A 72,089-nucleotide genomic window follows, 5' to 3' on the forward strand; every position below is an offset into this window, starting at 1 on the left:
TGGTCATTATGAGTTCACAGTCATGCCGTTTGGTTTGACCAATGCACTAACAGTGTTCATGGATTTGATGCATAGGATTTTCAGACCATACTTGGAAAAGTTTGTAGTGGTGTTTATTGATGATATCTTGATTTATTCAAAGGATGAAGAGGAGCATAAGGAGCATTTGAGACAAGTTTTGTCATGTTTGAGAGAGCACCAGTTGTATGCCAAGTTGTCAAAGTATGAATTTTGGTTGGAAAAAGTAGCATTTTTGGGCCATGTGATTTCCAAGGAAGGAGTCTCAGTGGACCCAAGCAAGATTCGAGTTGTCAGTGATTGGCCAACCCCAAAGAATGTGTCGGATGTGAGAAATTTCTTGGGTTTTCCAGGCTATTACAGAAGGTTTGTGAAGGATTTTTCAAGAGTTTTGAAGCCCATGATAGGTTAAATGAAAAAGGAGCATAAGTTCTCATGGACTCAAGAGTGTGAAGAGGCGTTTAAGACCTTGAAAGAAAGGTTAACCACAGCACCTGTGGTGGCTTTGCTGGATGGAAGTGATTTATATGAAGTGTATAGTGATGCATCAAGGTTTGGACTAGGATGTGTCTTGATGCAAAGTTGAAGGGTGATTGCGTATGCTTCAAGGCAAATTGAAACCACACGAAGGGAATTACCCAACCCATGATTTGGAGTTAGTTGCAATAGTGTTTGCTTTGAAGATTTGGAGGAATTATTTGTATGGGGTGACTTGTAGGATTTTCACCCAAAAGCATTTGACTGGGAGGCAAAGAAGATGGTTTGAGTTTCTAAATGATTATACATTGGATATTCAATATCATGAAGGAAAGGCTAATGTGGTGGCAGATGCTTTAAGCAGGAAGTCAGAAATTCAGTGAATGTGATGGTAGTGCCAGCTCAGTTATGTGTGGGATTTCAAAAGTTGAATTTGGAAGTGATGGAGCATGGAGAAGTGACTAGTATGTTGAATGCCTTGGTGATTCAACCATCCATTTATGATGAGATAAGGGAAAGTCAACTAGAAGATGAGAACTTAAAGGCAATTAAGAAAAAAGATCGATGAAGGTCAGGTGTTGGATTTCACCATTGGTGATAAAGGGAGTATTGGTTTTAAGGGAGGAAGATGGTGTGTACCGCAGAGTCGTGGGGATTTAAAGTAGAGATTGATGGAAGAAGCCCATAATTCTCCTTATTCAATGCATCCTGGAGGGGATAAGCTGTATAAGGACATGAAAAAGACCTTTTGGTAGCCCAATATGAAGAGAGAAGTAGCTGAATTTGTGGCCAAGTGTTTGACATGTCAGAAAGTGAAGATTGAACATCGTAGGCCTCAAGGAAAGGTTCAATCCTTGGAGGTGCCCAAGTGGAAGTGGGATTCGATTTCCATGGATTTTGTTGGAGCATTGCCTAAGACCAAGGTAGGGAATGACACTATTTGGCTAATAGTGGACAGGTTGACGAACTCAGCAGCATTTATACCCATGAGAAGTACTTGGACTATGGATCCGTTGGGAAGATCTTATGTGAAGTTTGTGGTGAAGTACCATGGGGTACCCATTGATATCATTTCAGATAGAGATTCAAGATTCCTGTCTAATTTTTGGCAATGTTTACAAAAGGCGATGGGAACAAAGTTGTTGATGAGCACAACATTTCATCTTGCGACGGATGGTCAGACGGAAAGAACAATTCAGACATTGGAGGATATGTTGAGAGCTTGTGTGATGGAGTATCAAGGGTCTTGGGAAGACCACTTGGATTTGATAGAAATTTCTTACAACAACAACTATCATGCTAGCATTGGAATGGCACCATTTGAGGCTTTGTATGGTCGGAGGTGTAGAAGCCCGGTTTGTTGGAATGATATAAGTAAGACAATGCTACTTGGGCTTGAGATGGTTGAGGATATGGTGAAACAAGTGAAGTTGATCCAAGTGAAGGTAAAATCAGCCCAAGACCGACAGAAAAGTTATGCTGATTTGAAAAGGAGGGAGGAGGAATATGAAGTAGGAGAAAAAGTTCTATTGAAAATTTCACCCATGAAAGGTGTGATGAGGTTTGGAAAGAAAGGAAAGCTGAGCCCAAAGTGCATATGGCCATATGAGATCATTTAGAAAGTGGGGAAAAGTGGCATATAAGTTGGATTTGCCAAATGAGCTAGAAAAGGTTCACAATGTGTTCCACGTGAGTTAAATTCGAAAGTATATTCCTGATGTGACACATGTGTTGCAACCGGAAACCATTGAAATGGATGAGAATTTGACCTATGAGGAAAGAACAGTAAGGATTCTGGATTCTAAAGTGAGAAGTACAAGGAATAAGGATGTGAATATTGTGAAAGTGTTGTGGTCGAATCAGAAAACTGAGGAGACTACATGGGAAGTTGAGGCGGATATGAGGAAATGTTACCCAGAGTGTTTGCCTAAGGTTAGTGGTCGAGTTACGGGGACGTAACTCCTTTTAAGGGGGGTAGAGGGCGATAGAGTTTCGCGCGTTTGCTTTTCTAGTTATTTTTGAGTGATTTTGAGTCTTTCTTGAGTTGGTTGGAGTTTTGAGTCAAGTTAGGATGTGCATGAACCAATAATTTAAAATGATTTTTGTATCTTTTTTGGTAAAGTTTTTGGTAAAGTTTCGGGACGAAACTTTTTTTAAGGGGGGTAGACTGTAATACCCCGTACTTTTGAAACGTATTTTCTAATTAATTAATTATTTTCTAAAATGGGTGTTTTAGTAATTTATTTTACTATTTGAATTTCGGAGCCAAAATGATATTTGAATTTTAGCGCCAAAAGTATTATAAACCTAATTATTTTTTTTGGATTTATTTTATTTTTAAAAAAAACCGAATTATTTATATATATTTCGGATATTTTAATTAAAGCAAAACTTATATTTTTATTATTTAATTAATAGGTCCGAAAATTTCTAATGATTAGCTAAGGATGTCAGATTTTCTTAGTGTGGAAAAATCTGATTTTCTTGGTTAATTTATTTAGTGAATAATTGGTATCTTTTTTAATTAATTATTTTATAAAAAATATACTATTTACACAATTATTTTTAATCCCTTAAATCTAGAAAAATAACTTCCTAAATTATACTAATGTGGTCCGAAAATTTGAGCTATGGAAGCTCAAAAATTTCGGCCACCATGGTGGATTTTTGGGAAAATTATTTTGGTAATTTGTATTTTTAATTATCTCCCTTAAATCTATTATTTTCCTTAATTCTTATTTCCCACCTTCTAAATATTTGATCATCTTATTTCCCTACCTTACTTCATCCTTGATTATTCCCCAAGCAAACTCCTTTTGCCATATTATTTTTCATGACAACATACTTTCCTTAATTTTATTATTCTTAGTCACCTTAATATTAAACTTTCCATAATTCTTTAATTCTCTTCCCCAAGTAATTCCTTAATTCTTTTTACCATAATTCTTCCTACATTTTCCTACCATAATTCTTGCATGAACTAGCCTATAAATACCCCTTGATTCTTGGCTAAACACTCACACCAAATTCTCTAATTCTCTCTTAATTTCTCTTCTCTCTTTCTTCCTTGTTCTTGCGCCAACCACCACCAAACACCACAACCTCTACCTCCGGCTGCCACCTGCCACGACCACCACCTTCGGCTGTCACTAGCCGCAGTTGCTGCCTCCCCTTGTGCCACCTTTCTTCCTCTTTTTCCTTGGTTTTCTACTTCTTCTTCTTCTCTTCTCTTATTTAATTAATTATTATTATTATGGGGGATTTATAAAAATTATTATGAGTAGCTTTAATTAAATAAAATCAGATTTTTATTCATGTTTATGAAAAACAAATTATAAGGTTCATGTACATATAGTTGGGGGGTTTTTAATTTAATTGTTGTGAATATTTGTTAACCTTATATTAGTTAAGGTTATATTTATTTTAGGGTGTGTTTAATCAAAGTTCTTGAAGTTCTTTTGTGTGTGCTAAGCAAGGATCAAAGGTACATTTAGGTGGCTAGATACCTTTGAAATTGATTGGATTGAATAAGCATGTTTTACATGATTTTTATGATGATTGAATTAAATTGAATTGAGTTATGATTTATGAAACAAAAGCATGTTTTTTTTTTAAAAAAAAATAATAATATTTTTATAAATAAATTGAAGGATTGATGTTATATCATGTTTTGAATAAAATTATTTATCATGTTTTAAAAAGGTTTGATTTTGAAAGCAAATAAAAGGAGTTTTGAATATGTTGAAAATTTTGAAATTGGAAAAGGATTTATTGAATTATCATTATTAAAGCTTTACAAGCATGTTGATAGTAATCCCACTATGCGGATTTCGGAAGATAAGACTTTGGACTTTGTATGACCGAGTCTTTCCTCAAGAATAGCCTTGAAATAGTAGGAGACTAGCTTGGGGGGTGTGCACACTTGGGTGGGGAATTGATTTTCAAAAGATGAATTGGTTTTCAAAAGAGAAATTGGTTTTATAAACTGTTTTATTGAATTATTGAATCATTGGAATTGGTCTTGAATCATGAGTTTTGGAATTATATTATTGGAGTTGGTTTTGAAATTTTAAGTTTGGAATTTATTGGATTAACATTGGAATTGGTTTTTAAAAGCATGTTTGCAAATAAATTGAATTTACTTATCTTGCACTTATCGTACTTAGCATATTTTGCTAATCCGTATTTCCTATTTGTTTTGGTTCGCCCTGTTTACCTTAATGGTAAGCAGTGTTGACTATTTTCAAGTGGAGTCAATATTTGAGCATATGGGAGTCCCGGGATGTTCTTCACCTAGATTAGGAATGTTGGTCTTTGTTTATTTATGAGTACTCATGACAATGGTTTCTATTTATAGCTATTATTAATAAAGAAAGAGTTTGAGTTTCCGCTGCAAAGTATTGTTTTGGTTAGTAGTTTTGGTAGCCTTGCGTAATCACACGGCGGTAATACGCCTAAGTCTATCTCTACGGTATAATTATACGTATTATACTGGTATTTCCGTAGAGGAAGATTTGGGGGTGTTACAGAGAGTATATGTTTACTAATTGACGAGGGTTAAATCGGTCGCTACAATCTAACTCTCAATCAAACAATACTTATACGAACACCTATAACCAAGTACAATGGCAAATAAAGGTTCGGTCCACGAGGAACGAGAGTAATTGCAAATCAATCTTAAACCTAAGCTAGTTCGAAATCAATGGAAAATGGTGTTCTAAAATACTACTAATAAGATGGAATAAATCAATAAACTAAGACACTAGGGAGAACGGGAATCCGCCTAACCATTGGTAACTAAGCAACAAGGAATCACAGAGACAAACGGGATATGCAAAGACTATAAGTCTGATCAATATCATGTGATAGGAAGACAACGGGCAATACTAAGCTTGGATTTCTCATGCACTTAACATTACTCGATACATAATCAAACCACATTCAATAATGAAATACTCAATTCACAATCTCTTGTTCAAATCAAGAATATCATGCAATCAAATTCAAGATTCTAGGTTAGCTACTCCTATTTATAATGAATTAACATGCAATCGCATATAATCAATTTAATCACAATCCGTTTATCAAAATCAATCCTCAATTACATAGATTACCTAGGCCGGGTTTCATCCCGAAACCCTAGCTAGGAGACTACTCACACATATTCATAATCAAAGCAATAATGAATTCCAAAAGCATAATAGATATAAACATGAATTCTGATTAAGGAATAATAAAGCTTGATTAATAAACAAGAATGAATAATACCAATTGTATTGATGCGCATCAATGGAAAAGTTCAGAACTTTGATATCCGTCGTCAATGAATAATACAAAGAATCTTCGCAAATCTTGCTTCAAATAAATCCAAGAAAACTAAAATCTCTAGAAATATCTCTAAGAAAACTAATGAATCTCTAATACTAAGAACGTTCTCCAATAACTCTCTACAAAGGGTCTCAAAACTATATCTAAAAAACTGTCTCTTAACCCTTACAATCGGGCTATATATATATGTTTTAAATCGGAAAGTAAATCGCAGGCTTCCCTTCGTGAATCGGCACGGCCGTGCTGGAAGTGGCACGGCCGTGCAAGCATGGCAGTAGCTGATCCGCAGTATCTTCAATTATGGCACGGCCGTGCTGAATTTGGCACGGCCGTGCTGAATCTGGCACTGGCACGGGCATGGAAATTGGCTTGGCACGGCCGTGCTAATGTCTGGCACGGCCGTGCTAAAAGTGGCACGGCCGTGCAGCATAGGCAGGAAGGTTGCAGGCACTTTGGTCTTCTTAAAACAGTCACAACTTCTTATCCAGAGCTCCGTTTGAGGCGTGCAATATATCGTTGGAAAGCTCTTCAAGTCTACTTTCTAATTCAATTAAAATCACTCCATTATCATTTGTATACCGAAAGTTGTGAGCAAAATAGTGAACAGGTGTCATATTTGTGAACTGTTCTGCCTTGCCTGCTACTTAACTTGCCTTTCAAGGTCTTGAGAACCGCAGCAAAGCCTTAGCTTGGTGGACTAGGATCGATAATAGCCTGATTACGCACCAATGGTTCGGGACTCGACATAACTTGGTCAACTATACCTGTTAACACACCAAAAACAGACCGAAACCCGTGAAGCACGTAATATGAAGGAAACGAGTGTAACAAGACAATAAACGACCAAAACGGGCCTAAATACATCCAAAATCACCCATTTATATGCCTTAAAGCGCGCCCTAATGTGCGCTTGTCACTAATGTAAATAAATGTAATTTCTACTATGTAAAATGCTATTGGCCTGGATTAGTCAGAATACTTACTAGTATAATAATTTTTCTTAAAACAAATTTACAGCACTACTAGTAATTAGATATATTATGAGTTAAAGTATTATTATATTGACAAATGTATCAGTTAAATTGATGAAATTATTTAAAAATAGAAGGAGTGATAGAATATCCCAAAAAAGGGTTATTTAAATTATTGAACGATATATAAAAATAAAAAGATGAGAATATATAATTGGATGTACTTTATCTTTTTGTTGAGTTACTTTTGAATTGAACTCAAATGTCTTTGTCAATCTTAGCTTTAATAAGACATTTGTTTTCTTGGTTTGATGTTTGATGAAGTTATATAGTCAATTAGTCATGCTAGTTGTTAGTAGGTAGAGTTTAGGTCCATCTTTGTTGGACTTTAACTTGATGTACGTCTATTACTACCCCCACCTTTCAGATAACCAACAAAATACTGATAAAAGGCTTATTTTCTCAATTCTGGCATAGGAAAAACCAACACTGTAAATAAGTTTCAATTTGAGCATGTTTGGTCACTATAGTCCATCATGGGCTTTGGTGTGCTTTTGACCCAGTCTAACATTTTTATATGTGGTTATATATATGTGTGATTTAATTATTGTTAGTAGAAGACCTAATTGATTAATCTACATATTATAGTTGGTTGTTAACAAAACATGGTAAGAAACTAAATAGCTTGATTATTACCCACTCTTATTAATCCTAATATTGTCATCTTGAATGAAGGATATATATAATTCCTTTGATCTCAAGTGTACAATCTTATAAATCCTTAAGTTTTAATTTCTAATTTTGAATTGTCTTGACATCTTATGTTATTTATAATATTTTTCAAATGTTTCTTTACGAAAATAAATTTTAAGTTCTCATGAGGCTAAAGACACTATAATCCTATCAATATAAAAATCATGGCATGCTACAACGCCTAAATCAAAAGTTAGAAAGATAACACATATGCTCAATAATAGATCATTTTGGTGGAAGAAACCTTCAATCACAAAAACAAGTCTTTGTTTTTCTTTGTGTGGATAAACAATCCATTTACTAGTCTTATATAGGGATATTAATTGGTTGGGGTAAAGTAGCACCCCATTTCTGCCCAATTTGGATGGGGATGGGTCCAAATTTGACAGGACAGGGATAGGGGATGAGCCGGGGATGAATTTCAAGTTGTACCCGCCTCATACCCTTTGTACGTAATTGTTACTAAGTAGAGTTAAGCATAAAGAAGGACCCTTAACTTTCACCAAAGTTGCAAGTAGGTCCCTTAATTTGGAATGAGGCAATAATTTTCCTAGCTAATTTAAGTAGATGAAACCTATAAAAACTTACTGAAACTGCTATTTCATTGGATGGATTAGTTGCTTTGTAATTAACGATCTTCCTCCCCCTTTAAAAAAAAAGAAATTACATAAAACACAAAAAGATAAAACAAAGGGAGGTTTCTTCAATTAAAGGTTAGGCCTAGTTTGACAATTAGCTGTTATCTGTTTGCATTAATGGTTTTGACTAGCTAGTTATAACTAGTCATTAGTGTAAAAGTACAATGCTCGATAAGTAATTGTTAATTATTAGTTGTTTTAATGTATAAAACAAGAAAACTAAAAACTCTTATATAAACCTCCGCATGTGAGCTTTTTAAAAAGGATATTTATGGAACCAAAAAGTTCGTTCTTTCAAACATTATCCAACCAAACGCCCAAAGTGCTTTTTGTAATGGTCAAACATCTCTTTTTGCTCAAAAAAACTCCTAAATACCCTCTTATTTTAACACGTAACTTATTTTATTATAACCAGATACTACGTATATAATTATATTATTCCAAGCAAAGGTTAGCCTAGTGGTAAAGATTGAGCCTTTCAACCTTAAGTATAAGGGTTCAATCCCCACTAAGGGCACATTGAGGATAGGAATTTCCCTTGCCCCCTACTCTCAAAGCGTCTATCTAACCTGCAAACTCAGAGCAAATTGTCTTATGAACGATTTCGGTCTGATAGGTCAATTCATCTTACCTAAAAATTTACATTTTCTATTTTATTTGTTAATTTGGTCAATTTTATCCTTCTTATCAGCATTAAATTAAATCACATAACCATCTAAGTAAAAAAAAATAAAATTAAATCACAGGACCATCTAAGGGATTAAACATTTCAGTTGAAAAATTGACTAGAATAATCCCAACTTTGTCTCTTTTGCCCAAAATAATCCCAACTTTGGATAATTTTATAGGAAAAATTGTTATATAATCCCAACTTTAGGCCATTTACTTTAATTAATTCCTACTATCAATTATTCCTGAATAATCCCAACTTTAGGGGGCATTTTCTTTCATTAGGCCCAAACCGGTCAACAAAAGTCAATGACCTATTATACCAGGTTATTGGACACGTTATAATTTTAAGAAAAACCACCAGCCACTCTCCATGCCCTCCACCCCACGCCGGCGTTCGCCCCAACCCAACCTACCCCCACCCCCAGTGCCGCCTAGACTACCTTCCCCCAAGCAACCTCAGCTTCCTGCCGGTACCTCCCTCCCCGCCGTGGCCCCCTACTGCAACCCCAACTCCTCCCTTTCCCCGCAACTCCTTTTTGCAACTAATTAATCACATTTGCAAGTCACAACCCCCTTCTACAACAAACTGGAAAGGGGTGGGTTTGGATAGATTCCGCCGACTGGGGGTAGGTGTTGCGGCTTGCGACAGGGTGAGGGTTCACAATATGGTTGTTGGGAGAGTGTGTCGGGATGGGGGGAAGGGAATGTCGATGGTGTCCCCGGCGCGCGGAAGGGTCTAGGCGAGGCTAGGCGGAGAGGGTAGTTAGGCTGGTGGGGTGGTTTTTAAGTTCATTTAATAATTATTTTTTATTTTTTTTTAAATAATTTTTTTGATCAATTATATACTGACACGTGTAAAGTAACTTGTTATAACAAATTGAATGACTGGTTGGGACCATTGAAATAAAATTCGTATCATAATTCGGATTAGAAATTATTTTGAACAAATGAGGCAAAGTTAGTATTGTTCTAATCAAATTTTTCTAGTTAATAAGCGATTTCAAGGTTTCCATCCACTTTAAAGGACTTAATTGCCTCATTCCAAAAGCGAGGGACCTATTTACTTTACCAGGTACTAAGTAATATCCACATTACGAATAATCAAACAACGCCTCCCATAATCTTCTCTAGTGTTGCCACCACTCAGCAACCTCAAAACAATCACCATTTTCTCTCTCCACCGCAATCACCGCCGTAAAATAACCGAAACACCCAACTCACCATCTTTTCTCCGCCGCATAAATCAAGATGATAGAAATTCCAGAGCACATAATATTCCATAAAATCCTCCCAAATCTTCCCGCCAAATCCCTTGTTCGATTCAAATGTGTTTCTCATCAATGGGATTCCTTCATATCAACTACCCTTTTCGCCAAAACCCATCTTCTGCAACAACTTTCTCTCTCTTCAAGGTCTATTCTTACCCTTGATGATTACTTGGATTTTAAGTGTATTGATTACAGTGATTCAAATCTTGATTTCAGCAATTTTGGCACTAATTTTCTTGAGACTTTCAATTGGTTTCTGGGTTCTTGTAATGGGTTAGTCTTGTTGCTTTCTGCAGATGAAGAATCTTGTGAATATGATTACTTACACATCCCTGATTCTCTTCTTTATTTTGATTTTCATTTTGTGGTTTATAACCCAGTTTTTGGTAAAAATGCTTATATTGAGATTGAACATCCTGGTCAGTTTCTTGTTACAAATGATGAATATTCTGCGCAGGAATATAATTTTGGGTTTGGTTATGTTTCGTCTCGTGATGATTACTACATTGTTGCAATTAATTTTCCTGTGTGTTCGAGTAGTCCTGAGGCAGTTGTGTTTGTATACTCATTGAGGTTGCGACAATGGAAAAGTTATAAAACAGTGCGAAATGATAAGAAAGATAGACTGTCATTGGAATTACAAGATTACTTTTTCAGTAACACTGGAACACTGGTAAAAGAAACTTTGCATTGGGGTATTACACTAGGAAAGGATCAGAAATGCATTGTTACCTTTGATTTGGCTAATCAGGAAGAGTTTTTGGGGAAGATGGAATTGCCTTATGCTAATTTTGGAGAAGCTGAAAGTGGTGTCAGTGCTTTTTGTTTGTGTTGTTTGGATGATTGCTTGTGTGCTTGGGCGAATTATGAGGGCGGAAAAGTAGTAGAGATGTGGATGTTGAAAGAATATGGAGTGCAGGAATCATGGACTAAGTTGTTTCGTTTTAATCTGGCTCATTATTGTCGCAGTTTTTATGGATTTACCAAGTCTGGAATGGTTTTCAAGTTCTACAGTAACAATGAAATAATGCTTGCTGACTTCAGCCGTGATCCTCCTGAATATTTCCATCTTGGTTGTGTGGAAAGATGGAGTGCAGTGGATTATGTTCCAAGCCTTGTATCGCCTCTTGCCATAATCACGGAGCAAGGAGAATAGAAGATTGTGTTGATGTATACATTGTGAAAATTAGTTGCTTGTGTTGACAGTTATACATTTGTTATTCTTTTGTTAACTTTCTGTAGATGATAGTGCAATCTAGTGAATAAACTTAGCTACTTGTCTGCTTACTGCAATGTAGATGATAGTGGAAACTAGTGTGAATAAACTTAGCTACTTGTCTACTTACTGCAATGGATACAAGTTGTTGTTTAGGTTTGATAAGTATCATGTGTCTCTTGTATCTCTTTTATTGTAGATTTGATCACAAAGTGGTTCAAATAACATTTGCCATTGTAGCAAAGGCAATGAATAATATAAATCTTTTACTTGGTTGGAAATGGTTGGATTTGTTTTAGCAAATTCCTTGTTTAGTATTCATTAAATAGATATCTTGAATTCGCATATTCTTGTGTTTATACGAGTTGGTTCTATGAGCCGGAAATATAACAGTTATCCCTTGAACCTCTGACAAACAAATTTTAAAAAGGGCAGGGGTGGGAGAACAACGCAGCAAGGTCTTTGTTATGTTTCATGCACAAGAGGGATGATTGTTTCCGGAATCTAGATCTTCCTTGTGTCCTTTTTCTTTGTTTTTTCTTTTTTTTTATGTTACAGGACATGAGGTGCAACTACAATCACAGGATTCTGAGCTCTTTAAACAATAAAGCAGATATATTACTAAGGTAACAAAAGTTAAAGCTGCATTGTTTTGTAATTGATGTAATTGTTGATTTCCTATATCAAATTTTTGCTGCATGAAGTGTAGCAGACTGTATGTGTTGTGGACGAAGAATATGATCAGCATTCTTCAGTAATGAAACTAGCTTACTTTCAAATGTTTTTTGTGTCCTGTTAATTCTATGTCTATGTCAAATTGCTTTGAATGGTCTTCAAATAATTGTGTTTTGTGGCTTTTAAGCATCTGCTAGTGTTTTCTTCTTTTATTTACAGTATTTATTTTGAGTTTATTGGGTGTACGCAGTACACTACTTGATTGATTAGGCTGAGTATGTGGTTTCCAAAAAACTTTCAGAACCCCTTAATGATGCTATTGATAGTATAATATGAGACACTAGCTCTCAAATTGGTAAATTTGAAACAAGCTGGATTTTGGAAAAGTAGGACACAATAAGAGGACTTCTGCTTAATTAAAAGATACAATTTCTGTTTTCTCCATGGGAATTTCCTTCTTTAAATTGTTACATGTGCTACCTTATGCCTTCTCCTGGGATTGATGATCATGATTCTACACATTATGATATATTCCAAATTCAGGGTTGCCCAAAATTTGAGAATCCCAAATTTATCTTGAGCAATGTGCAGTAAGAGTCAGATTCTCTTATGGCATTTTATGATCTTTTGTTGTGTCACATTTTAATTGAATTACCATCATCATCATCACTTTGATAGTACCTAATACTTAAGGTGAAAATGGTGCTTAATAATGTACTCATATGTAAAATGGCATTTCTCAGTCATTTAGTCAATATGCCTGTATATAATTTGATGTTCCTTGGGTTTATGTTGTGATTCTTGCTAGACAAGGATGACATATACGGTTTAAACAAATTAAGTACTTTTGTTTAAAGCAGTAGCTTAGTTCAACCAATTATTCAAAGTAGGCTTGTGCTTAGCGTTGGGATTGGGATAATTTTGTTGCTGTAACTAATACTGGTTGCTAAGTAGTTTACTTGCATTTTTTTTTTTTAATTTTTTTTATTGTTTTTCCTTTGCACATTGTTTGGATGGGAGGAAATGAAGGGAAAGGAAGAGAAGAGAAAGGGAGGGGGACGAATCACCTTGTTTGGATAACGGATTGAGGGAAGGGGAGGGAGAGGGAGATGTTCATTTTCCCTCCTCTTTTAATGAACACTACCCTTTCATAGTTGGAGAGATTTGGAGGGAAAATGAAGCTCCACTTTCCTCCTCCCTTTCTTTCCCCTTCTTTCCTCTTCTTTCCCTTCTAAATTGTTATCAAAACATAGTGTTAATTGTAGGGAGTAGGATGAGTAGAGACTGTTTCCAGGATCAACTACGAAAGCAATTACAGAGATGGTATGATTTAAAAAATGTCCACAAGTAATAATGAGGAATGTCATTATAGAAAGTAATTGTTATAAGCTAAAGAGTTGCAAATATGAGCTCAGCTATTGCTGTCTCAATAATTAAACACTGTTTTTATTCTCCATTAGACCTCAACCAGGTAAAAATTAGCTGGGGTGCTCTGACTCAGATATAAATCCATGAGTCGGATCCTTCAAATTTAGAATTCAAGGATCCGGGAACACTTATTTGAAGAGAGTTTGGTTCATCCTCTAGTAGAGTTTGGTTCATCCTCTAGTATAAGGTATGGGGTTAGATTGATTCGCTATGCAAAAGGTTCGTATAGTGCCGATTCTCCTGTCAAGGACCCTAAGAACCTTCCTAGAGGTCACCACGTTTCCTTCTCTGTCTCAAATTTCGATAACTCTCTCAAAGTTATTACGGAGTAATCAATTTCAGTGCTGATTAATCTGCTAGTGTATCTATTTTTATTAAGAGTTGAGGAATGTTAATTTTCAACTGCTTCTTCCCTAAATGGAGAATATAATATGTTGTAGTGTTGTACTTGGGTTATTTGATCTTTGTACACACCCAAGTGTATCATGTACATGGTATGAAATAGTCTCAGGTCTACTGGAATGTATGATAGAACTCTCACCCTTGGACTGTTTGGATTTTTGTAGTAATTTTATTAGATTTAAGGTATGGACATGAGTTTTGGAAGGATGTATTGATGACAATGTAACAATCAAATTTATTAAAATACCTGCGTTTAGAGAAATATAAACCTGTAATTTAGGATGCAGTTCAACTGTAGTCGTTGAAATCATGAGATTTTCCTGATTTTCCTGATATACAGGAGAAGAAAAATTCCAATTGTTGAACGTGATTCGTATTGTGGTTAAAACTAGAGGCAGATCTGTAGAATACAGTAAGTATCACAAGTTATTATCTTAAAGTATTATTGTAAGTAATCATCTTAAATAAAATCGAGCTTTTGTATTCAGGAATAACCCCAAGTTTGGAGGTATGAGTGAATGTAGTTTAAAGTGTTGTTTATCTTGTGTGTTGTTGGTTATTTAGGTTTGTGGTATATATTCAACAAATTGCGTATTGAAAAGGTATTCCTATGACAGTATTATTCATACTTCATATGATGCAATGATCGACTCCTAGTTCATTAGATTGGAAACTTGGAAAGGGAAATCTGCGTCTACCTAAAGCAATGGGCTGTGTGGAGAGTTTACCCCCAAGATGTCAATAACACCATTCTAGAATTGTGAATACTGAAAGCAGAGGAAACCAATGTTCTCAAAATTCAGAAAATTGTATGACTGTTGACTATCATTGATTAATTTCATCAATAGATGATAGATGATAATTCATATTCAAATTTAACATCATGTACGAATAAACAGCAGCAACTTCTGTCATGCGATGAACTGGATATAAATTACACATAATGCGTATGTATGCCAATTCATACACATTGACACAACATTACATTGGGTTCACAGTCAAAATTCAGTGCAGAAATTTTGTAGCACTCATATACACTAGGCGACTAGCTATCTCAGATCGCCTTTCAAAAACAAAATCTGATCAATCAAGGGACAGAACACAGAACACTTGGTATCGAAAGACTGTTGCCACGTTGAGTTGTTCAGCGGCACAGCCAAGTGGTTCAGAAGTTTGCAACCAAACCTTATGGACTAAGGAATTCAAGAGTAATTCATTAACAATATTCCAATCATGTTAAAGTTGTCAAATTAAGCATCAACATGTGCCCAATCTACGACATGTGCTCACTTCAATGCTGTTCTAGCGCAAGCAACTCCTGTCTCTACTGTTATCAACAGGCATTGCTTCTATGGTCTGACAACGTTCCATAACATTTGTAGAAAAAAAAAAAAATCTTAGGCTCATGATGCATTGGATCTTGACCGATATTGTCGGATACATTAATATACTTTTGTAATTGTTTATTTTAGGACTCTTAGCAACTGGGATTATATCGAATGTAAATAAACACATGTTTTTGCTTTGTCAAAAAGATGGCTGATTGCTATAAACTTAAGCACAAGTGACTTCACTACAATTCTTAAATGCTTATTCAACTAATTGCGTAACTATCCTTCTTCTCAAAGCAAGACATTACTGTGCGTCCAAAATGAGCTTCACTAATCCAACAAATAATTCAAAGTGTGGCAAAACATAATTTATCCAAATGTATAGTTTTCCACCCTTTAGAATAACATTAAACAATGAAGATATAAGGTGTTTTACAAGTAATTTATACCATATATAATCTTAGATTAAGCAAATGCAAATACCAAATTCATTCCAAAGATGTCATTCATGAATTCCACAATAATCTTAGTATTATCATTCTTTGTTGCATTAAATTTCTCGAATACTCAAAGTTTTCAGCACCCTTTAGACCCTTTAAGCCCTAAAGAGATCAACGAAATACGAGCCATTATCGAGAAATCCCATCTCAAAACCCTTACAAATTTAACATACCACTTTGTGGATTTTGATGAGCCAGATAAGAATGATGTGCTACATTGGCTATCATCATCAAATAGACAACCAAAATCTTTTCCTCGTCGAGCTAAGGTGGTGGTCATAGGTGGGAAACAAACACGTGAACTCATAGTAGACTTATCGAAAAGGTCGATTGTGTTAGACCATGTTTACAAAGGTCATGGTTACCCCCCACTTACATTTGAAGAGTTGTTACAAGCAAGTTTACTTACACAAAAAGACCCTCGATTTTTAACTTCACTTTCAAAAAGAAATTTAAAAAGTTCTCAAGTTTCATGCTTACCTCTTACAAAAGGTTGGTTTGGAGAACATGTTTCTAAAAGGGCAGTTAAAATCACATGTTTCTATAGAAATGGGACTACTAACATATATGCACGACCAATTAATGGGATAACAATAATATTTGATCTCCAACTAATGAAGGTGACAACATACATGGACCGGTACAGAACCCCATTGCCTAAGGCCGAAGGAACCGAGTTTCATTCACGGCCACTACAACCCGGCCCGAGTTTCCCTAACACAACAAACAGCAAGTTGAACATACAAGGTAATGTTGTTACATGGGGTGATTGGAAATTTCACGTCGCATTTAATTCAAGAGCAGGGGTAATTATATCTACTGCTTCAATATTCGATTCAAAAGAGAATAAGTACAGGAGGGTTTTATATAGAGGGCATGTTTCGGAGACGTTTGTACCGTACATGGATCCTACAGAAGATTGGTATTATAGGACGTTCATGGATGTAGGCGAATTCGGGTTCGGGAAGGCAGCAGATAGCCTTCAACCCCTTGTTGATTGTCCAGGGAATGCGAGGTTTATGGATGGATATTTGATTGATGGTTTTGGAATGCCTAATTTGCTTCCTAGAGCTATTTGTATTTTTGAAAAATATTCTGGTGATGTTGCTTGGAGACATACTGAGATTGGTGTTCCTGGAAGAGTGGTACGTAATTTTTTGGTTTTCCAGTAATTACTTTTTTTGTTAATTAAAGGTTGTGGTAACAATAAACAAGAAAATATTAGGCGCACATGAGAGTAGTTAGATACTCGTTAAACTATTACTAACATAGTAACATGTCATTACACCATATGTCATCATGTTATGAGAACGTATTAATTAAAATACCCCAAAAAATTGATTAGTTTAATACTCGTGTTAATTTTATTGTTACTAATAATTACTATTTTGTACATATTTTCAACGGTGTAATTTGTCTTTTTCAGATAAGAGATGGAGAGCCAGAAGTTACACTAGTTGTGAGAATGATAGCTACCGTGGGGAATTATGACTACATTCTTGATTGGGAATTTAGACAAACTGGATCTATTACAGTTGGGGTATGTTTTCCTTTATTCTATTATATTATGATTAGGCTATTGTTATAAGTACTTCCGTTTCATTTTTTTTTTTAACAAATGAATTTTTTATATTACATAAAATACACCAAATGATACAATGTCAATAGAATACAAATAGGTACGCCCTTTCTTTCTTTTTTTTTTTTTTTTTTGGATAAAGAGCACCCCGGCACTTATGAGTAGAGCGAGAGGAGGGTAAGAGATTCTCTACTCCCAATTACTCTCATTTGGTAGGATTCAAACCCCAAACCCTTAAGGCCTAACTTAAGAAAAGTGAGCTAACACTTTGTTAGCAAGAAATATGGGTAATATTATAAGACTTGTTATATACTATTAATAACGATTCAAAACAGGTTGGACTAACCGGAGTTCTAGAAATGAAAGCAACATCCTACACATCAACAGACCAAATCACGGAAGAAGTGTATGGCACCATGGTGGCACCCAATACAATTGCCATCAACCACGACCATTTCCTCACGTACTATCTCGACCTCGACATAGACGGCAATAACAACTCCTTCATGAAATCATCGTTACAGTCAAAGAGAGTTAAGAGGATGACCACCCCTAGGAAAAGTTACTGGAGGGTTAAGAAGAAAATCTTGAAAAGAGAAGCTGAGGCTAGGATACGACTCGACTCGAAACCAGCTCAACTAATGGTGGTGAACTCTAACAAGAAAACGAATGTAGGAAACATAGTTGGTTACCAGCTTGTAACGGGGCAATCGGCTTATTCTTTATTAGCGAATGATGATTATCCTCAAATACGTACGGCTTATACAAAGTATCAAATTTGGGTGACACCCTATGATAAGTCTGAAAGATGGGCTGGTGGATTTTATGCTGATCAAAGTCATGGAGATGATGGCTTAACCGTATGGACGCGCAGGTAATTTCCTATTTCTAAACTTATTACAGTACGCGCGTAAAAAACGTTGATATTATAAAAATATAGAATGTAATAATTAATCTAAATTAATCTTACGTTGTAAATTTCTTCGTATATACTATGTATAAATTATTAAAGTCGAAAGTGACGGATTTATATAGCACAAAGCAAATGGACTTGCACACCCTAAAATTTTGATGAATATGTTAATGATAAGGCTCTAGTACGTGAGCATAACTAAATGGTACTGATAGAGTTATAGACAATAAGAGAACGGTAGATGTGAATGCAGTTGAAGGATTAAAATTTTGTTATGGCACGCATTTTTAAATCTTTAATTTCTATCCACTCCAAAATCCAAATCAAATATTTCATTTTTCTTATTTCATGCTTATAACTACATAAGTTTACCAATGTGCACTTAAATTATCCATTGTTAATTCACATAGTATATTTTTTGTTGCAGGAATAGAAAGATAGAAAACAAAGACATTGTGTTGTGGTATACAATGGGATTTCATCATGTTCCTTGCCAAGAAGATTTTCCTATTATGGCCACTCTACGAAGCAGTTTCGAGCTCAAACCAACCAACTTTTTCGACCAAAATCCAATCACTTATAAGTCATGATCAAACATAATCGTATTTGGATAAATAATGTCATAAAACTTATGGCATGGGATATCAGATACCTTTGAAGCATTCAACCTGATTCCAGTATTGGAGGGTCGAAATTTCAATATTGCAACATACACAAGGCTAATCGCCAACGAGTTCAATGGGCGCATGAGATTGTTTAAGGAGTGTCGAAAAATAGTGGGTTGCTTTAATTTATTAACAATACTTTGTAATTTCTCTTTGAGCATATGTTGAAAAATAAATAATTAAATAAAGTTCAAACGTATGTGACGAACGAAAGCTAAACCTAGTTTATTAATATGTTGTATGCTATTCACTTGAATTATGCATTAGAAGGTGTACAACAAAGCAATATATGCATTAATTTAACAATACATACTTTTGTAACTCCTTGAATAATTTATGATAATCAATCAATGAATCAATAATCTATAACTATATATACTTGCAAAAACATATTGTAGGAACGACTTGTGTTGAGTCTTGGTGTGATGTTTTTTAGACCAATTTTATTTGGCTTCTTCATCGTTCATTTAAAAAGTAGATATAAGAAATCAAATAAAATTATAAAAGGAATTTTGTAATTAAAAAAATTGCAAAAATATTGTTTCCAGGTATTTTGGAATTTGGATCCCTCGGGAGACTACAATCTGATCTGCCTGTGCATATGGTCACTTGTAAAACAACAAATATCCTATCAACAGATTTTCGCTTCCAACGATCAACTTAGTGATCAGAACGGATACTTTTGAGAGAGGAAGTAGAGAGATGTTGGAGGATTATTTCTTGGGCAATTATCCTTATGTTGCAATGAATGTAACATGTTCCATCAATTAATGTATGGGGTAATCATAGGGTTTCAAGATATGTGCTTTAGGATTTCGTAACTTGAAAAGGATACACTATGATTGACTGCCCAATTAGAGGAGGACATGTGTTCATAGGGGGCGTTGTCTTATGATGTTACATCATTTTCGTAGGCTTTTAAACCTTTTTAATAACAATATATTTTTAGTGGCACATATCACATTCGGATTGACTTTTTTGAGCTGAGCTAGTGTCACCTGGAGACTGCACCATTTGCCGGCCTTGAATTAGGCCACTTGGCCTAAGGTATTATTTTACCGTGGTCAAATATAACTTAAAGTTTAAAGGAAATAAACCGAGCGTAGTTTGATTTACTTAATTAATTAATAAAAAGAATTTAAAGATAAAATATATAATGTAATAAAATAATTATAGAAGTATGATTTGTTATAAAAAAAAATTGTTATGATAGAATTATAAAAAAAATATAGCAAAAATAAAACAATATGCTGTAAAAATTGATTAGCCGAAGGAAAGTTTAATTAAAAAAAAAAAAAAAAAAAAACTAATACTCCCTTCATTTTCCTAATTTTACTCCCCTTTTGTTTTAATTCGTTTCTCTAAATCCGACTTACTTTTACTTTATTATTTTTATAACATTTTTTATTCATTTTTTTTAAGAAAGGAAGGCCTTTGGTTCTCATAGTTTCCTAACCAGTAGGTTAGTGACTTACGTACCTATTGGTAAAGCCGGCCTACACGACCTTATAGGTGGGAAAGAAGCATGTTTTTCTTATGACTTGAAGTTGGCCACCGGGTCTTTCCTTTGTTTTTTCTTAGCTATGAGTGACTACGTTCCTTAAACCAAAGGACTACTAAAAAGGAACCCTTCATCACTGTTACCAGCAACGAGGTCAAGTATTGTGTGCGTACCTGAAAGTGGTACAAGTTAACCATTCATATAGGGAATCGTTAACAAGATGACTAGAAAATGAAATTTAACGCTATTCTTTCTATCGGAAGACCGAAAAAAAAGAAGAAATAGAAGTCAGGGTTGTAATAGCTAAAGCTATGCTTTTGGAAAGAAATGTAGCTTTTCCACCTAAAAGAAGTTATTTTGGGGCTTTCGGACTAGGCAGGCTGTTTCTATTAGGTTTGATGGGTACTAAATAGCAAGTAAACCCATCTATCTACAGTAGGAGTTAACCAGCCTTAACCAGTCAAAAAAAAAAGAAGAGGAAGAGAAGGTAATTTCTATTTTTAATTATACTTGGACAGGAGAGATCTAATTAATAGAGAAGTGAGGACAAGGAAGCAGTTGAGATGGTACGATGGAATGAATGTCACTTGCTCTATAATCTTCCTTCTAATAAAAAACAGGACTAACCATAATATACTAAATAACGAGACTAAAGTACTCCTGGTATCCTTTAGCGTAAGAGTTAACAGTCAGTCCTATCTTAAATAAAGTACTATAATTTAGATAGTATTCTAAATAAATTTCATACATACTCTTTATCAATCTTATCTTAAAAACAAAAGTAGTCACATACATGGTCCCCATTTCACTTTTCTTTTTCTGTAGCTATGGGAGCTGAGGACATAACTCGAAAAAATGAAGGGAGTAATATATAACACAAAAATGTATAAAAGGGTTGGTGAATGAAAAAATTCTCAAATTAAAATTGAAAATATAAAGAAATTATATTGATATTATATTAGAGTTCATAATAGAAATAAATTTGAATAAAAGAATTATATTTTAACATAAAAGAAATAGAATAAAATTTTAAGTTGCTTAATTGGATCAATTAAAAGAGAATGTCTAAATACTTTTTGCATTGGTAGCTACAAGTCAAAACCGAATCACTTGATACAGGGAGAGTACGGTTTTGAATAAATACATGTAGAATTGGTTGTGTAATAAGTAGGGTTGGGAAGAGAGATGAACAAATAATAAAATAGTAGTGAGTTCTTGCCAAATAAGAAAGTATTGTATTTATTATAAAACGGATTTAAAAGGAAAGTGTTATTATGAAACGAAGGGAGTATTGTATTTATAGAGGTGGGCATGGGCCGGGCCGACACGTGGGCGGCACGGTCGCGGCACGGCCCGGCACGAGCCCGCGCCCGGCACGGTGGCCGGTGCGTGGGCCGTGTGCCGTGCCGTGGACACAATTTTTGGGAAGTGGCACGAGCACGGGCACGGCACGGCGGGCGGCACGGTTTTAGGCCCACAGGCACGGCACGGAGGCACGGCGGGAGGCACGATTTTTTCATTATAAATTTTTGTATTATCGATTTATCGTACCGGCTTATAATAAAAATAAATAAGTTATTCATCAATTTGTGTGTTTTCGGCATTTTCGCACTCCTAAATTTTTTAATTATGTGCATTGTTACTTTAAAATAACATAAATAATAAAGAGTAAATTTAATAATAAAAAACACATTACGTCATTAACAATATAATAATACAAAAACATAAACATAAATTAATAACATTATTTAAATATACTTATTTTACAAGTTGTTTAAAAAAATATATATCAATTTTTATATAATTTTTTTATTAAAAAAAATAAAATAAAATTAAGTCGGGCACGGTGCCCGGCACGGCACGGCATGACAAGCACGTGGGTCGTGCCGTGCCGTGGGCTTGGATGTGCCAGAACGTGGCCCGGCACGACACGGCCTGCTGCCAGGCGAGCACGGCACGGCACGGCACGAGCCACCAGCAAGCACGACCAGGCACGGCCCGCGGTGGCCCGGCACGGCACGATGCCCACCTCTAGTATTTAGGTAAGAGGTGTTTTTTAGGCTAATTCCTAAAAATTTTGAGTTTATTGTCATATATTGTAAGTTGCTTTTTGTACATGGGTATGTTTATGAATTTTGGTAAATAATTATGAGTTTCATGTTATTAAACATTTAGCTATGATTTTTGAGCTCCAAAATTTTCGATTTGTGAACAAAAAAAGAGAAAAGATTGCTTGTCTAATATCATTCCTCTATTAGTTGATACTTTAAGGGGGTTTTGTCTGGAATGAAGGAACAAAAATGGATTCATGAAGGTTTGATTACCGAATCACTTCCTAATGGTATGTTCTGGGTTCATTTAGATAATAAAGATCTTATTCTCGGTTATGTTTCAGGAAGGATACGACGTAGTTCTATACGAATCCATTAATTATGATATTTGAGTATAGTATTTTTTTTTTCTTTCAATTGTCTATGCTTTATTGCTTTTTAAGAAAAGCAGGCAAGGTTTTCTTGTTTTGTATATTTATTTAATAATATAAAATAATTTTTTTTACGGAAATAATACAAAATAAATCAGTAGAGATTTATTTGATTGTTAGTATAGTAGAGATTTATTTGATTGTTAGTATAAGAGAAAATTAATATAAAAAAAGTAGTGATGGTTGAAGAGAAAGAGAAAATAAAATATTTATGCAAGTGAAGTAAGTGGGAAAGAGAAATAGTAAAATAGTACTCCGTAGTAAGTCCTTACTAAATAAGGAATTGTTTCAATTAATACAAAACAGATAAAAAAAGAAAAGTGTTGTGAAAACATTTTCAAGTCATTATGAAGGGGAGGTCTACTGTGTCATTTTTCAAAATATGACACCATAACATGATGATTTGTCATGTTATGATTGGTCAATTTTTGATTTATTTTAAAAGCCTAAATGTATTATACATGTATGTATAATTATAAATACATGTATTTTTTATAAAGAATACGCAATTGTTGTTTTTAAAATCTATATTTATCTTTTTAAAATCATTTTCGAAAATTAAATTATAATTAAAATTTAGAAACTAAAAAATTCATCATCGTTCATCAATAATGTTCTTCATTCATGTCATACATTAGCCACCCATTCCCAAAATCATTTTTATTTGTTAATGTATTCTCAAATCCGGCCTAAAATCCTCATAAAAATTCTTAAATGTATTGTGTTGTAGAGTTTCGTTTTTTTTTCTGTTTGATTTTTTAGGTTTTTGTTCATAAAAAAATCTCAACAACAATCTCATTTTTAAGTATTTGTTAAGGAAGAATTACCCACATAGGTGTTTTGCAATATCACGGTGGCCGGCGGCATAGTGATTTAGGTTGAATGATTGGCGTTCTTCCGACTGTGTAATCAGAGAAGACGACCATAATTTTTTTTTTCTTTTCGAGTCCCATCTGTTTGATCCGCAAAAATTAATTAATTTTTCGCGAACTTGTTTGTGAATTAAGTAATGACCTAAACTTCTTTTGGTTATTACATATAGAAAAACAGTGTTTTATATGTTCTGTTTATATTTAAGACATTTACTTATGTTTACTTTGAACATGACCTCATAATTATATACAAAGTCGTAGCACTGATGGCTACAAATCTACAATCAGGGGGTCAAAGCAATAAACTAGGGAAAAATATCTACAACTAACTAATTTACAATTATACAAGTCAAAGGCTATAAACTAGGAAGGAGAAAAATATGTCTAATTAATTTACATTTACAAAGATATATACAATATGTTTAGCATACAATATATTTAACACTTCCAAACATAAATCATAGGGGGTTTTTTCATGGAAAGTATATCAATTATTATCCTAAGAAATTATTTATTATTATAATTACCGAAATTTATCCTACTATTAAATATCAGTTTATTTTAAAATTTATTTTTAATACTCTAATTACCAAAATTATCCCTATTTAATATATCAGTTATTATTCTAAATTTTTTTTAATATTGTAATTAACAAAATTTATCCTATTTTAAATTATGTTCTCATATTTTTGAGAATGAAAAAAATAGAATGTTTAATATTGTAATATAATTGTGTCGATAAAAATGATAATAATATCACTATTTTAATTAAATAGGAGAAACAAATTAATACTAGACATGACCTAATATAATAAATTATATGTATTTTCCTTACTTTATATAAGTAGGTCGAATATTTGTTTTAAAAATTAATAAAATATTATGTAGCTTACTTACGTTATATACCCATTTCCATATATAACATTTTATATATGGAAATGGGGTATATAACGTAAGTAAGCTACATAACATTTTTATTTGAGGTTATTTAATTAGTGTATCCCCGTTCTTAAAGTATAAATGGAAAGTCTAATAGATGTTAGTTTAACACTTTATAAATGGAAATGTTACTATCTTTAATTTATAGTTGTAACACTTTTCTAAAATTGAAATGTCACAACAGTTGCAACACACTATAAAAAGAAGGTTTTTATAGTGAAAATTGTATTATTACCTTTATTTAAAGCTCATGACTCACTTGATTATACTCCTAATAATCTCTTAATCACATTTTAAATGTATTATATCATGTGAGGTCCATTGTTCTTAAATACCGTGTTAAAGTATGTGTCGCAAGTCTTGCAACTATAAAGAAATGGAGGAATTATGTAGTTTTTTCTTTTAAAATATATATATATATATATATATATATATATATATATATATATATATATATCACATAAATAAAAAAAAATCAAATACAATCATGTAGTACATGTTATCTATGGAGTCTAATAATGATTGTTGAACTATTCAAATTAAAGAATGCATACGATTACTTCCAAATATAAATCATAGTAGACAATTATATTATCTCAGTGTCATGCAAGGCAATTATTTAATAAGTTATGTTGGAGTAAAATTATTTTTGGATACGTAATGGAATAACACAATATAGGTCATTACCTTTTAGTTGATGTTATTAATCTGCGTAAAAAGAACTCTTACAAATTATACTACCTCCATTTCTGAAAGTTCAATTCACTTTCCTATTCATGTGATCAAAGTAAAATAACTTTGACCACATTTTATGATTTATACAATCAATATAAATTGACAAGATTGACCATATTAGATTCCCCTTATGATAACTTTCCAAAACATCAACTTTTTAAATAATTTACTTATACGTAGCCAAAATTATTAATGGTCAAAGATGATGATCATTGGAGACTGTGCATATGCAATGTGAATCGAACGTTTAGGAATGGAGAGAGTGTATCAATTCTCAAAATGTTAAGAACATAATACATTCAATGCAACTAATCCCTTTTCCCAACCATTGTAGTAGTAGTAATAATAATAATAGTAATAACATCAACTAAAAGGTAATGACCTATATTGTGTTATTCAATTACATGAATTTGTTATCTAAAAATAATTTTTTTACTCCAACATAACTTATTACATGATTGCCTTTCATGACACTAAGATAAAATAATTGCCTACTATGATTTATATTTGGAAGTAATAGTATACATTCTTTAATTTGAATAGTTTAACAATCATTATTAGGCTCCATAAACAGTACATGATGTTACATATATATATATATATATATATATAATAAAGAAAAGACTCATATATACTTCCTCCATTTTTTTATAATTGTGTAACACAAATTATATCACGGTAGTTGAAAAAAGTGGACCTCACATGTTAAAATACATTTAAAATGGTATTAAGAGGTTGTTAGGAGTATAATCAAGTGGGTCATGAGCTTTAAATAAATGTAATAATAGAATTTTCTCCATAAAAATTTTCCTATTATAGTATGTTGCAACTATTGTGATATTTCCATTTTATGAAAGTGTACAACTATAAATTAAAAATAGTAACATTTCCATTTATAAAGTGTAAACTAACATCTATTAGACATTCAATTCATACTTTAAGAACCAGAATACACTAATTAAATAACATCAAATAAAAATGTTATGACTTATAAAAGTTTAAGTTATTACCTGAAATACTTATAGATAAATATACAAGCGGGTTATATAATTTAATTAAGCTACATGTATCTTTTTTATGTTAGTTTAAACCAAATATTCGATCTCCTTATATAAAGTAAGGAAAATACATATATTTTTATTAATTAGGTCATGGCTAGTATTAATTTGTTTCTCCTATTTAAATTTAATAGTGATAGTATTGTCATTTTTATCGACACAATTATATAACAATATAAATTTAATAACGAAAAAAAATTCTATTTTTCATTCTCAGAAGTATGAAACATAATTTGCTTCAAAAAAAAAAGTATGAAACATAATTAAAATAGGATAAATTTTGTTAATTACAATATTAAACAAATTTTAGGATAATAACTGACATATTAAATAGGTATAATTTTGGTAATTAAAGTTATAAAAATAAATTTTAATATAATAACTAATATTAATAGTAGGATAAATTTCGGTAATTATAAAAATAAATAAATTCTTAGGATAATTTTTTCAAAAAAAATAACAAATTAAATAAAAAAATTCTGAGGATAATAATTGATATACTTTCTGTCAAAAACCACTATGATTTATGTTTGAAAGTGTCAAATATATTGCTGGTTATATATATTTTATATATATATTTGTAAATGAAAATTAGTTTCATTGATTCATAATTATGTATTGTAGGTTAATTGATGGCTACAATCAAGGGGGTGAAAGCTATATATAGGAAAGCATATCTACAGCCAATTAATTTACAATTATACAAGTCAAAGACTATAAACTAGGAAGGTGAATAATGTGCCTAACTATTTTACATTTACAAAGATATATATATATATATATATATATATATATATATATATATATATATATATATATATATATATTATTTTTAACAATATATTTAACAGGAAGTAACTAAAACTACAATCTTAGGACTCCATTAATACGTGTAAATAATTGTGGATTGATTGTGCTTATATATATATATATATATATATATATATATATATATATATATATATATATATATATATATATATATATATATATATATATATATATATATTCTTAAGAAAAATCTACATATTATTTGTATAATTACGGTGTAGTATATTTTTCAGGTAATGCCTAAAGAAAACATAGGTAAATGCCTTTAATACAAATTGAATATATAAGACCCTGTTTTCCTATGTAATGACCAAAAGTAATTTAGGTCATTACCTAATTCACAAACAAGTTCGCAAAAAATAAATTAATTTTTACGGATCAAACTGATGGGACTTGAAAAAAAAAAATGGTCGTCTTTTCCGATTACAGTCAAAAGAACACCAATCATTCAACTTAAATTATTATGCCGCTGGCCATCGTGATATTGCAAAACATCTATGCGGGTAATTCTTCCTTAACAAATACTTAAAAATGAGATTGTTGTTAAGATTTTTTTGTGAACAAAAACCTAAATTCAAAACTGAAAAAACGAAACAGAAGACAACAATTCATTTACTGGAAAAAAAAAAACCGAAACATAACAACACAATTTATTTACAAACTGACAATTAACAATGCAATGATTTTGGGAATGGGTGCAGTGGCTAATCTATGACATAAATGAAGAACATTGATGAATAATGATGACCAATTTTAATTTTGTGATTTTTAATTATAAGTATAAGTATTTTAAAAATAAATTTTCTAATTTATAATTATGTATTTCTAAATAATACTTGCATTAAAAAGAATACATAATATAAATACAATTTTAATACATTATGGACGTTAAAATTAATTCAAAAAGAAAATCAAAATACAAAATGCGGGCCAATTAGCTTTTGCCATGTAAGCAAATTGTGGTGCCTTTTTTGAAGAATGACATTGTAGAATTTTCACATTATGAACTACTCTTTATTCTTTATTTATAGGCACTTGTCCTAACAAAAAAAATAATCTCATTCGAACACACAAATAATACTCGAAATGATATAGACCAAATTCAAGCCCAACCTATACTTTAAATTGCATGATCCAAAACCGACCAAATTTGAAATGGACTTTAAAATTCAAGCCAACCAATACTCTAGATTGCATGATCCAAAATCGACCCAATTTGAAATGGACTTTCAAAACCGACCTAATTTGAATTGGACTTTAAATGCAAGCCCAGCCTATACTTTAAATTTTGAAATGAGCACTAAATTTAATCTCAACCTATACTCTAAATTGCATGATTCAAAATCAACCCAATTTGAAATGGACTCTAAATTCGAGACCAACCTTTTCAAGATCCAAAATTGACCCAATTTGAAATGGACTCTAAATTCGGGACCAACCTTTTCAAGATCCAAAATTGACCCAATTGAAATGGGCTCTAAATTCAAGCCCAGCATATACTCTTAATTGCTTGATCCAAAACTAACCCAATTTGAAATTGACTATGCAAAACCGACCTGGTTTGAAATGGACTATAAATTCAAGCCCCTTAATGCCAACTCAGACTGCTTGAAACTTCTTATTTCCCTTGAGCAGCCGCTCAAACGGAATGTGAACCCCCATTCACCATTGTGAGATGGTAGTTCCTTTAAGTGGCTCCTCCTAGCCTCCCTGAGCTTGAAATCTAGCCATTTTTTCTTTCTTATTCCTTAAGAACTTCTTGCAATCAAGAGACAAATAAAGCGCTAAAACAAAAAATAAAATAGTGGAATAGCATAACCAATCAAATGGTCCCACAAGGATAAAGAGTAAAAATATTAAGAAAAACCAAGAAAAAGGTGTGGAACAATCTTCAAAGCACTTTAAATAAGGACCTAAAACTGGCATAAATAATGTCGCTTATCAAGGGACACACGTTTTATGTTTTAACGGGCGTCATTTTTAAACCGGTGCATAATGCGCATCGTGCATCACAAGATCCCATTATTGCGCTGACCTAGTAAAAAAACTTTACGTTAAATAAATCGTTCTTAGTGGGACAAACAGATTCAAGACATTCAATTAATTAATCCAATAAAACCCACCACATTTACCACTCAAATAAACACCCCTCCACCAAAAAAAGAAACAGCACAAGCAACTCAAAACATTCACATATTGGTGACAAGTATAATTAAAAAGAAAGCACAATGATGAGTAAATAGCTACATAAATGCATAAACATCCAATACCTAAACCCACGCGAGCAAATCATCCTTAGAAACCGCGCACTCCTCTACTCTTATGTCTCAACTTTATACATGCAACTCTCTTGCCTTTTCTCATTACATTTGCTATTATCAATGACAATGAACATATGAGTACTGGCCTTTTGGGTTTTTGACAGTATCATAATTATTTAATTTTTTATTATATATAAATATTAAAAAAATTAAAAAACGGATCGGATTGAATATCCGATTTTTCAAAAATTGTGATCTGAATCCGACAAAAATTTTCGAATATTCGATCCGAAGTATCCAAAATGTTAAAAACCGGATCGAATATCCGAATTTTCGAGTCTGATACGTCGGATCGTGAATCGGATCGATCGGATCGGATTTTTTGCCCACCCCTATCAATGAGGATTCTCATTACATTTTTTTTGAACATATGAGGATTCTCATTACATTAAGCACACCCACTTCATACTTCCTTCCCATTTGCCTACCTCTTTAATCATTACTCTACTCTTTCGTCCTTTCCATTTCTTCTTATATATCCTTCCTCTTCCCCTACTTTGTCTTGCAACAATATAATCTACCTAGCTTGTCTTAGCTCTCTCACTAAAATCGTGTCAAATTCGCTAACACTTTTTTTTCGTCGAGTTTAGAACCTCATATTAGTAAGGAATCAATATGGGGAGTCTTTCAATTAGCAATGGAAATGGATTTAATGATAATGGTATTTGTGGTAATGGATTAATTGGGAAAGGTCAAAGTGGAGGTGATCAAGGTCAAAGAAGAAGTTGCTGGTATGAAGAAGAGATTGAGGAAAACTTGAGATGGTCATTTGCTTTGAATAGGTATTTTACAACTTTATACAAGTATAATTAACGTAGCCTTAACTTCATTTTGAAAGTTTTAACCCACAACAATTTAATTACTAGCTACTCCATAAATTAAACATGATCCGAATTCTAGCAAGTTTTTATTTTATTTTATTTTTATTTGTTGAACTTTTACTTATAACTTTCACAAGAATTGTCATTATTACAAAATTGTCTCAAATTTGTGACGCTAAATAATGGCTAGAAGATAATTGAATAACTTACTAAGTACCAACTTATTACACTCTTCGTGTTTTAATAAGTGTTACACTTTGACCGGCATATAGTTTTAGGCAATTTAATTAACTTAAATAAAATAAGAGGTAAGTGGGGTAATTGAAATATTAAAAAATTACTTCCTCCGTTCTAGTAATATTGCAACAACTGGACTTTTGCACTATTTATCATGCTTGTTTGACCGCATATTATGATTTATATATTAAGTAAAATATATTCATGTGAGATCTTTTTAAATTTGTCTCGTAAAATACTTACAAAATATCAACTTTTTATAATTTTTACTCTTCTAGCTAAAATTACACATATATATTTAACATATAAAATGTGCTTTGGGATACATAATTTTATCCTTGTTGCAATATTAATGGAACAGAGGAAGTATAAAAGAAAGATAGTGGGGTTAAAAGTTTATTAAAAAGTAATAAATGTGAGGAAAAACAATAATAATAAAAAAAAAAGTAGTTGTGAGTTTAGGTGGGAGCATGAGAAGAGAGAGATATAATATTAAAATGTAGCTTTTTGCCAAAAAAAGGAAGTGTAACACTTATTAAAACACGGCCGGATTTGGTAAATGTAACACTTATTAAAACACGGAGGGAGTATAGTGTGTTGCAAGTATTGCGAAATTTTTATTCTAACAAAGTGTTGTAAGTATTAAAAAAACGGAAGAAGTATTTATTATCAAAAGTAATTTAGTAAAAAAAAATATTATTCTTAATTATGAGGGCTCAAATTAGTTAGCCATAAACTATTCATTTGAATAAAATTCAAGATAAGATAGAAGTTTCATGATCAAGTATAATTGCGAAGCTAATTTTGGGCTTTGGTTAAACGACAAAAAGATTAATATCTCCACTTTTAGGCTATAGACCTTTTTATCTGGATTTTGTTCTTCCTTTTTGTACAATTGGCTTCTAATTTGAAAAGTCTACTTTTTTTTCATACTGCTGCCCATGAAAAGCCAGACAAAATTAGGAGTTCTACAATATAATTAATTAGTCGTGTAATTAACTAAGTATACATAATGAAAATTATCATTGTTGTAACATAATAATTGGACATTATCATTGTTGTAACATAATTTAACATTATCATTCTTGCAGAATAATACACACAGGAGCAACTCAGTATCAAGACATACAGCTTTTGGACACAAAACCATTTGGGAAGGTAAATTTATCCCCAATTTATTTTCTAAAGTGTTTAAATTGTAATGTTCATATAATCAAGACTAACTCTGTTATCTTCTGGGGATTCTGGGTCCATAGGCTTTGGTTATAGATGGAAAGCTCCAAAGTGCAGAGATTGATGAATTCATCTATCATGAATGTCTTGTCCACCCGCCGTTGCTTCATCATCCAAGGTAATCCTTGTTTCGCGTGTGAAAATTGTTATCTAATCTTGTAAACAACAGAGACGATACAGTCCATCTAAGTTGTTATGTTAAATGATAGTCCCCAAAGCATCTTCATTATGGGAGGAGGTGAAGGTTCTACTGCAAGAGAAATTCTTAGGCATCAGACTGTTCAAAAGGTTGTCATGTGTGACATCGATGAAGTAAGTCATCAAGTCCTTAACCTCCCTATACAAGACATAAGTGTTTAACATGTATGATTGCATTGATTAACTAATTCTACTCTACATTTTGAACAGGAAGTTGTTGATTTTTGCAAGTCCTACTTAGTTGTGAACAAGGAAGCGTTTTGTGATCCTAGACTCGAGCTAATCATTAACGATGCTGGGTAGCTTTCTTTAATTATATGATACATACCAAGTTAATAATGCGATCTTTATATGTCCTTGATAAATTTTGGTGGATTCATGGACAGAGCTGAGCTACAGAGCCGCGTTGAGAAGTATGATGTGATTATAGGAGACCTCGCGGATCCTCTTGAAGGCGGTCCATGTTATAAGCTCTATACAAAATCATTCTACGAAAGCACTGTAAAGCCTAAACTTGGCCGCAATGGTGTATTTGTCACACAGGTATGAGATATACTGCAGCAAATCCTGCAACAATCCCATATCATATTAAAATGTAGCAGGATTTTAATTTGCTGATATATAAAATGTATAGGCTGGACCAGCTGGAATTTTCAGCCATACTGAAGTTTTCACTTGCATTTACAACACACTGAAGCAAGTATTCAAATGTAAGCATGTTTCAGATGTTAATCTTCGAATTCTGAGATGGGTTTTGATCTAAAATGTTATCGTGTCTGTTTACTGCAGATGTTGTTCCTTACTCGGCTCACATTCCTTCGTATGCTGATACTTGGGGCTGGGTCATGGTATAATTCCCTGGATATTTCGTTTGTCAATAAAATTTATTTATGACAAAGATTTCATATAAAAATGCTAATTTTATTAAAAAAAATAAAATCGGAATACAGGCATCAGATTCCGAGCTTATGTTGAAGGCAGAGGAGTTTGATCTAAGAGTCAAGCAAAGGATGAACGGTGAAAACAGATTCTTGGATGCTACAACTTTCTTATCTGCTTCAACTTTGAGCAAAGCTGTTCGAAACTCGTACGTACATAATCTTTAAACTAATTTACCTTTCGTATTATTCGATTATGAACAATGTAAAATACTCCTATACTAATGTTAAGATGTGGTGTTGAATTAACAGGTTGGATAACGAGTCTCATGTATACACTGAAGGGGATGCAAGGTTCATTTATGGTCATGGCAAACTCAACTAATTAAATATGTGACTCTAGTTTAATGAAATACTCCATCCGTCTGAAATTAGTTGTCAAATCACACTGCTTACGAGATTACTAATTTCGGAACAAGAGAGTATAAACAAGTGGAAGAAATCTTAACTTTGGACCAGTTTTATTTGAGCTAGTTTGTGGTACTTTCTTTTTAATTTGTTGCTTTTTTTTTACATTTGTAGTTAAAATGAAGGAAAATAATATTGGTTTTGGTATTAGTTAGAAACTCTTAATAATATCCGCATTTAGTGATTGTGATAAGTTGCAACACACACATTTTAACGGTATTTAAGAAAAAGTGGTTATCACATAATTTAATTTACTTTTCAATTACAATGTGATGCAGTATTGTGATATTTCCATTTTAGAGAGTGTTGCAAATATTAAAAAATGGAGGATGTATATATAAATACAAGAATCTTGCTAAAGCGTCCGGGGCATTAGATAAGGGACTAATATGTTACTTAAAATAGTATTAAGTTCGGAATGTATGACAAAATAACGCGTCGATCGGTATAATTAATGTTAATTTCGCTATAATATTTTCTAAAATGGAGGATGTATATATAAATACAAGGATCTTGCTAACAATCGCCCGGGGCGTTAGATAAGGGACTAATACGTTACTTAAAATAGTATTAAGTTTGGAATGCATGACAAAATAACGCATCGATCGGTGTAATTAATGTTAATTTCATTATAATATTTCCACATTTAGCTCTTATCTAACGCTCCGGGGGACTCGTTAGTTTTTGCCTATTAACAAATATTAATATTTAAAGTTGTGTATTGATATACTCCCTCCGCTTCGCATTAATCGCAACAGTAGGGTTGACTCAAAATTTAAGAAAATCTGGAGTTCAAAAAAATTGATAGTTTAAATAATTTTTTTTAAAAAAATATTATCTTTTTTATTAGATATTTTATCATAATAAAAAGAGATTTGCAATTTTTTTTAGAATAAAAAAAAATTCATTTGTCACATAAGCAAATTTAAAGAATCTATATCAATACTAAAAAAAAACTCCTTATTCCCCCCCCCCCCAAAAAAAAAAAAAAAAAACCTTCCTCCGCTTTTAAGTGTTACAATGGTTGACATAACAACGAAAAATGCTTAGGTTTTTTTTATCCATAACAGTATTCTAAAGATTTAGTTAAGCTCATTGTCCACTAATCAGAATAAAAACATTACAAAGATACACATAAAAACAGGAATAAAATTGATTAATAATAAATCTAAACACGTTTATGTAAAATAAATTTATATTTTTATATCCAAAAGTAAAAGGAAAATATACCAAGAAGTGAAAATTATATTACGAAATTAATCTAAAAATTGTAACGGTAGATATAAATCCTAATAATATTATTATGAAACCCGGTCCATGGGATGCACGCTTTATTAATTAAATGTATCTAATTGAGCGGAGTTTTCCCTCTATGTTAAGAGCATTTCAGGGTATAGGTCTAACCACCTTAATTATTTCTCCGGCATGCTATAGTTAGAAAAGTCTCTCGGCGATGGGAGTGGGAGATTTCCAATTATAAGCCATATGCTTTGCGAACAATATTCCACTTTAATGCATTTTGCTCTTAAATCACCTTTCTGAAGAGGCGCACTCCAATATAAGCTAAATTAAGAAAATCAATTCCAAACCTTATAAATAGATTGTAAATGAACTTACAAAAATGCCTTCTCTAATTAATCTGATCTGTTAAAAAAATTATAATAATTAGAAAAACAATTGCAAGTATAAACTTAAATATGTATTAAAAATTAAACTAACAATTACGCAACTATTGATGACCTAAAACTGATGCAAAATTTTTTTGATGTGATTTTGTATGATGTGTCAACTGTAAGTACAATGACACAGTGATTCTATTATAAATGTATGAGGGTTTTTTTTGTTTTTTTTTTCTTTTCTTTCTTATCATAGAAAAGCTATCTATATTTATCATTTATATAAATATTATGAGTTGGAGTAGTATATTATATCTTTTCAAAAATCTTATCATAAAAAAGTTATTAACTATTTTTATTATATTTTTTTCTAACCAACTTTTTTTTATTTTTTATAAATCATACCAACGTATCAAATAAAAGACATAAGGCATACATAAATTATAATATTGTAGGATTTATAACATATTATAGTTCCATATCACTACTACATTTTTTATCTATTGCAACCCCCAAATCCGTTGCATTAGGCGTCAAAATCCGTGGCATTGGGCCTAATGTAACGGCCATGTACCGTGGCATCTGCTGGCGTTGCAGTAGGTCTAATGCAACGACATATGACACCTAATGCCACGACACCAATGATCCGTGGCAATAGACCTATACCTGTTGCAACGACATAACTTATCTGTGGCAATAGGGTACTGACTAATAATTATGATGAAATTGAACCTATTGCAACGGATGAAGCTAATTACTACAATGATAGTAATACGTATCTACTGCAACGGATTGATCATTTGATTTTTTTTTTTTTTTTTGGAATGGTAATTTAATATATGTATAATTAGTCAGTACAAATCCAAATATACTAACCAAAACAAAGTATTATTTAATTTATATATAATAATTATAATGCGACATACGTACATTACAAAATATTACTTGCTTATTTTTGGTATGACACCCTACTAATAAAAAATAAAAGTTACATAATTAATTTAATCGTCCAAAATACAAATTGTCAACATATATATAAGCCGGAATTTTCAAATCTTCACAAAGTTGAACTTGAATAAGCGCCAACATATATGCACCATTTGTTAGATGACTAGTCACTATACTTCCGTTTCATTTAGCTCCCCATGCACCTACACGTAAAATAGAATAATATATTGAAATATAATAGAAGTAAATTATAAATTATAATAGACCAATGCCACAATCAACACGAGAAAAGTTTAAAACGCATGAAGAATCACCCTATGGTTCATATTACCAACCTTCAAGGCCACAATCCGAATTCACCCAGTGTTTCAATATGCCAAAGAATTCAAAGTTAGTTTACTTTATAATCAATGACCTTAATATTCTATATTGACAGCAAATCACAGCAACCCACAAGTAACAAACACATCCCCCTAATATATAAATTCAGCTATACAATAAACTTTGACAAAATTAGAGCAAGAAATAAAAACTCATTGAACCAACTCTAACACAATAAAATAAATATCCAAATAGATCAACTATAATCATAAATTTCAGTAAAATGCAACCAAAAATTAGAAATATGGGGATGGAAAAGGGTACCAGCTATAACTAAACAGGGATTGTACAGCAAGCGCTTGTGAGCGCGACCTCATGTTAACAAAAAAAAGAGTAACATCCCAACATCCTCTCTAAAGAAAGCTATCACATTCACATTGTCTATATTGCCTTCATAAACTAAATTACTCCCAGATTTAACAAGTAAAACTAATTTAACAAGAATTGAAGTTAGGCCCTGAACCAGAAAAGTATTCTAGGGGACCAAAAGTTCCATTTAAGTTGTGGGGTGCTGACTGTCAAGGCTCCCAACAATTCCCCTGTGTTCCCACCCATGACTGGAGTAATGTTAAGCTATCTCAGAGCTTCAATGGGTTCCCTTTCCCCTCTATCCCTAAAAATACAACCCTTTATCTCTTTTGGACACACGGATTTATAAGAGTATATTATAAATATGGTCAAGTTCGTACTCCATATATTTTCAATAACACAAGGAGTTTGCAAAGTATAAGTAGTAATTAATCAATGAAGCACAAATTGATTGACATGGCCCATCTAATTCTGATTCAATCCACCTAATTGTGTATCAGCCTACACACAGCTACACAAGTAGTAAGGAACATATCAATTTTACTATTTCGACAACACACAAATCTCACCAGTAGCAATCTACTTATGTACTAGTTTAGTCTTAATATAACATATTCACAAATTATTAACCACTGCATGTCATTTACCACTTATTTTTATATAAAAGAATTATCTTTCGCTACATTTTTAATATTGTATGCCATAACTAATGAGGAGGAATCAACGACAATATGTTAGTTACTATAAGAAACCACACAATATAGTGAAGTACTACTGTCCTTTATAGTGGATCTAACTTTAATTATTTTCTAATTTATGAACTCTGACTTTTTAATTATTTTTGCTTGTGCCTCTTGTATGCAAGAACAAATGTTGTTAACATGTTATACTTCATTGTATATAGTAGCAAAAATCTGAAATTTAGACATATATATATATATATATATATATATATATATATAGTTATCAGTTCATCTTATATAATATATCTCTTTGTTTCATGACCTATTTTTATTTTTTCCTTAGATTGGGTTAATTTTATTAGTTATTCTCCCCTCCTCCATTAAAGCTACTTGAATACTAACTTGTATAATATATCTAGCTATATACTTATATGTACTACTATACTACTTAAAGTTTTAACCAGAGGGGTTGTTACTTGGTTGAAATTTGAAAATTGTTTCCCACCCACCAGCAGAAAACTAATGGAATTGTCCATTGAAGCTAAACAGATGCCCGAACAAGTTAAAAATTAGATGTCAGGAACTAAACTTATTCAAACACACATAAATCTTTAGAAAAAAGCAAAAAACTCAATACTCCTAACGATGACCAATAATAATAATAATTAAAAAAACTAACTTTTTCTTATAAAAAAAATTGGGATGGTTTTCTGAATATAAAAATACCAAAAAATTGTTAAACTGCAGAAATGTGTATAGCATCAAAATAATAGTTTTCTCTAGATATTTTAGAGAAAAGGAGTATAAATTAGTAATACTTGTGCCTTGTTATCCTATCTTTAAGCTTAGATACATCAAAGAGACCAATGTTCAGAAAATCAGAAACAATCATACACTCAAAAGGGTGACAATTAAAGCTACACAGCCTTGTATGAAAGTTTATACCCAATAAAGCTACACAAAGAATGAAACCATTGGCATTTACCATAGAAATCAAATATACAACGGCCTAACTCCCACTCAAACATTACGATGAACACTAGGTGAACGTTATAAAGTTCTGGGCAATTTTATTCAAGGTTCAAATAAATTTGAAAATTCAAATTATGACATTTGATTTTTTCTTAAAAGAAATCTGTAAAATTCTTCCTAGGGCCTAGCTCAAAAAATAAAAAAATAAATAAATAAAAAACAAATTATAAACACTTAAATAAAATTATAAGCCCAGCCACTCCCCTTACCCACCTTCCCCTTGGCCACTGCCAACCGCCCTCCCTTCTCCCCATTCCTGCTTCCCCAGTACCCCAACCTCGACACCACAATACAATTATAAAAAACAAACACAACACTACAGCAACATAAACTTTGAATTTCATCCAAACAAAAAAAAAAAAAAAAAACAAGTTTGGGTAAATTATACAATTCGGTACCAAAGTATTGCTAATCAAGCCAAAATGCAATAGAAATAGCGATTTTACCTGACTCCAAAACATAACACACTTGTCTCATACGAAATTTTTTTATCAAGACCCCAATCCCATTGCACCCCATTCCCCAAACACATAGTTCAGCTTTTCTAAATTGTAATATACTAATAAGTAGTAACCATCTTCATTTCCGAAGTATTAATATACTATTTTGCTCTATCGCGCCCAAAAGAAACGCAATGCCCTTAACCAATTCCAACATGAATCGTCTATAAGCACCAGTTACTTGACATTATAACACCAACTATAGTAATCTACTGTCATTACCTATACCATAACATTTGCATTACCATAACCAACAAAACAACCAAAAGCACACTTATTTGCAAGTTAAAAATCTACTAATTTACCAATAATCAAACAAAATACTAACAATGTGATAAAAAATTTATAACAAAATCTACTAAAAATCAGAAATTAAATATAAAAGAAGGAACCTGGCAAGAACATAAAGGCGAGAATCCCAAACGAAAGAAATTAACCTGACAGTTCTCAAGGAATTAAATGTTTTACAAACGAAAGAAATAGAGGTAGAAATACAATATAAATAGCGATTATACCTGACTCCATTGTTGAGCTACCAAGTGACCAAGAACACCAGGTCCAACAATTAGCAAATCACTCTCACCAACTACCACGGACGATGATGATGTTCTTGATTAACATTAAATTGTCAATTGATTGAAACTTCTTAAGTGTATAATTGTCGAAATTGGAGCAATAATTGAAAGGGGAGAGAAAGTAGCGAGAAAGAGGAAAAAAGAGAGATAAATTGTCGAAATTCATTGTTTACCTTGAACAGAATTTTGAGCAATCAGCTCAAGGAAGGGACATGCAACAATGAAATTGAGACCGTCTGTGCCACTATCAGCCACCACCGCCTGACTGCCGCTATCAGCCACCACCTCCGATCCTGACTGCCGCCTTCGTCTACTACTTCCTCATAATTATTTGCTTATTTTCCTCTTCGAATTTTTGAATGATTTTTTTCGTGATTTTCACCTCAAAATCGGCCTCAGAATTTTTGTTTACCTTGCTTATTTATGTGAGATGATGATGGGGAAACTAGAGAATTGGGGGAAATTGTGAAAACGGAGAATTGGGGGAAATTGAGGAAATGGAGAAATAGGGTGAGAATAGGTACTGTGAGAATGAGGGGAGAAAATGGGTGAGAAAAGTAAACACGTGTTTGTTCAAAATTTTGGTGAAAAAATTAGAGGGAACAATGCGCGCTTCAATTTAGCTAAAATTTTCATGATACAACACTACCGTTGCATTAGCTTTCATTTTTGTTAAAATATCTAGGCTATTGCAACGGTTCTTTAGAGCCGTGGCAATAGCCTACTCTGTTGCAACGACAATAAAAATACCGTTGCAAAAGGCTATCTATTGCCACGACATTTGGATAGGGCGTTGCAATAGCTCAATTTTTGGCGTTGAATTTGATCGAAAATGTAGTAGTGATATTAAGTTGTATAGTATATAACATATTTTAGCTTCCATATAAAATATTTTGTTTAAGTTGTGTTATTTTTATATTATAAAATAAATTAGATATATGATCTATGAATGAAATAATTATATAATTATAGCAATAAAAGTTTTATCTTTGATACGAAACCATGATAAAAAATATATTGAAATAGGTAATGACAAATGATTTACTTAAATTTAAAAAAACTTAAAAGAGCAAACAAATATATTATGAATTTATATCTAATATAATTATGAGATAAATGAATTTAAACTCTCAAATTTCATTCGTTAATTTTGCTTAGGTTGCAAATGATTTTTTTAACTCTAAAATAAAATAGAAATCTAATTTTTAATTGGTCGAAATAATACCCTTACTTATGTGGCGCTTCAAATACTTTTCAAAAATGCCTACTTTATATATATATATATATATATATATATATATATATATATAGAGGAAGGCTCATGTAAGAACCCTCCTCTATATAAGAACTCAATCTTATATAAGAACCAATCTCAACCATTTATTAGTTTTGATCCAACCATCTAAAACCATCCTTTAATAATGGCATTTCTGTAATTCTTTTTTTATGTTTTAAATTTTTTTGCCTACTCTTATGTTCTAAATCTAGTCTACCTATTTTCTAATTTTTTTTTTCTATGTTCCAAATTTAGTCTACTTATATACTAAAGTTTTTTTTTTTTTTTTTTTTTTTTTTTTTTTTTTTTTTTTTTTCTTCCTATGTTCTAAATTTTTCCAACCTATGTTCTAAAGTTTTTTTTCTTCTTCTTATGTTCTAAATATTCTTTTACCTATGTTCTAAATTCTTTTGCCTATGATCTAAATTCAGTCTACTTATGTTCTAAAGTTTTTTTTTCCTAAGTTCTAAATTTTTACTACCTATGTTCTAAAGTTTCTTTTTTTTTTTTCTTTTTTTTTGTTTACGTTCTAAATATTCTTTTACCTATATTCTAAATATTCTTTTATCTATGTTCAAAATTTTTTTTTCTATGTTCTAAATTTAGTCTACTTATGTTCTAAAGTTTTTTTTTCCTGTGTTCTAAATTTTTTCAACCTATGTTCTAAATTTAGTCTACTAATGCTGCAAATTACATCTAATCAATTCACTACACTGTAATTTAGTCTAATGTTCTAAAGTTTTTTTTCTATGTTCTAATTTTTTTTACCTATGTTCTAAAGTTTTTTTTCTATGTTCTAATTTTTTTTTACCTATGTTCTAAAGTTTTTTTTCCCTATGTTTAAAATATTTTTTTACCTATGTTCTGAATTCTTTTGCCTATGTTCTAAATTCAGTCTACTTATGTTCTAAAGTTTTTTTTTCCTATGTTCTAAAGTTTTTATTTTTTTTTTATTTATTTTTTTAATGTTCTAATATTCTTTTACCTATGTTTTAAATTTAGTCTACTTATGTTCTAAAGCTTTTTTTTCCAATATTCTATATTTTTTCAACCTATGCTCTAATTTTTTCCTATGTTCTAAAGTTTTTTTTCTTCCTATGTTCTAAATATTCATTTACCTATGTTCTAAATTCTTTTTGCCTATGTTCTAAATTCAGTCTACTTATGTTCTAAAGTTTTTTTTTTCCTATGTTCTAATTTTTTACTACCTATATTTTAATAAAGTTTTTTTTTTTTTTTTTTTTTATGTTCTAAATATTCTTTTACCTATGTTATAAATTTTTTTTCCTATGTTTTAAATTTAGTCTACTTATGTTCTAAATTCTTTTGCTTATGTTCTAAATTCAGTCTACTTATGTTCTAATGTTTTTTTTTCCTATGTTCTAAATTTTTACTACCTATGTTTTAAAGTTTTTTTTTTTTTTTGTTATTTATAAATATAGTCTATGTAGGATTCGAACCTACATCATCTCTGCATTTGCATAGTGCTCTACCATTTGAGCTAATAGTTTTTTGATATAGATCAACGCCCTCCCATAGAAGCAGAGGAAAACAATCACATGTAGAAACTCAAATGCCTCCATTATTACTACAACAACCACCATAGCTCATAAATTACCCAACACATGCTTACAAATTACCCAACACAACTACTACTAGGAAGTATTATCAAATAAATTACAATCAGTCTGACAGAGGAAAATATAGAGTTGGATGTTCATCCATTGATTCCGTTCTGAAAATTGCATAATTAGTTGCAAAACCAAACCAAACCAACATAATGAAATATGGGTATTCTAGTAATATTAGCTTATTCATATAAACTAATATAAAAATGAGTAGACATCATATATAAACACGAGTACACCACATAATGAAATATGGGTAGTCGGAAACTGAGAAATTAGTAATCTAAAACCAAAAATTGTACAATTATATACAATTATACACACAAAAAAAGGCTATACATACATCAGTCATTAAAAATGAGATAAGGGACCTTTAGTATGATAGAAGAATCCTCACCATCTGTCCTCCATCTTTTAAATAGCTTTGGACATTGTGGAACCTTAAGCTGTTTTAAAGACCCCATGCCACCTACAGAATTGGGAAATGGTTTGAGCAGTGGGCAACATTAAATCTAAAGCCTTTGTAAAGCAGATAGGTCACAAAGTGACTCAGGAAGTGTTATTAAGTCTGGACAGTTTCTAATTGAAAGGCAGTGTAGGTGGGTGAGTTTCCTAATCCACTCCGGGAGGGTTTTCACTTCATAAAATGAATTTAGTCCCCTTCGTATTTAGCATTTAGCAGCACAGACTACAGAAAAAATGAGCATTTGGAACCTTTTTCACACAGACAAATTAGCAAACAAGTAGCAGGCATAAACAAATGACAACAAACAACTCATAAAACACAAATCTTTCAACAACCCATTACATTTTTAAGTATTCTGAATTCAAGTAACACATTATAGCTTAAATTTGTCAAATCAATTGGATTAAAAAGCTTCAATTATGGTATAATTAACAAGTTTAGAGAAAGAAATAATACCTGGTATAAAATCAGAAATCAGAGCAAAATTTTGAAGTTGAGAGAAAGAGTAAGGGGACTTGGGTTGGAGTTTGGGTGATTTGAGTAGGGAAATCACATAAATTTCAAAGGTTTTGAGCTTAATTATCTGTAAAAATCGAGTATCTAAGAATATTGCAGGATATTCCTCATATCTTATTTCTTTTCTGGTAAATAACGAGCATTTGGAACCTTTTTCACTTCATAACAACATCCTACGTAATTCCACAATTTCAACCACAAATGTTTACCATTTAGCAGCACAAACTACATAAAAAACGAGCATTTGGAACCTTCATAATATGAATTCAGTCCCCTTCGCCATATGTAGCCCCTAGAAAACAGCCTTGGCTTCCCCCACCCCCGATTACCACTTTTCTAAGCTCTGAAACGCAGCACACAAAAGGATCTCCCCTGAACTTCCTCTACATGCCGCACCCAGCCAGAACATCTTTAGAACATACGACACCTAAATTTAGAACATACGACACTTAAATTTAGAACATGATCATGAATAATCGAACATGTAATTTAGAACATTGATACGAAGTATAATAATGCTAATCAATTAACCTAAGTATACCTATGTTCTAAAGTTTTTTTTTTTTTCTTATGTTCTAAATATTCTTTTACCTATGTTCTAAATTTGTTTTTTCCTATGTTCTAAATTTAGTCTACTTATGTTCTAAAGTTTTTTTTTTTCCTATGTTCAAAATTTAGTCTACTTATTTTCTGCTCATATAACTTAGTGCTAATTTAATTTGTTTTATTGGATTTTTTTTAAAAAAAAAAACATTTAAAGTTTTTTTTAGTTATTTATAAAGATAACCTATGAAGGAATTGAACCTACATCCTCTATGCATTTGCATAATGCTCTTCCAATTGAGCTAATAGGTTTTATCATATGTTCTAAATATTATTTGCATATGTTCTAAAATTTATTGCTTAAGCTCTAAATTTTTCAATCTAAGCTCTAAATATATGTATGTTCTAAACTATTTTCCTATGTTCTACATTTTATTGTTTATGTTCTAAAGTTTTCTGTCCATGTTCTAAATATATATCTTATATTCAAATTTTTTTGTCTATGTTCTAAATTTATTTCGTATGTTCTAAATTTTTTTCATATGCTCTAAATTTTTTCTGTATGCTCTAAATTTTATCCTATGTTCAAAAATTTTTCTACCTATTTTCTATTTTTTTTTCCGTACGTTCTAAATTTTTTCTATCTATGTTCTAAACTTTATCATATGTTCTAAATTTTTACCTTATGTTCTAATTTTTTTCACCGTATGTTCTAAATTTTTAGTATATGTTCTAAACTTATTTTCTATGCTCTTTTTTTTTTCCCAATATTCTAAATTTCCAATTTTTTTTCCTATGATCTTTTTTTTTTTCCCAATGTTCTATATTCCTATGTTCTAAATTTTTACTATGTTGCAAATCATTTTCTTATGTTCCAAATTTTTCCTATGTTCTAAAGTTGTTCGTATATTCTACACCTATGTTCTAAAGTTTTTTCTACCTATGTTCTAAAGTTTTTTTTTTCCTATGTTCTAAATATTCTTTTACCTATGTTCTAAATTGTTTTGCCTATATTCTAAATTTAGTCTACTTATGTTCTAAAGTTGTTTTTCTTTTCTATGTTCTAAATTTTTACTAACTATGTTCTAAAGTTTTATTAGTAACAATGTCAATAATTTGTGCAAAATTTGGGATAGTAGAATGTAACGAGTAAGTAACGGCACTCAATGTAGGAATTAGGTGTATTTGAATCAAAGGTTAGCCGTGAATTAACCTTTCCCTAATATGAGACAATGCTCCAATCGTGTCATTACCGTTACATAATCTAGGTTTAGTTAAGCATAATTAAACATGCCGCTCCTGAATGAGCATAATCCCTGCAACACACAACTGAAAGTTTAATTGACAGTTCATTGTGTTTACTGACCCAAGACGGGAAGTCATCACCTTAACCATTGGAATTCCAATAAGAGGCTCAGACTTTCGAATGCACCAGCTTATTGTCCTACCAAAACAAGACAGTTGAATGCGAAGAATATCGACAACACAAAAATGAAGGCTAAAGCAGTCCCATAATATAGAATGAACTATACTCTTTATTATTGCCAGAAATGGGGAACAAAAGAAAAGGCCAAAGATAAAATAACAAATAGAAACCAAAACACCAACGCCTAGAAACTGCCAAAAAAAACCCGAACAAAAACAGGAAACAGCAATAACAGCAAGCAGAAACAGCAGCAGCAAGTGGAACCAGCAACACCAACCTACAACAGCAGCAGCAACCAGAAACAGACCTCAGCAGACCAGCTGCACCACCAAACGGACAACAGCAACAACCCGAGCCCAGAAGGCCAGCTGCAGCACCAGACAGCAACACAGCACAAAGAAACAGCAGCTAGCAGGAGACTAGGCTGCTAACACCAAGAACAGCACCAGCAGCACCAGGAAACAGCTAGCAACACACAGCAAGGCAGGCATCACAGCCTGAACCAGCACCACAAACAGCAGCCTGAAACAGAGAAAGCCAGCCTGCACACCAAGCAACAGCTGCACATAACAGCACAAAGCAGGAAAGCTGGAGCAGGACACAGATAGGAGCAAGAAACAGAAAAGAGCAAACCCAGCTAGGCAACAACAGTCAACACCAAATCATTATAGTTCACAAAAGAGAAGAGGACCAGTCTAGACCAGAATGGAAGAGCACCACATGTAGCTTCAAAACTTCCCATAAAACAAAATGGAGAATAACCAGAAGTGTTGAACGAATAATGCTGGTTACTTCATATATTTCCACAATGATCAACACCATGTTCTAAAAGAGTTTAGAACATGCTTAAAAAGAGTTTAGAACATGCTAAGCTATGTCAGTTGCTTGCGTATCTTAAAAGTGTATTTTAGATCATAACATTGACATTCTATAAACATATCGACAGGAACAACGTGGAAAGATCAACACCATGTTCTAAATTATTTCAACCTATGTTCTAATTTTTTTCTATGTTCCAAATTTTTTCTACCTATGTTCTAAAGTTTATTTTCAGCCCTGCAATCACAAGTTCACAACCAACAACCCCTAACCAATTAGCTGTTGTTGCATAAATCAACCACCACACCACAACCCCTACAAGCAGGGGCAATCGCACCAACATCACCAATTTCGAAATCAAAATTCGAAAAAATCAGCAAAAATTGAACCCTAAATTCGAACTATAGATCCGCAAAAATAAGAAAAAATAGAACATAGAGAATAAGCCAGATTTGTTTTTAGACATGACGAATTGATGCAAGCAGAACAAGTAATGCCAAGTTGTTCAAGCTATGCTTGCTCATTAATCGAGTTTAAAAGTTTTGTTTAGCCTGAATTGTTTACTTAACAAACAATTTTTAACAGAACTTATTCTTATTCTTGAGTGTATCGGGGTAGGCATTATACACAAGTAGTTGTTACACCATAATTTGGATGACTACTGCTATGAACTGAACTAATGACCAACAAAAAAAGGAAAAAAATAAATGCTTTTCAATTTTAATAACACGAGTTTAATTACCCAAAACCTGATATATTTAATCAATGAATCAAAATTGATACAGAGCATTACAGCAATGATTCAATGAATATAAGCAGGGAAAAATGGCTGCAAAGCCACTAATATAATCATTGTGCTATACAAGCGGTTTGTTGTGTGTTGAATCCTAAATCCTAAATTCGAATACCCTAAATTAGAATCCTAAATCCGCAAAAAAAGAACCCTAAATTCGAACGCGAAATTTGAAAAAATCGAACTCAAAAAAATCAAACTCCATGCGAAATTCATTAAAATCAAAACAGAAAAACGCAAATATCAAATCACAAAATCGCAAAATCAAATCAAAAAATCGGAAACATAAAATCGCAAAAATCAAATCAAAAAATCGCAAAATCTATGAACATCATGCTAAGTTCATGGAAATTTGAACAAAATCGAAAAAAAAAACAAACCTGAGTCGAAAATCCTTCAAATTGCAATTTCTATGGAGATTTTTGGGGTTTGCAGAGAGAGAATGTGATGAACACGAAGAGAGAGAAAGTTAGAGGAGAGAGAAAATTTTGATCGGTTGGTAGAGGGTATAAGGAAAAATACGTGTTTTAATCTTAACCGTCTAAATTACCTTAATCCTACGGCTGAGATTGGTTCTTATATAACTAGGGTTCTTATATAAGGAGGGGTTCTTACCGGATCCCTCCCCTATATATATATATATATATATATATATAGAGGAATGCTCATGTAAGAATTCTCCTCTGTATAAGAACCCAATATTATATAAGAACCAATCTGAACCGTAGAATTCGTGTAGATCGGACCGCCCAAAATGAATATAGTAGTAATGGCATTTTAGTAATTTTAAGGGAAACTTATCCCAACCCTTCCTCTTCCACGCATAATCTCTCTCTCTACTTCTCTAGAGTCTAGCCTTGATACATCTTTCTCTCTCCCTTTTCTCTCATAATTTTGGCTGCAAATTCGTTCAAGAAATTAGGGTTAACTTTAAGAAATTAAGGTTTGCTATTCTATACTTATGATTACTATTCTCTCTATTATTGAATTTATGTGTTCGATTGTGTTGCTTTATATTATTTCTTTTTTTTTTTTTTTTGCGATTTCCTGTGAAATTTTTTTCCTGATTTTTATGCGATTTTTGTTCGATTTCCTTTGCGATTTTTGTTTCTTTTTTGCGATTTCTATTCAATTTTTTTAGTTTCTTTGTTCATTATTTATCTGTTCGAAAATTGCAATTCATCAGTTTGGGTTTTTTTTTTTATTTTTTTAAATTTTTTTAAATTTTTGTTCGATTTATTTAGATCGATTTTGCTTAATTGTGGTTTCATAGTTGTCAAGATTAGTTTGTTTTTGTGTTTGGGCAGCAATAAAATTAAGCTAGGAATGGTATCGTATAAATGCTTTTCCATGGAGTTTCATTTCCACTCAATTTTGTCTTTATAGGCAGCAATAAAATTAAGCTAGGAATGGGCAGCAATTCATTCTTTTACTGTTTATTATTTGATTGATATTTGGGTTCACTCCACATCATTCAGCTTAGTAACAAATTGAGTGATAATGGTTGGTTTTAAGCAGACCTTGTGTTATGTAAATTGTAAAATGGGTGGAATTAATTGTGATTTTTAATTGGTTAATTTGGACTGATTTTCAAGTAGTGCAGGAACTTTTATTGAGGTGTTTCTAATGACTTTAATTATTACAGGAAACTTATATAATAAAGCTGAGTGAAGATCAGTTGTGCAATTGCTTTCTGTCTTTTGAATACTGGCCAATCTTTCAGATAAATTATCATTAAACTTTGAAGCAATAGCTCACTCTTATTGCTTGATGCTGATATCTTCACACACAAAGGGTAAACTAATCCAAGAACTTTTGTTAGCACAACTTTGGTTTCCTTTTCTTTGTCTTGCTTTTCTTGTGTTGCTGTCATATATTATAATGTTCCTTTGCATGAAGTGGGGCTATATTATTGTTTACTGATTATTAACTTTGCCAAAATGTGTCCCATGCTTCATGAAAGCTTAGTAACCACTAAATCTAATTGCACGGATTATTTCAGAAGTATTGCAACACCTTTTGTTTTATTTACTCACACTAGCCAATACTCTTATAGTCTTACATGCATAATACAAATTACTTTTACTTTAGCTTGATATTTCTCCCCAAAATCAACACCGGTTTTGAACTGGTGCCGATTTACACTTTTCTACTAGTGAAAGTTATCCTTTTATGTATTAAAGTTTTTCTATATGTTTTAAATTTTACTCTTTATGTTCTAAAGTTTACCCTATATTTTTTTAAAGTTTCCCTTTATACTCTAAAATTTAGCCTATATGTTCTAAAGTTTATCCTTTCATGTTCTAAAGTTTTCTCTCTACTATGTTTTATATATTCTAAAGTTATCTTACTATGTTCTAAAGAATATAATCAATTTTTTCGATTAATATTGGTACATGTTCAAACTTTTATTGCATGTGTTCTAAAATATCACTACATATATTCAGCTAGTCATTTCTATGTCGTAACCAGCTTATGTGTAATTTACTTTTGAGATTTTTTTTATTTAGTTTTTAGTAATTTTGTAGTTTAAAGTTTTTATATACATTAGCCTACAAGCTCAACGGGAGAGCATTGTGCAAATGCACATAAGATGTGGGTTCGAATCCCACGTAGGTTCATTTATAAAATATAGGGAAAAAAATTAGAATATAGGTAGAAAAATTTTGTAACATAATACATAGTATAGAACATAGGAAAAAAATTAGAACATAGGAAAAAATTTAGAACGTTGGAAAGAATTTAGAACATAAGAAAAAATTTAGAACATAAGGAAAATTTCAAAATATAGGAAAAAAATTTAGAACATAGGAAAAATTTAGAACATAAGCAAACAAACATTTAGAACATAGGAAAAATAATTTAGAACAAAGGAAAAAATTTAGAACATAAGCTGAAAAAATAATTTAGAAAATAGGAAAAAATTTAGAACATAACATGAAAAATAATATAGAATATAGGAAAAAAAATTTAGAGCATAGGAAAAATTTAGAACATAAACAAAAAAAACATTTAGATTATATTAAAAATAATTTAGAACAAAGGAAAAAATTTAGAACATAACCTGAAAAAATAATTTAGAAAATAGGAAAAAATTTAGAACATAACCTAAAAAAATAATATAAAATATAGGAAAAAAATTTAGAGCATAGGAAAATTTAGAACATAAACAAAAAAAAACATTTAGATTATATGAAAAATAATTTAGAACATAGGAAAAAATTTAGAACATAAACTGAAAAAATAATTTCGAACATAGGAAAATTTAAAACATAAGCTAAAAAAATGATTTAGGACATAGGAAAAAATTTAGAACATAAGAAAAATTTTAGAATATAGGAAAAAAATTTAGAACGTAGGAAAAATTTAGAACATAAGCAAACAAACATTTAGAACATAGGAAAAATAATTTAGAACATAGGAAAAAATTATAAAACATAAGCTGAAAAAATAATTTAGAACATAGGAAAAAATTTAGAACATAAGCTGAAAAAATAATATAGAATATAAGAAAAAAAATTTAGAGCATAGGAAAAATTTAGAACATAAACAAACAAACATTTAAAACATATGAAAAATAATTTAGAACATAGGAAAAAATTTAGAACATATGCTGAAAATATAATATAGAATATAGGAAAAAAAAATTAGAACATAGGAAAAATTTAGAATATAAACAAACAAACATTTAGAACATATGAAAACTAATATAGAACATAAGCTGAAAAAATAATTTAGAACATAGGAAAAAAATTTAGAACATAAGTTGAAAAATATAATTTAGAACATAAGCGGAAAAAATAATATTGAATATAGGAAAAAAAAAATTTCGAACATAGGAAAATTTAGAACATAAACTAACAAATATTTAGAACATATGAAAAATAATTTAGAACATAAGAAAAAATTTAGAACATAAGCTGAAAAAATAATTTAAAACCTAGGAAAAATTTTAGAACATAAGCTGAAAAAATAATATAGAATATAGTAAAACAGATTTAGAACATAGGAAAACTTTAGAACATAAGCAGAAAAAAGTTTAGAACATAAAGAAGGGTTCTTACCGGATCCCTCCCCTATATATATATATATATAGAGAGAGAGAGAGAGAGAGAGAAATGAGATCATATGAGACCACATTCCTTAAGTGAGAACCCTATTATATGTGCGGACATGTTACAACCGTTGGATCAATTGCATCTAATGGCTACAATTTATCCCATCAAACATAATTTCAAATATAATTTTCTAGCGTTTTCTCTCTCCTCCTTCATTCAACACTCCATTTTCTCTCTCCTCCTTCAATTTCTCTAGTCCCTTTCAACTGCTATTTGCTTTGATTCTTCATCAATTCTTCTTCAAACTAAAAAGACTTATTAATTTTGGAGCTTTTGCCTTTAATTGTTACGAATTATCTCCTCAACAACTAAATTTTTTTTAACTAATTAGGCGAATTGTATGATTAAAATGGTTTTATGTGATTTGATAGAATGATGATCTGATTGATTAGAGTCGCAGCAGCAGCTTACTTAATGCGGTTCTTGGTGTTTATGAGTTTAGGAGGGAGTAGTGGGTTGGGCAAGGGGGCATTGTTGTTGGTGGTGGGTGTGATTAGCAATGAGGGAGAGTTGATGTACGGGTTGGGTGGGTGGAGTTGTGGTTGGCTGGACGTGGGTCTTTGTGGGTGGGATTATGTGTGGGTTTGGAGGAGGGTGGTTCCGTGGTGGGCAGTGGTAGACTGGTCGGAAGAATGAGGTGAGGAGGTTTTCAAAATTTCGAGTGGGTCTCCTACGGTGGCGATGGTGAGTAGGTGAGGAGGTTTTGCTCATGTATTGTGTTCTTAATGTTTATGTTTGACATGATCCTGTTTTAGGGCCTATTAGTTCTTCAAATCAGTTAAATATAATGCTTGCTTCTACCTATCTATAGAATTACTTGGAATGAAGATTATTGTTGTAGACAAATTGTTTTCCTTTTATTAATTTCTTTTGTTGTTTCTTGTTGTGGTTACAAGTTTGTAAAATCAAAATTTGCTTCTTGCTTGTGCTGCAGAATCTACTGTAAGTGTTCATGCTTAGTTGTTGCTTGATGGAGAGTCCTATTTTATTGTACTGCTGCTATAAATGTTGATTATTTGGGATGGCTTGTTTTCTTAGCATGTAGTTTTTCTAGTTGAGTGTGGTGGTCTTGTTTCTTGTTGTTGCGTTTTGTAAAATTGATTTATTATAGAACAACATAAGTAGAACAAGCTTCCCAAAGTAGTTAGCATAAATGTGAGCAAAATTGACTGTTGATGCTCATTTTACCAATGACCTCAAAGCAACCTCAACATCAGCAAGTGGCTGACCAGCATAAAGCTTTAATTCTCCCTTCCTTAGAACAAATACTTTGTTGCCAAGAGCTTCCTAAAATAGGTAGTTTCTACAGGTACTTCTAGTTGATACACACTCTCACAAACTCTTCTTTTGCCATCCGAAACAGCTCCCTAAACACCTCGCTCTTCAAATATGACAAAGGGATCATAAACCGTTTTCCATCTATAGTATACAAAACAAAATGACCTTTTTGTTCATTTGAACAATTCAATACGCATTTGTCAAATGAGCAAATAATTGTTTCCTCATTTGAACAATTCAATGCTCATTTGTCAAATGAACAAATAATTCATTATTCAAATGAGTAAAGAAATATTTGCTTATTTGTCAAGTGAGAAAATAATTGATTGCTCATTTCACAAATGAGCAAAGAAACACTTGTTGATGTAATGAATGATTAAAGAAATGTTTGCTCATTAGACAAACGAGCAACTAACTATTTGCTCATTTGGCAAATGAGCAACTAAGTTTTTGCTTATTTGTTAAATTAGCAACTAAGTATTTGCTCATTTGACAAGTGAGCAACTAATTATTTGCTCATTTGACAAATGAGCAACTAACTATTTGCTCATTTGTTAAATGAGTAAAAAATTGATTGCTCATTTTCCAAATGATCAAAAATTTGATTGCTCATTTCCCAAATGATCAAAGAAATGTTTGCCTATTTTACAAATGAGTAACTAATTATTTGCTTATTTGACAAATGAGCAAACTAATGGTTGCTCATTTCACAAATGAGCAAAGAAATGCTTGTTGATTTAATGAATGATTAAAGAAATGTTTGCTCATTTGACAAATGAGCAACTAATCATTTGCTCATTTAACAAATGAGCAACAACTAAGTTTTTGCTCATTTGCTAAATTAGAACCTAACTAATTTGTAAAATAAGCAACTAATGATCAAAGAAATGTTTGCTTATTTTACAAATAAGTAACTAATTATTTGCTTATTTGACAAATGAGCAAACTAATGGTTGCTCATTTTACAAATGAGCAAAGAAATGCTTTATGATTTAATGAATAATTAAAGAAATGTTTGCTCATTTGTGAAATGAGCAACTAACTCTTTTGCTCATTTGTACGAACTATATGTTCAATAAATAATAGCCAAAGATCCATATGATTCAATGATAGAATCAATTGTTGCAAGTTTATTTAATAGCTAATTTGTTCAACCTCATAACATTCCGATGACTAATGAAATCAATATGATAAACAACGAGTAATGTGATTTTGTAGTTTCATTTTATTGCTTCATTTTTTTTCTCTTTCTCCTTACACTTTTGATTTGTTTGCAGGTCATAATCATTGAAAAATTTTGTTCGAAGTATATAGCCTCTCAATTATTTCAAGTGAAGTAAATACTATTGAATCTGTTAAACAAATTGGTCAAAAGAAAAAAAAGGTTGAAGAAAGCTACTGTTGCAACTTAAGAAAGCTAGTCGCCAATGATATAATCTTAGTAGCATCCCCACGGGGAAGCAATCCAAGAGCATTCACGGTAGAGAAGACTGAAGTTGATATGCTTTTTATTGGTTACTATTTTGATGTTAGTTACTATTTGTGTCCTTGTCTGCATAAGACAAGTTGACTTTAGGAAGAATCACATTTTGTCAAAAATTAATATTTATTCTTTACTAATTTGTCAAAAATAAGCAAATAATTTGTCAAAATGAGCAAAAAATTTCAATGCTCCTTTGTCAAATGAGCAAACTATTTAATGCTCATTTGTCAAATGAGCAAATGATTCTTGCTCATTTTTTCAAATTAATGCTCATTTGTGAGTGTGTTTGAATGTTTTAAATATGTTAGCCTACTAGCTCAAGGGTAGAGCATTGTGCAAATGCACAAAAGATATGGGTTCGAATCCCACGTATGTTCATTAATGTAATGTAGAGACACAAGTTTGTATGAGAGTTAATTGTAACAAAGTTTATATAGTTATAAATCAATTTCAAACCATTTTTTTTGCTCATATAATTCAGTACGATTTTTTTTTTAATTAATTTTGTTTATAGAGATAACCTATGTAGGAATTGAACCTACATCCCCTATGCATTTGCATAGTGCTCTACAAATTGAGCTAATAGGTTTATCATATGTTTTAAATCATTTTCTATGTTATAAATTTTTAATCAGCTCATTTGATAAATCAACAAAGAATTGTTTGCTCACTTGACAAAATGAACAAAGAATTGTTGCTCATTTGATATCTGAGCAAAGGTTTGTTTGCTCGTCTGATAAATGAGCAAAGAATTATGTGCTCATTTGATAAATGAGCAAACAATTCTTTGCTCATTTTGTACATGGACAACGAATTTTTGCTCATTCGACATAATGAACAAAGAATTGTTGCTCATTTAAATGAGCAAAGAATTATTTGCTCATTTGATAAATGAACAAAGAATTGTTTGCTCGTTTGATAAATGAACAAAGAATCACTTTTACACAAGACCTAGCTAAGGTAGGTGATCTTAAATCTTTTATTCCACCTTCAAGGCTCAACATATGACATACTAACCACGTCTTTTCTCCAATCATTGTGTACTTTTTTGATTCGTAACTCACAAATATATTATAACCACAAATGGTACTGTAAAAAATTATCTTTTTATCATTGCTAACACTTACTTCTACTGTTTTTTAATACCTCTAACACTTTAATGAGCAAAGAAATATATGTTGATTTAATGAATGATTAAAGAAATGTTTGCTCATTTAACAAATGTGCAACTAACTATTTGCTCATTTGACAAATGAGCAACTAAGTTTTTGCTCATTTGTTAAATTAGCAACTAAGTATTTGCTCGTTTGACAAATGAGCAACTAATTATTTGCTCATTTGACAAATGAGCAACTAACTATTTGCTCATTTGACAAATGAGCAACTAACTATTTGCTCATTTGCTAAATGAGTATAAAATGATTGATTGCTCATTTCCCAAATGATCAAAAATTTGATTTCTCATTTCCCAAATGATCAAAGAAATGTTTGCTTATTTTACAAATGAGTAACTAATTATTTGCTTATTTGAAAAATGAGCAAATTAATGGTTGCTCATTTCATAAATGAGCAAACTACGCTCAATTAGCATGTAGAGTAGTGTGAAAATGCAAAGTTTGAAAATTTTGAGTAGTTAATGAAAATTATTTCTTTTGGCTATTGGGAAAACAATACAAAAGACACCCACTGCTTCCGATTAACAGCCTTTTCGTATGTTACACAGACATTTGACAGCTTCTGAAACATGATTAACAAATTGTACCAAATGCGCAAAAAAAACGATCTATGCTAGTGATAAGTATTTAGTTAGTAGTGTTGAGCAGGAAATGTGTTAGTCTATATAGAAATCCAAATATAGAAACTTCTCTTGGAATGGAGCAGCAAAATCATACCAGTAGAAGTGGCAGAATTAGAATTTTAAGAAGAATTTCTGAAATGCAATGTCAGCTGTATGCAGCTGTCTCTATAAACATCTTGAATTGCAATCTTCATTGCTATTTCCTGTTCCTTTCCCACACGAGTGCTGTGATCAATTATTACACCAATGCTAACTGCGACATTCTTGTGTACTAAGCACTTGTATCTTCCTTGATTGACACTGCTTGTGTAGCTTGGCATCAGAAGCAAAAGTATTGCAAGTATGTATACAACAGGAAGCATGATTAACTTATAACTTACAAAAGTTTGAAGTTAAGTTGGAAAAGGAACACCTATTATTTGATCAAGAGGAAGTTGCCTTGGCTAATTCGTGCTAAAAATTTCAAACATTGCAGAAATCATATTACAATTATAAGAAATGTATAAGAATTGAATAACGATATAGTTGAGCAGAAAAGGATATTGTTATTAGGAGAAAATACTATATGCATTCAGCAGAAAAGGAACCACAAGAAAATGAAATGAATATAATCAGGGTATCAACATATGTTACAACTCAACAACACATACCTTTGTGGAGGAAGCATTTGCGGCATCATGAACCCTTTGACTTTTGCTTGTTTTCTCCTTAATAATTCGTAAATTTGTTCCTTTTCCTAACTGTGTTACGATATTGGTCTGCACTGTTCTCTGTTTACCAGTAAAACATCTCAATTACATCTCACAAAAAGGTTGTATTAGTTGAGGGCAAACTAGCTTATAGCATATTAGGAGATTTTTGCATAGAGTTTGTACCAATTGATTCATCAGTTATCAACTCCTTCCCTTTTCTGGACTGGAGCTAAGTATTCATGTAGCTGACAGTCTGACACCACTAGTATCTTAAATGGAGCAACTTGATCTTTCTACATAGCAAACTATACAGAAAAAAACTTGTCTAAGTAAATGAATGTTAATTTCCCCAACTAAACTCTGGCATAGTAGTATGATAGAATTGCAAAATCCAAGTAGCATAACGTTGAGTTAAAGGCATTCCGATTGTCACTAACCTCAACGACATCAATGAAATCCTGTTTTTTGTAGAATTCTCCTATCCATTTAGTGTGATCAGCAGTCCTGTATCAACAACATAATAAAGAAATCTCGATCTTGATTTAAAATTCGAATTAAATCATAGACAACAACGAAAATCAAAATCAAATTAACTTACAATGCCTTAAGTATACAAGAACAGCAAAGGATGATAAAGATTTTGTGATGTTTCGAATTTTCCCAATCGAAAATCGCATAACTAGGTTTTGGCAAAAAAAAAACCTAATTTTCTAAATCAAAATCGCAAAAACATGTTTCAAAATCGATCAATTTCAAAATTAAACTGAAATTTGCATATCTTAACAAATTATTGCGAGAAATTGATGAGCAAAAGCAAAGAAATTGAAGAGCAAAGAAATGGAAGAGCGTAGAATATCAGAGAACCTGGAGGAAGAGAGAGAAAATCTAAAGAGGAGAGAGAAAATAACAGCTGTTGGATTTCATCTAATCTAGCGGCTGAGATTTGTCCTCATATAATGTGTGAGTTCTCACATAAAGGGTGATTTTTACCGGATCCCGTATATATATATATATATATATATATATATATATATATATATATATATATATATATTAGATTTGTAAAAGTGGAGTTAGTGGAAAAGAGAAATTATAAATTAATGGTGGGTCCTTTTCAAATATAAAAGTGTTGCAATTAGTATGAAATCGATGTAAAAGAAAAGTGTTGCGATTAATGTAAAACGGAGGGAGTATGTGTTAGCTAAAATGTTACGATTATTATAAAATAGATGAAATATTTTAAAGTGGCAATCGCGTGTGAGTGACAAGACAAGTGAATGTTTTTCCAATTTTTCTACTCCGTACAAGACACAAAGTATTTGAAATTTAAATTTAATTTACATCTCCCAAAACCCCTCATATTCTAGCCTATAGGATGACTAACCCAACTACTCAAGAGTAACCATTGCAAATCCAGGAACAAAAATGGCCGAAGAGACGGAGTAGCGTTCTTTCCAATGCCTGATTGACTATGGCTTTCATGATATTTGCCGCCGAAATGTAGAAGAATTCATCCTCATTGACCAAGGTGCAACAGACGGAGTAGCGTTCTTTCCAATGCCTGATTGCGTTCTTAATTGTCAATCTCCGGTAAATTTGCAATTGTTTGGTCCGATTGGCTTTAATTGAACTTCCGAATTTGAAGAAGCTTTATTTAACTTACCTTTTCAATGTGCCTGATTGACTATGGTCTTTATACAAATTTGCCCCATTATTAGAAGATTTATCTCTAGTGTTTGAAATATCGTCCGATCTACCGCCTTTATATGCAACATCTTCTCAGAATATATTTTTGCACAATTTAAAGTCATTGGAGTTAGCTTTGGTTCCCGGTATTAAACAGATTTCTATTGATGCTCCCAAATTAACAAATCTTGTTATAAATGGTTGCGTTGTACCTCATAGCTTTCCCCGTAATCCAACTGCATTAATCAAAGCGCGTATTGCTTTGGGGTTTGAGGAAGAAGGTGAAAAGGGTGCAGATGATTTTACTGGTTCTCTGAATTTTTCTGTGGAATGTGTATGTTATACTCAACAACAATTGGAGAAAACGGTTTAAGCCTTGTGTTGACATTCCCAGCAATATATATAGGACAATACAAAGGAGATCCAACTTGCCTAAAACTCCTAAAAGATATACATGACAAATATACATATTAACATAAAACCAACCGACTTATATTACTCCCCCTCAAGTTGGAGCATGTAAATTACGAATGCCCAACTTGTGTAACAAAAACCCAAATTGTTGTTGTCCAAGAGCCTTCGTAAGAATATCTGCCAACTGATGATGTGTCGAAACATATGAATTAGAAATATTACCCTTCAATAACTCATCACAAACGAAATGACATACCTCAATATGATTCATTCGATCATGAAACACCGGATTCTTAGCAATATGCAAGGCCGACTGACTTTCACAAAACAACTGCATAGACTTTGTATGACGAACTCCAAGAGAAAACAACAATCCTTTCAACCATTTCAACTCACATGTAACAACCGTCATACAACGATATTTGGCTTCAGCCGAGGAACGAGATACTGTAGGCTGTTTTGTAGTCTTTCAAGAGAAAGGCGAGCGACCAAGAAACATAAGATAACTAGCCAAGGAACAACGAGTCAAAGGACATGCCGCCCAATCACTATCACAAAATGTTGTCAACCGTAAATCTTTCATAGGTCGTAACAAGATGCCTTGTCCCGCATTACCCTTGAGGTAGCGCAAGACACGAATAGCCGCATCCCGATGAGAAACCTGCGGATCAGTCAAAAACTGTGCCAAAACATGCACCGAATCAATCAACTCTGGACGAGTAACTGACAAATAAACAAATCATCCAACCAATCGACGATACTGATCCGGTTGAGCAAACGGCTCACCTGAAGCATATGCAAGACAATGATCTTCTCCATCGGAGTATCAATAGGTTTACAACCCAACATTCCTTCCTCTGTTAAGATATCCAAAGCGTACATTCGTTAAGAAAGAAAGAGAGATACCCTTCGGACTATGAGCAACCTCAATGCCTAAGAAATATTTAAGCACACCCAAATCCTTCATATAGAAGCATTGCATAAATAAGCCTTAAACTAAACAATGGCATCATGAGAGGATCCTGCAATAATTAGATCATCGACATAGACAAGAACATGCAAAGATACATTGCTATAAATAAAGAGTAATAAAAATATGAGTTTTTAAACCCAAAATCTTGATGAGCACGAGATAGCTTCGAAAACCACCGCCTTGGGGCTTGTTTCAAGCCATATAAAGAATTCCGCAACCTGTAAACTTTTCCAGGTTTCGGAGTACAGTACCCTAGAGGAAAATGCTTATACACTTTTTCATTCAAATCACCATGAAGAAACACATTATGAACATCCATCTAATGTAACTTCCAATTCAAAGACACATCAACGACTAGAAAAAGACTTACCGTACCCATCTTTGCAACAAGAGCAAACATCTCATTGTAATTCAAAGTAATTCTAAGAAATTTCGTCGGAAAGTGTTGTTGGAAGACCCTTTGTAGGAAAAACGGCCATTTCCGTCAGAAATTCTGTTGGAACAGTGTTTTCTAGACGGAATTTTTTCGTCGGAAGGGGTTTTCTGGTACCGGAAAGTCCGTCGGAAATTTCCGATGGAATTCGAATCCGCCGGAAAATTTCGATGGAAATTCCGTCGGAAACAGCATAAAAAAAAAATTAAAAAAAACCCAGCACCACCCCAACCACCCTATCCAGCCACCACTTCCCCACCTTAACCCACCTCACCAGACCTACCCACCTCCCCACCTCACCAGACCCACCCACCTCCTACCTCACCAGACCACCCCACCTAACGTAAACCCACCTCCCCACCTCATTAGACCCACCCACCCACCTCATCGAAACCCACCCAGCACCACCCCCCAAACCACTACCCACCCAGACCACCCCCACCCACCACCACACCCACGAACCGAACCCCCCCCCCCCACCCACCCAACCCAGACCAAAACCCACCCTGACCAACCACCCTAACCCACCCACCGAAAAAACCCAAATCGGTAAAACCACCAAAACAACCACCAAAAACCAAAACAACAACCAATTCCCTTACCCACAAACCCATTACCATCGAAATCATAACCCCCAAAATCAAAACAACAACCAAAAATCGAAAAAACTAAAAAAAAAAATTGAAATCAATCAAAATAAATAAAATACAATTACCTTATGAAATTAATCAAATAACATTACAATTATATCAAAAATTAATTACAATCTGAATTGTTTAATTAAAAAAAAAAATAAACTAGATCTGAAGGAGGAACGAGAAACCGTTTTCGACTTGTCGTTGTTGCTTGGGCTCAAACCACCAGCCATTGTTGCTTGGACACCTCACACCACCACACCACCAGCCGTGAAACGCCGGATCTAAAGGTGAGAACGAGAGGATTTTTATTAAAAAAAATAAATAGAGAAGTAGAATGAATGAGAAGGAGAGGAAGGAGAAAGAGGGGAAGGAGAAGGAGAGGAAGGAGAAAGGGGGGAAGGAGAAAGAGGGGAAGAGGAAAGAGAAGTGAGGCGGCGAGGAGAAGCCCGGAAAGGCAGGAGAAAGAGGGGAAGAGGAAAGAAGAGAGGAGAGAGAAAGAGAAGAGAGGCGGGGAGAGAAAAGGAGAGGGGAGGGTTTTTTAGGGTTTATTTAGGTTTTTAAGGTTTTTTTTTTCCGACGCAATATTCCGTCGGAAAGCTCATAAATTCCAACGGATTTGTATTCCGTAGGAAATCCGTCGTAAATTTCCGACGGAATAAAAATTCGTCGGAATTTACGACGGAAAGACATGTCCGTCGAAAATGGTCCACCGTAAATCGGCCTATTTCTAGTAGTGTAAAGATAAAATAGTCGCCAACAAGTATTAGGAACTTGTAAACCGTTCACGGGTGTGAGGATTACAGCCTATTCCTGATCACGGAGATCGCTAACTCCATAGTGGTCCGGAACCATGAGTAGATGTTCGGGGATCGATGATGGTACGAATGCAACCTAAAAGAGATTGAACCCGCGCTAAATAGGCCTCTACTCAATTCTTATGACATTCATGTGCGGTTTTTGATCAACATACATACATCAAGTTAATCCTAAACCTGTTTAATCTACATTGGTTGATTATTAATGCACAATCAGATCTATTATTGGTGATCACTTGAATTAAAATCATATTAGACCTAAATCAAATTATTAATTATCTTATTAAACGTGATTTCAAGTACAAATTCCCTTTAAACATGTAAAAGGGCGTGATCAAGCAATATCAATAAATCAGGAATAATCAAGCAACATATGATTAAGACAACAATCATCATCATAACATCATTATCAAAACATTGTTAATAGTAAGATTCTAGGCATGATACTAAACGGATAAATACAAATCCTAGTATGTCACTAATAACAAAATCAAAGCATTATCCTAAACATGATACTAGAAATCATAACAAGCGTCCTAAACAATATACTAGGAATTAACATAACATCCTAAACATGATTTCTACTCCAAAATCAAAAGAATAAGTAAGAGGATGATTGAATTACTCACTTCGATACCTCTACGTTCGTGCTATTAAAACAATACACACGTTAGTAAACTTCAAGAAAGTTAAATTAATAAAGTAAATAAATCAAATATGAATTGAAATAGAGATTTGGGACCAAACCCTTAGAACTATCAACCTTTCATGTCGAGGTCGAAGGCAACATCGAGGATGGTTTGGAGTATTCAAATCTCGTGAATGAGGTATTGTGACTGATTTGGATGTATCAAAGATGTGTTTAAGCTAAGAACATGGATGATTGATAAGGATTGATGATGATTGGAGCTAGATGATTGTAGCTAATTGTGGCTTATGATTGAGGGTTCTAGCTGATCTTAAAATGGGAAAAACGACCTCTATTTATAAGGAAAAAAGTGAGTCGAAGCAATTAGGAAACATCAAAATTTAAAACGGAATAAAATAGGTTTCATCACGGGGCGATAGACTTAGCGCGGCGCGATAGTGTCAATCGCGCCGTGTTGGTGCTATTGCGGTGCGATGGTCCTGTAGATTTACGATTTTTGTTTTTATCATAACTTTTGATCTATAAATCGGAATAAGATAAATAATATATCGTTTGAAAGCTCTAGAAGTCTAATTTCCAACCCAATTGGAATAAGATTAATATAATTTTTAGAATTTTAGATATGATTGAAATAATAGAACAATGTCAGTTTTGGATAGAGTTTAGTATTTTAATCATATCTTTTACGTTACCAATCGGAATTGGGATTATGATATATCGTTGGAAACCTAATTTCAAGGGCTATCTAACCATCTAATATTTGGATAAAAATTATGAGGCGCGAAAATTAGAATGGCTTGGTTTGAGCTCGATTTAGTATTTTGGCCATAACTTGTTCGTTCTAAGTCGGATTTTGGCTTACAATATATCGTTGGAAAGATATTTTCAAACCCCATCCAACTAAAAAATAATTGGACTGAGCTTATGGACCAAAATAATCTGGTTTGGACCAAAATTATTTTGGGTAAAGACACGAAATTAATGATTTTGGATTAAAACATTTTAGGTAAGGTTTGGAATATGCTAAAGGCTTAAGGGAACTTCACGAGACTCTTCAACTCTTTACCAAACTCGTTAATTAAAGCGTGAAAGGTACTCATCACTAGGTTTGGTTTTTGAGGAGACACAATCAGATGTATACAGTAATCAACTCTGGCAACCTATCGATTGCCATGAACATCCAAACGAGCCTTGAGACGTACAACCTTTGACTTGTCAGTGTACTTGATTTTATACACCCAACCACTCCCAATCGTCTTCTTGCCGGGAAGAAGATCCTCAACGGTCCATGTGCCATTATGCTCTAAAGCGTTAATCTCATCTTACATTGCCTTACGCCAACCGATGTCTATAACCGCCTCTTTGAATGAAGAAGGTTCCTTTCCCTTAGTAATCGTCGCCAAAAAACACCTGTGTCACGTAGAAAAACGACTATATTCAACGTGACAAGCTATAGAGAAAGATTTACCTGAAGAACGAGATTGAGGAGGGACGACAGTTGATGTAGCAGGGTCTATATTTTCAGTGATGACAGTATTCGTAACATAGTGATGATGCCACGAAGGAGGACGTTTTTCACAATGACCATAACCCAAGTTATCCGACGAACTCCCCCTTAACGGCGAGATAACAATATTTTCATCGACGATTTCTCTCTCAAGTACACTATTCGAGCTAGTACTCGCATCACTAACTGAACCAAAGTCACGAGTGAGCTGGTGCGGAGCATCGGACCTGACTAGACCAGCCTTAAGACTCGTGTGAGATGGCTGCTGCGAGTTACTAGGCTGTGGCTGCGCTACTACTGTGCTATGCTGCTGTTGTAGCTGGTCTGCAGGGCAGCTTGCGAGTAGATGCTCACTAAATCTTGCTGGCACAGGCTGACCCCATGGGCAGCCAGTAACGTCGAGGGATGAGCATCACTCGCAGGACAGTGCCGCTGGATTGCCAGCGGGGCTGTGGGATTCTCTTCTCCAGCCGTAGCTCCCTTCATTTGCCTCGAATCACCAACTTATCCCCCATCTTCATCCTCCCGCACCGGAGGACTCGCAAAGTATTTTTCCCACCATAATTTTCGCTCATCCGGAAGAGACTCAAGATACGGGAATTCTTCTTGAAGAATTGTACATCCCGACTCACAAAAAAGTCATTTGTCTCTAAATCATAGAGACACCAACCCTTCTTCCCGTGAGGATAACCAACAAAAATACACTTTCGAGACCGAGAATCAAATTTATTATCTTTAATCTGAGGATGATTCACAGCTTAAGCAAGACAGCCAAAAACTCGTAAACCATCATAAGACGGCACTTAACCGAACAAACACTCATGTGGAGTCTTTCCATTGAGAACAACAATTGGGGTCCTATTGTTCAAATGAACTACAATGACACACTCACCCAAAAAATACTTTGGCAACTTTGCTTGAACCGAAGAGCACGGGCCACATTCAAAATGTGACGATGTTTACGTTCAACTCTACCATTCTGCTGAGCTGTGTCAACACACGACGTTTGATGTAAGATTCCCTTCTTCGCAAAGAACGACCCTAAACTAAGAAACTCTTGGCCATTATCACTACGAACCACCTTCACTTTCCGGCGAAATTGAGTCTTAGCCATAGCAAAAAACTCACAAACCAACTGTGTGAAGCCTGATATTTACCAACCATCAAAAACACCCAAGTAGCACGAGAAAAATCATCAACAATGGTTAGGAAATAACGAGCATCACAACTTGAGACAATCTTATTCGGACCCCAAATATCACAATAAATTAAATAAAAAATTCATATGCTTTATTCATACTTAAGGAAAAAGAGTTTCGGGGTTGCTTCCATAAAACAAATGTCACAATCAAAAGAACAACCAGACTTATTACTTTGAGTACTACGACTATTAGAAACTCCCAGAAGAGATATCACAACTTGCATTGACGGATGCCTAGCATAACAAACTTGCATCCGAAATAACCACTTTGTTCGCCAGAACTTGATAATGTTTCGAGCACGACCAGGACGAAAAATATAGACCCCATCATACTGCACCCCCGTTCTAATCAGGTTCCTCAAAGTGCGGTCCTGAATAATGCATAACTTGTCATTGAACATAATAAAATAGCATTGTTTATCTAATAATTAAGACATTGATAACAAGTTGCATTTAAGAGCAGGAACATATAAAACATTATCAAGAGTTAAGTTATCAGACAAAACAACTCTTCCTTCTTTCGTAGCCGTCGTGCTCTTCCCATTGGGTAAATCAACAAGTGAAGAAATATCAGGTAAATTAGTGAAAAGATCAATATTACTAGATATATGATTGGAAGCTCTAGTGTCAATGAGCCACTCAATAGAATTATACGTACCAAGTTTAGTGCCATCTGACAAAGAACCAGACTTAACACCCTTTACAACAGCCATGATTTCCTTCCATTGTGCGTCAAAAATTGTAGGAACACTCCCACGATCAGAATTAGAGACCTGAAAGGAATGGTATCCTTCCAACAAGTGTATTATTCTGATAGAGGGTTCAGAATTATTACAGAGCTAATTCTTCAGTAAGGTCAAGTGATCGGAATGCCTAGGTGGAGGCCGCTTCCGATCAGTAATATTAAGATATAATTAATATTACAGCTTAATCTTAACTTAACCCTTCGGGTCGAACCAAATCGAACAAGCGATCCGAGACGACTAATCTATCCGAAGGATTTAATGAGTCGTCGGAGTTTTACGAACACAGACATCGGATATCGAGCCTAGGGCGTCGCAAAATCACAAGCAACAAGTACGAGCATAGCCGTAGCATCACATTGGCCTAGCCATGTGAAGTGTTAGGCTAGGCTGGCTCATCGCAAGCTTAGGCGCACCATGGTGTGCTAGGCGTGCCATGAGTGCTAGGCGCACAAGGCAGCCCATCGCAGCAGCATGCTTGCGTGTGTGCGTGCCTACGCATGGCACAACACCGCAGCATGCATGCTTGGTGCCTAGGCGCCATCGCAGGCCCTTTGCACAAGCACAGCACCGTCGCAGTGCTGGGCACTTGCGTGTGTGCGTGTGCGTGTGTGCCTAGCACTATCGCCAAGCATCAAGCTATCCAGAATGCGTGGCTCGCTAGCAGCACACATGTTGGGCCTTGCGTGCATGTGCGCTATGGATGGGCTTGCGTGCGTGTATGCACTGGCTGGGCGGCAGCAGCAACAGCGTAGGCACTGCCCAGCACAGCCACATGCATCATGCTTGTGCTGGCTGGGCTGGTGCTGGCTGGCTGGGCATGCTGGCAGTGCTAGCTGGCGTGCTAGCTTGCTGCCAGCCCAGCAGCCCACATGAGGCTGGTTTTGTGAGGGGTGGGGACCAACCCTTGGGCAAAGCCTTGGGGAGCAAGGCAATGGTCCCCCCCTTACTCTTGGTCCTCACCTAACTCTCCCTCCCCCCTTGACACTTGTTGCATTGTGATTGAGTTGATTATTTATTTAATTTAGAGTTAAATAAATTGTCATATTTACCAACTCTCCCACATTGGTGGGAGATTGGAAATCAAGGGTTCATTTCCCTATAAATACCAAGGCTTGGGTATTTGGGAATGAACACACTTGAGTGGAATTGTAAAGGAAACTCCATTGTTGAGTATACCTTGAATTCGTAAAACTCCAATTTTTTTTTTCTTCAGGCCTCGACTAACCTTCGAGGCTTAGGACGATCGGGTCGGGTTCAAGGGTACGATCCCGTTGGAGGCCTCGCATTATCGAGGTTGAAGTAAGAGCTCGTTGTAAGAGCAAAGCACGCGTCGAGGGTATATTTCTTATCCTTACTCTTAATTGTGTTTTAATTTTGTTTTGCTTGTATTAGTTGCATTAATTATGGGGGCGGGTCTTGGGGGGTTTCATTCCGCGTAGTGAGGGTCACTACGAAACCCTACAAGACCTAGTCATTAGAACCACGAGAACTACCAGCAGCACCAGCAAACTCACCCTTGCCTCTACCAGACGACCGACCTCTACAACCTCCACCCGGAAAGCCATGTAGCTCATAACAATGATCCCTGCCATGACCAAACTTCTTACAATAGGTACACTCCTTCTATTAAAAATGACAGTCGCAGAAGAAGAAGAAGAGGACTCATGTGCCTCAGACACAGATTGCTTACGCTCATCAGCAACAACCTTAGCATAAGCAGCATTCATAGTAGGCAAAGGATCACTCATCAACAAAGTAGAAACAAGATAACTAAACTTCTTAGGATCCAAACCAAGATAAAACTGATGCAACAACTCATTTCATACAACTTAGCATATTCTTTCGCAATAGAACAAGTACAAACAGGCAATTTCACATAACTAGACAACAAATTCTGCAATTTATTCAATTCACCATAATAAACTGCAACAGAATGACCCCTTTGCTTATAGTCAGCAATATCATGCTTAAGTTCAAAAATACGAGGACCGTTACCAAGAGAGTAACGATCACGTAAGTCATCCCACAATGTTTTAGCATCATCAGGAATAATGACAATAGAACGAATACTAGCATCAAGAGTATTATAAATCCAAGCAACAACAGTAGAATTAACAATACCCAACTGACAATAATCCGTGTGGCTAGAATTGGGCTTGACAATAGAACTATCAACAAACCTAAGCTTGCTCTTGGAACGAAGATTGTTGCAAATCGATCCGACCACTCTTCATAGTTATCGACGGTAAGAAACATGAGACAAATCACCAATTGAGAACCTTCGCTCGGATGAAGGTAATAATCCGTGAACGGCTTGTACTTAGGAAGAGGAGGAGTATCGCCTTAAAGGTAATAATCAGATGAAGGTAATTATGAGCAAGATAACACTCACACAACAGCAACAACACACAGCTACAACACCACACCTAGCGCACCACACAGGACGCTAAACACCACACCTAGCGCACCACACAGCACACAACAGCAGCAACAACGACCACACACACACCACACCAGCGCACCACACAGCACGCACACACATACAGAGCGCCACACAGCAGCACTACACACACAACTAGCGTACCACACTCGGCAGCACACCACGCATAGGAAGCGCACCACACACACACAACACACAACTAGCGCACCACAAACACGAGCACCATGCAACACTTACACAGCACCACAAACAATCATGCTACCACACAGTAGCGCGCAACCAAATACCAATAAAAATTAGGGTTTTGATAAACCCTAACTGAACCAAACAATTTTGTGGAAAAAAAAAAAAAATTGAAACGGACACAATAGTATTGAAGCCCTAATCTCACTCAAGAATTGCGGAAAATAAATTTTAATGTGATGAACGAACCAAGATTAAAAAAAAAATCTCTAGAAATTAGAGAGGCTGTGATACCATGTTAAACTCAAGAACAATTGGAGAAAACGGCTTAAGCCTTAATTGTATTGACATTCCCAACAATATATATAGTACAATACAAAGGAGACCCAACTTGCCTAAAACTCCTAAAGGATATACATGCCAAATATACATATTAACATAAAACCAACCGACTTATATTAGTCTAATGTTAGTAACCTTCAGATACGTGTGTATGATCATGCTAATATACTCCCTTGCGTGAATGTGAATGCGCCCATGTTTTATAATTTAGTCGGTCTTGAAGTGACCTTGAACGGGTTTGATCTGAATGGTTGGAAGGATTTGTTGGTTTCGCTGCAATACTTCCCTAACTTACTGCATCTTTCGGTGATAACTTATTTGCGGGGTTTTGGTAACCAAATGGAGCAGAGAAATTGGCGTGCACCAGACGTTGTACCAAGTTGTTTGAAAAATCAGCTCAAGGCGATAGAGATAGAACTAACACTTAGGGGGATTACTGGTGGGCTCAATTAGCTAAGGTACATTCTAGGTAATGCAAAATTTTTGCAAAAGCTTTACTTAGAAGTTTCGCTTGGTAAACATCCTGAAAAAGAAAAACTCTGGAAGGAACGCAAATTCTGTATGTCATTGTTTAAGCTTCGAAGGAGCTCGTCGACTTATGAGGTTGTGTTTTCGGGTAGGTTTATTAAATCATCAAGTAATACTTCGAAAAACGAAAAGCTTACCTGTAAAATGGCCTAGCCAGGGTCATAGACAATATTCAGCCAACATTAAAGCTAAGGATGCGTATGGCCGCAGGTACTGACTACTAAATTTGCTTTTGAATTTGCTTTGATAAATTTAGTTTGGTTTATGCTTACAACTACTTATCAATATGCTAGACTTGTGTCAATATACAAAGCCTTAACTTGCTATGTAAGTGTAAATTTGCCTTTTTTCTACTAAAACAATAGTTATTGTTAAGTAAGGTTCTTTTTCTTCTCTATATAATTGGTATGGTTAGGATTTATTTTTACTTGAATTATTTTGTTTTATGCATGTCAAATTTAGAATGCTACTGGACATAAAGTACTGTGATAATGTACAAGAAAATAATTCGTGTTTTCTTGTCACCAAGCCTTAAACTATTGGTGACAATTGATGGCCTCAAAGCCACAAGACTTTTTTAGAAAACATCATAAATAATAATGTTATTGATTATCACAGTACTTAGGTGTAAGAGGAAGGAGCTTAGCGTGTTATTGGTGGCTGGGGAAACGGAGGAGGAAAACGAGAAAAATGGGGGCGACGAGGAAGTGGTGGTGTATGAGCCATCAATGGATGTGACTCTTTGTTCGGTGGTGGGGCTATCTAACCCTAAACCCATGAAGTTAAAGGGGGAGGTGAAAGGTAAGGTGGTAGTAGTCATGGTGGACCCGGGGGCCACCCATAATTTTATTTCAACAACAGTGGTTGAACAAGCGGCCATTCCGGTGGAGAAAGGTGGAGTATATATTCTCCACTTTGGGCAAGATCTAACTTGCTCATAAGACGGGTATTTGTACCCTCTCTCAAAACCCTCATAAACTTAAATTCCCTTACTACCCTCAATGATCCCTTCTCCTATTCAAACTAGTTATTTGACTTTCTTTAAATATCATTGACTTTAAATATCTTTTTTTTTTTTTTTTAAATAATATGCCCCAAAGTTTCTAAATAATAAAATAAAATAAAATATTTTCAAAGCAATTAAATAAATAAAAATGGACCTTTAATTAAAATAAATTTTTTTTAAATTAATAAAATACCATAAATAATTCATATCAAATTATTTAAATGCTTCATAAAATAATGATTTAAATTAAAATACATATAAAAATACAGGGTATTACAGTCTACCCCCTTTAAAAGAAGTTTCGTCTCGAAACGTGGGTAACGAAAATCAAACTTTTTCCTCAATTTGTATAATATTGTTGTACTCATTTGACATACTTTTACCTTTAACGTCTCCTTAAAATCAAAAGTACTTGAAATAACCGTTAAAAATGTGCAAAAAGCACTAAAATAACTGAAAATAGAGAGAAAAATCGCGAAATTCTATATACCTTAAACAACTTAGGGTATTTCCTTTTCATCTCATCCTCGGCTTCCCAAGTTGCTTCCACATATTCTTTGTTAGACCATAGCACTTTAATAATCTTAACTTACCTGTTGCGTGTACTACGCACTTTACTGTCAAGGATCTTGACAGGTCTTTCCTCGTAAGTTAAGCTTTGATCTAACTCAATTGTTTCAGGTTGTAGCACATGTGACTTATCAGGTACATACCTTCTTAACTAAGACACATGAAATACATCATGCACTTTACTTAGTTCCATAGGTAAGGCCAACCTATAAGCTACTTTGCCTATCCTCTGTAATATTTCATATGGACCAATATACTTTGGGCTAAGTTTTCCTTTCTTCCCAAATCTCATGACACCTTTCATTGGTGATATTTTCAATAATACTTTGTCACCGCTTTCAAACTCTTCTTCCCTACGCTTCAAATTTGCATAACTCTTTAGACGATCTTGTGCTGCTTGAATCTCTTTTACTTGTTAAACTGTATCTTCAATCATTTGAAAACCTAAGATCATTGTTTCACTTATGTCGTTCCAAAATATATAACTGCGACACTTCGTTCCATATAATGCCTCAAATGGAGCCATGCCAATGCTTAAATGGTAACTATTGTTATACGAAAATTCAATTAAGTCCAAGCTATCTTCCTATCCCCCTTGGAAGTCTACGACACAAGCTCTCACCATATCTTCCAAGGTTTGAATAGTTCTCTCAGTTTGTCCATCTGTGGAAGGGTGAAATGTCGTACTCATCTTTAGTGTTGTACAAAAGTTTTCCTGTACACTCTTCCAAAACTTTGAAAGAAACCTGGAATATCTATCAGACAGAATACCCTTTGGAACTCCATGTAACCTCACATCATTCTTAATGTAAGCTTTTGCAAGTTGCTCCATCTTCCAGGTCTCTTTCATTAGTATAAACATTGTAGATTTAGTAAGTCTATCCACTACGACCCAAATGGTATCATTTCCACTCTTTGACTTTGGGGGGTAAGTCACAAAATCCATTCAAATGTAGTCCCACTTTTATTTAGAAATTCCCAACGATTTCACGGTTGTGGTCTCTTGTGCTCTATTTTCACCTTTTGACAAGTTAGACACTTTGCTACAAATTCCGCAACTTCATTCTTCGTTCTAGGCCACAAATACATCCTTTTCAAGTCTTTGTATAGCTTGTCCCCTTCTTGGTGTACTGAGTATGGTGTATTGTGAGCTTCTTCCATTAATTTTGTCTTTACTTCCGCATATTTTTGTGGTACACACCATCTACCTTTATACCTTAAACTTCCATCTTCATGAATTTTGTAATCTGTGGCCTTTCCTTGCTTGATTTTCTCACAAATCCTATCCAACTTAGTATCTCCTGCCTGATTTTCCCTTATCTCGTCAAATATTGTTAGTTGAATGCTTAGATTCGCAAGAATACTCGCTGGTACTCCCTATTCTACCACTTCTAAATTTATTTTCCTCATTTCCCTACACAACTCATCAACCACTATCAAAGTTATCATTTCATGACTGGTCTTACGACTTAGGCCGTCTGAAACTACATTGGCTTTCCATTCATGGTAATGTATGTCCAAGTCGTATGTAGTCCATTGTAAATTCTAACCATCTCCTTTGGCGTGAGTTTAGATCTCTTTGGGTGAAAATGTACTTCAAACTTTAATGGTCTGTGTAAAGCCTACATTTTACCCGATACAAGTAATGCCTCCAAATCTTTAGTGCAAAT

At 33.4% G+C, this 72,089-nt stretch overlaps 3 protein-coding genes and 2 long non-coding RNA genes across 5 annotated transcripts; 4 read left to right on the forward strand and 1 right to left on the reverse strand.

The window, feature by feature from the left end:
• The first annotated feature begins 10,105 nt into the window (after nt 1–10,105).
• Nucleotides 10,106–11,281, forward strand: LOC110685585 (F-box/kelch-repeat protein At3g23880-like). The gene has a single exon (XM_021862139.1). It carries the CDS (start codon nt 10,106–10,108, stop codon nt 11,279–11,281), a length of 1,176 nt encoding a protein of 391 aa, XP_021717831.1.
• Nucleotides 11,282–15,682: 4,401 nt separating this feature from the next.
• Nucleotides 15,683–19,138, forward strand: LOC110684851 (primary amine oxidase 1-like). The gene is made up of 4 exons (XM_021861295.1): nt 15,683–16,822; nt 17,104–17,217; nt 17,592–18,130; nt 18,597–19,138. Exons 1-4 carry the CDS (start codon nt 15,686–15,688, stop codon nt 18,757–18,759), a joined length of 1,953 nt encoding a protein of 650 aa, XP_021716987.1. The 5' UTR covers nt 15,683–15,685; the 3' UTR covers nt 18,760–19,138.
• Nucleotides 19,139–29,915: 10,777 nt separating this feature from the next.
• LOC110684982 (thermospermine synthase ACAULIS5-like) lies at nt 29,916–33,592 on the forward strand. Its single transcript, XM_021861433.1, has 10 exons — nt 29,916–30,355; nt 31,723–31,789; nt 31,888–31,982; nt 32,074–32,176; nt 32,273–32,361; nt 32,449–32,605; nt 32,697–32,772; nt 32,852–32,910; nt 33,013–33,149; nt 33,253–33,592. The coding sequence occupies exons 1-10, from the start codon at nt 30,189–30,191 to the stop codon at nt 33,323–33,325; spliced, it is 1,023 nt and encodes a 340-aa protein (XP_021717125.1). The 5' UTR covers nt 29,916–30,188; the 3' UTR covers nt 33,326–33,592.
• Nucleotides 33,593–35,736: 2,144 nt separating this feature from the next.
• Nucleotides 35,737–40,157, reverse strand: LOC110684987. Its single transcript, XR_002503899.1, has 3 exons — nt 39,626–40,157; nt 39,393–39,486; nt 35,737–36,175 (listed from the first exon to the last, which is right to left on the reverse strand). It is a non-coding gene; the product is annotated as an uncharacterized LOC110684987 (long non-coding RNA).
• A 7,465-nt stretch (nt 40,158–47,622) lies between these two features.
• Nucleotides 47,623–53,969, forward strand: LOC110684991. The gene is made up of 3 exons (XR_002503901.1): nt 47,623–47,862; nt 48,565–48,714; nt 53,593–53,969. It is a non-coding gene; the product is annotated as an uncharacterized LOC110684991 (long non-coding RNA).
• The last annotated feature ends 18,120 nt before the right edge of the window (nt 53,970–72,089 follow it).

This window comes from Chenopodium quinoa, unplaced genomic scaffold (genome assembly GCF_001683475.1).
Source record: "Chenopodium quinoa cultivar QQ74 unplaced genomic scaffold, ASM168347v1, whole genome shotgun sequence".
Taxonomy (NCBI): Eukaryota; Viridiplantae; Streptophyta; class Magnoliopsida; order Caryophyllales; family Amaranthaceae; genus Chenopodium; species Chenopodium quinoa.

Excerpts from the sequence above, each read along its gene's own strand:
- LOC110685585 (XM_021862139.1), top strand. The coding sequence starts at position 10,106 with ATGATAGAAATTCCAGAGCACATAATATTCCATAAAATCCTCCCAAAT.
- LOC110684851 (XM_021861295.1), top strand. The coding sequence starts at position 15,686 with ATGAATTCCACAATAATCTTAGTATTATCATTCTTTGTTGCATTAAAT. Across the intron at positions 16,823-17,103 it reads TTGGTGTTCCTGGAAGAGTG|ATAAGAGATGGAGAGCCAGA; the intron begins GTACGTAATTTT and ends TGTCTTTTTCAG. Across the intron at positions 17,218-17,591 it reads CTGGATCTATTACAGTTGGG|GTTGGACTAACCGGAGTTCT; the intron begins GTATGTTTTCCT and ends GATTCAAAACAG.
- LOC110684982 (XM_021861433.1), top strand. The coding sequence starts at position 30,189 with ATGGGGAGTCTTTCAATTAGCAATGGAAATGGATTTAATGATAATGGT. Across the intron at positions 30,356-31,722 it reads TGGTCATTTGCTTTGAATAG|AATAATACACACAGGAGCAA; the intron begins GTATTTTACAAC and ends TCATTCTTGCAG. Across the intron at positions 31,790-31,887 it reads ACACAAAACCATTTGGGAAG|GCTTTGGTTATAGATGGAAA; the intron begins GTAAATTTATCC and ends CTGGGTCCATAG.